We start from the raw sequence: 71,296 nt of genomic DNA, 5'->3' as shown, positions 1-71,296 counted from the left end.
AAGAACAGTTTAATAATTAAAATTAACAGAAACAACAACAGAAATGCAATGGAAAGGAGAACAACGAGAGGCGCAAAGCCCCGGGGCAGGGGGGAAGGGAGGGCAGAGGGGGAACGAACCGCCGAAACCAAGCGCACGCGCCGCAGCCGCGCCGCGCCGCTCCCGAGCTGCAACTGCCCCCCCGCCATATACTGGTCATGGTGTCACGTGGTATGGAATGAACCTGCCGTTGGCCAGGCGGGGTCAGCCGCCCCCGCCATGGCCCCGCCCCTCCCAGACCCCCCGCCACGCGGCAGAGCGCGGGAAGCTGGAAAGGCAGCCGCCCCCCCACAGTGAGGAGAATTAACCCCTTCTCAGCCAAAACCAGCACATGTGGTTTAAGTTCTTCTGGGTTGTTTTGGGGTTTTTTTTAGGTAGAGTTTACATTATTTTTGTACTGTCCCTTTTCTTAGCAAAATGTGTTCCGTTTCAACAAAGCCTACCGACCCCAACCCCGCTTGCTGCTGTCAGGACCCCGCCGGCCATGAGCCAGGCTGTGGCACGAAGCTCCGTGGCCAGAGCCCTGATGGCAATCCCAAGCAGGCAGCCGTGAAGCGACACCAGCGGGGATTTGCTGCAGCGATCCCTCCAGGCGATTGCTTTGCTTTGCCACAGCCCCAGCAGCATCACTGTGTCGGGGGGGCTGTGGAGTTGCTCTGTGCACGACGGAGAGCCCGGCCCAGCTCAGCTGCCAGGCCGTGGACACCCCCAGCCGCTGCTGCTATTGCTGGCCAAAAACCCCTGCCAGGAGTCAAATCCCAGCTAGTGCCCGCTTTTGCCACAAGTACCGCTTCTCACCTGGCTCCGTCCCACTCACAGCAGGGATACAGAGCTGGCTCCAAAGCTGCGCGGCCAGAGCCCTGATGGGAACTGGGCGGGTGGGTGAAGGCTGCTCCAGCCTCCCTGCGCTCGTGGGAAACGTGCCCAAAAGCGTCTGCACAAGAAGCCCATGCCACAGTCCCTCCCGCTGCGGATCACAGCCCTGTGCCTGTCCCCAGGTCCCAGATGCAGGGAAGGAGACGGCTGGGCGTGGGGACATTTGTCACCTGGCTCCGCACACGCGTGACCGCGTTTGTGACCCTACATGCGTGCAGAGCCGTGTCACAAACAGCCCAGGCTGGATAAATACCCCGCGCAACCGCCCCCAGCTCAGTGGCGAGTTTGCCACAGACGCTGGAAGATCAGGACGGTCTTTGACCGCACCGACGTCCCCAAGCCCAGCCATCTCCTTCACTGCAGCCACTTGCGGTGATGGAGCTGAGGTCGCGGCGCCGCAAGATGCCGCAGTCCCCCCCTGCCCAGTGTCCCCCGGTGCCGCCGGAGGAGCAGGCAGGGCCCTCCCGTGCGCCACCCCCGCGCAAAAGAAAGCGTCAGGACCCCAAGGAGGAAGGTGAGCGCAGAGCATCCCCCACCGGGCACCTGCCAGAGGGGATTTTGGCTGGTGCCCAGCTGTACAAGCGGAGGCCCCCGCGTCGTGGCAAGGCACCCCGGCCTCTCCCCCGTCCCGCTCCCGGCACTGCCGCCCCAGCACACCGGCGCGGTGCTGGGGGTGACAGCGCCGCTGTCCTCCGACAGTATGCAGGCTGTGCTGGCGAGCAGACTGTGACCCCGAAGTCGTGGGGCAGCTGTGCCGTCAGAAGGGGCTCTGCGTCCATGAGAACTGCCTGGTGAGTCCCCGGGGCTCAACACCCACCGGTCCACAACACCCCGCCCTCTCCGGCCCCGCGGCACAGGCAGCCCCTGGCACGCGCCCTCTTTTCCCCCCTTGCAGTACCACGCCAGCCAGCTGGGCCAGAAAGGGGCCGATGAAGAGGGCTTCTACGGCTTCCTCTTCCCCGACATCCGGCAGGAGCTGAAGCGGGTGGCACAGAAGGTGAGGCCGGAGGGGACGTGTCCCCACCGTGGCCCCCGTGTCCCGAGCCCGGCGCTGAACCGGCCAGCAACCCCCCAGGCATGCTCTGGCAGCCGGCTGCAAGCAACCGCCCCCAGATCCTCCTTCCCCCAAAAGGGCCCATTTCTGCAGCAACTGGGGATTTGGGGAGGGTAGGGGACGTTATCAGTGGCCCAGTGTCAATGGCCAGGCAGCCCACCGAAACGCGGCGGGGCTGCGCTGGGCGAGGGCGAACAGGGCTCCCCGGGGAGCGCGGCATTGACTGCGCGGCGCTGACGCTGTCCACCTCCATGCCGTCCACAGAGGTGCTGCATCTGCCGGCTGCGGGGTGCCTCGGTCGCCTGTCGGCGCAGGCGCTGCCGCCGAATCTTCCACTTCCCCTGCGGCAGTGAGCGGGGCTGTGTCTCCCAGTTCTTCGGGGAGTTCAAGTGAGTGTGGCCGCCTTGAAGGGCCAGGGCCGGACCCAGGTCAGGGCCTGGGGCAGAGGAGGCCTGTGGCTGAACCGTCACCTCCCTCCCACAGGTCCTTCTGCTGGAAGCACCGGCCGGTGCAGCGGGTGCGGGCGGTGCAGCAGGACGAGACCCCCTGCCTCATCTGCCAGGAGGCGGTGGCGGGGCGGCCCTGCTACGACACCCTGGTCTGTCCTGCCTGTGCCAGCGCCTGGTTCCACCGCCGCTGCATCCAGGTAGGCGACATCGCCCCCGGCCCCTGACGGGATCAGCCCTGTCGTCACCCTGTCGCCCAGCTCCCAGGGGGCGAACGAGACCCGCCCCGGCTCTGACGTTGATGCCCTCTCTGCCCCAGGGCCAGGCGCTGCGCTCTGCCCTGCACCACTTCCGCTGCCCCCTCTGCCAGGACGTGCCGACCTTCCAGGCGGAGATGTTTCGCCTGGGCATCAAAATCCCCGACAGGTCGGTGCCCTCCCCGCTGCCCCCTTCCCCCTCCGTGGTGCTCCGGCCGATCCCCTCCTGCCTCCCTGGGTGCCGGCAGGGTGGCCCCCACGCCCCCCGCGGCTGAGGGCTTCCCGTCTCCCGCAGGGATGCTGCCTGGGAGGAGGAGGACGGGGCCTTCGCGGACCACTACCAGCGGCACAGCTCCTGCGATGCCAGCCAGTGCCTGTGCCCGGCGGGACGGGAGCAGGCGGAGGTGAACGGGTGAGTGCCCGTGTCCCCGGTCCTTGCAGCCCCGGCGAGGAGACGATGCCTTCGTCTCCTCCTCTGGGCAGGTATCCCGGGGGGGTCGGGTCCCTGGGATGGCGAGCTGGGCCTGGCACCAGCTGCGTGCCAGCAGCTCAGCTGCAGCTGCCTGGAGGGGAGCAGGGCCCAACGCTGCGCCCGGGCTGGCAGCCCACAGCTCGGGGGGCCTTTGGTGGCAGTGGGTCCCATTGCTCCCCCAGGCCCTGGAGACTTCTGCTCTGTGGCTCCTGTGCCTCCTGCGGCACCCACCAGCTCTGCTCCGGCATAGGAGAAGACGCCGACTCCTGGGAGTGCGGCGACTGCAGCGGCACGGGCACCGGTGAGGGGGGCGGGGCAGGGTCCCCACGGCCACGTGGCCACCACAGCACCTGGCACCTGGGGCCAGGCGCAGGGCTCTGATGCGGGGAGGGAGCGAGCGTGGCCTGGACTTGTTGTGCTCATCATCTCCCTGCCTGCCCCTTGCAGCGCCTCCCGTTGCACCTGGCCCAGACTCCAGCCCCGCCGGCGCAGGGACCCTCGCACAGCGCCCCGGGTCCTGGCACTTCAGCTGAGGAAGAAGAGGCCAGGATCCTCGCAGGACACCCCGGCACCCAGCTGCCCTCCCAGCCCCTCTCCCAGAAACCTGCAGAGCCTCACTAATAAAAGCTAGAACATCACACGTGGCCTTGTTGATGTGCCGAAATGCTGTGGCGCGAGGGCCTCCGCGGTGGCCCTGACCCTCCCCTTGGCACCGTGGGTGCTGCCAGGTCATTTCCCAAACAGGAGCCGGCACTGGCCGCCCCAGGTGAGATGCTGGTGTCACCCGCTTGGGGACGTGATGTGCGGCACCAGAGCTGAACCCACGGGGGCTGGGGAGGGGGAAGCTCCACGAGAGCTGCTGAGGGGCCAAGGCCTCCCTGCCCAGGGCGGGGAGCAGTGGACCCAGGGTGCGGGGAGGGCAAGGGCGTCCCCGTGGGTCCCTTCTCCCACACCGGGGCTCCAGCAGGGACTTCAGAGACGTCCGGAGGGGTTCGTAGCACAAGCGCTTTGTTTAGGCATCAGAATTCCTGACTCTCCGTTAACGAGCCGAATGACAGGGTGTCGTGGTTTAGCCGGCAGCTCAGCCCCACACAGTCGCTCGCTCCCTCCCCCACCGGTAGATGGGGGAGAGAATCAGAAGGGTAACGCTCGTGGGTTGCGATAAGAACAGTTTAATAATTAAAATTCACAGAAACAACAACAGAAATGCAATGGAAAGGAGAACAACGAGAGGCGCAAAGCCCCGGGGCAGGGGGGAAGGGAGGGCAGAGGGGGAACGAACCGCCGAAACCAAGCGCACGCGCCGCAGCCGCGCCGCGCCGCTCCCGAGCTGCAACTGCCCCCCCGCCATATACTGGTCATGGTGTCACGTGGTATGGAATGAACCTGCCGTTGGCCAGGCGGGGTCAGCCGCCCCCGCCATGGCCCCGCCCCTCCCAGACCCCCCGCCACGCGGCAGAGCGCGGGAAGCTGGAAAGGCAGCCGCCCCCCCACAGTGAGGAGAATTAACCCCTTCTCAGCCAAAACCAGCACATGTGGTTTAAGTTCTTCTGGGTTGTTTTGGGGTTTTTTTTAGGTAGAGTTTACATTATTTTTGTACTGTCCCTTTTCTTAGCAAAATGTGTTCCGTTTCAACAAAGCCTACCGACCCCAACCCCGCTTGCTGCTGTCAGGACCCCGCCGGCCATGAGCCAGGCTGTGGCACGAAGCTCCGTGGCCAGAGCCCTGATGGCAATCCCAAGCAGGCAGCCGTGAAGCGACACCAGCGGGGATTTGCTGCAGCGATCCCTCCAGGCGATTGCTTTGCTTTGCCACAGCCCCAGCAGCATCACTGTGTCGGGGGGGCTGTGGAGTTGCTCTGTGCACGACGGAGAGCCCGGCCCAGCTCAGCTGCCAGGCCGTGGACACCCCCAGCCGCTGCTGCTATTGCTGGCCAAAAACCCCTGCCAGGAGTCAAATCCCAGCTAGTGCCCGCTTTTGCCACAAGTACCGCTTCTCACCTGGCTCCGTCCCACTCACAGCAGGGATACAGAGCTGGCTCCAAAGCTGCGCGGCCAGAGCCCTGATGGGAACCGGGCGGGTGGGTGAAGGCTGCTCCAGCCTCCCTGCGCTCGTGGGAAACGTGCCCAAAAGCGTCTGCACAAGAAGCCCATGCCACAGTCCCTCCCGCTGCGGATCACAGCCCTGTGCCTGTCCCCAGGTCCCAGATGCAGGGAAGGAGACGGCTGGGCGTGGGGACATTTGTCACCTGGCTCCGCACACGCGTGACCGTGTTTGTGACCCTACATGCGTGCAGAGCCGTGTCACAAACAGCCCAGGCTGGATAAATACCCCGCGCAACCGCCCCCAGCTCAGTGGCGAGTTTGCCACAGACGCTGGAAGATCAGGACGGTCTTTGACCGCACTGACGTCCCCAAGCCCAGCCATCTCCTTCACTGCAGCCACTTGCGGTGATGGAGCTGAGGTCGCGGCGCCGCAAGATGCCGCAGTCCCCCCCTGCCCAGTGTCCCCCGGTGCCGCCGGAGGAGCAGGCAGGGCCCTCCCGTGCGCCACCCCCGCGCAAAAGAAAGCGTCAGGACCCCAAGGAGGAAGGTGAGCGCAGAGCATCCCCCACCGGGCACCTGCCAGAGGGGATTTTGGCTGGTGCCCAGCTGTACAAGCGGAGGCCCCCGCGTCGTGGCAAGGCACCCCGGCCTCTCCCCCGTCCCGCTCCCGGCACTGCCGCCCCACCACACCGGCGCGGTGCTGGGGGTGACAGCGCCGCTGTCCTCCGACAGTATGCAGGCTGTGCTGGCGAGCAGACTGTGACCCCGAAGTCGTGGGGCAGCTGTTCCGTCAGAAGGGGCTCTGCGTCCATGAGAACTGCCTGGTGAGTCCCCGGGGCTCAACACCCACCGGTCCACAACACCCCGCCCTCTCCGGCCCCGCGGCACAGGCAGCCCCTGGCACGCGCCCTCTTTTCCCCCCTTGCAGTACCACGCCAGCCAGCTGGGCCAGAAAGGGGCCGATGAAGAGGGCTTCTACGGCTTCCTCTTCCCCGACATCCGGCAGGAGCTGAAGCGGGTGGCACAGAAGGTGAGGCCGGAGGGGACGTGTCCCCACCGTGGTCCCCGTGTCCCGAGCCCGGCGCTGAACAGGCCAGCAACCCCCCAGGCATGCTCTGGCAGCCGGCTGCAAGCAACCGCCCCCAGATCCTCCTTCCCCCAAAAGGGCCCATTTCTGCAGCAACTGGGGATTTGGGGAGGGTAGGGGACGTTATCAGTGGCCCAGTGTCAATGGCCAGGCAGCCCACCGAAACGCGGCGGGGCTGCGCTGGGCGAGGGCGAACAGGGCTCCCCGGGGAGCGCGGCATTGACTGCGCGGCGCTGACGCTGTCCACCTCCATGCCGTCCACAGAGGTGCTGCATCTGCCGGCTGCGGGGTGCCTCGGTCGCCTGTCGGCGCAAGCGCTGCCGCCGAATCTTCCACTTCCCCTGCGGCAGTGAGCGGGGCTGTGTCTCCCAGTTCTTCGGGGAGTTCAAGTGAGTGTGGCTGCCTTGAAGGGCCAGGGCCGGACCCAGGTCAGGGCCTGGGGCAGAGGAGGCCTGTGGCTGAACCGTCACCTCCCTCCCACAGGTCCTTCTGCTGGAAGCACCGGCCGGTGCAGCGGGTGCGGGCGGTGCAGCAGGACGAGACCCCCTGCCTCATCTGCCAGGAGGCGGTGGCGGGGCGGCCCTGCTACGACACCCTGGTCTGTCCTGCCTGTGCCAGCGCCTGGTTCCACCGCCGCTGCATCCAGGTAGGCGACATCGCCCCCGGCCCCTGACGGGATCAGCCCTGTCGTCACCCTGTCGCCCAGCTCCCAGGGGGCGAACGAGACCCGCCCCGGCTCTGACGTTGATGCCCTCTCTGCCCCAGGGCCAGGCGCTGCGCTCTGCCCTGCACCACTTCCGCTGCCCCCTCTGCCAGGACGTGCCGACCTTCCAGGCGGAGATGTTTCGCCTGGGCATCAAAATCCCCGACAGGTCGGTGCCCTCCCCGCTGCCCCCTTCCCCCTCCGTGGTGCTCCGGCCGATCCCCTCCTGCCTCCCTGGGTGCCGGCAGGGTGGCCCCCACGCCCCCCGCGGCTGAGGGCTTCCCGTCTCCCGCAGGGATGCTGCCTGGGAGGAGGAGGACGGGGCCTTCGCGGACCACTACCAGCGGCACAGCTCCTGCGATGCCAGCCAGTGCCTGTGCCCGGCGGGACGGGAGCAGGCGGAGGTGAACGGGTGAGTGCCCGTGTCCCCGGTCCTTGCAGCCCCGGCGAGGAGACGATGCCTTCGTCTCCTCCTCTGGGCAGGTATCCCGGGGGGGTCGGGTCCCTGGGATGGCGAGCTGGGCCTGGCACCAGCTGCGTGCCAGCAGCTCAGCTGCAGCTGCCTGGAGGGGAGCAGGGCCCAACGCTGCGCCCGGGCTGGCAGCCCACAGCTCGGGGGGCCTTTGGTGGCAGTGGGTCCCATTGCTCCCCCAGGCCCTGGAGACTTCTGCTCTGTGGCTCCTGTGCCTCCTGCGGCACCCACCAGCTCTGCTCCGGCATAGGAGAAGACGCCGACTCCTGGGAGTGCGGCGACTGCAGCGGCACGGGCACCGGTGAGGGGGGCGGGGCAGGGTGCCCACGGCCACGTGGCCACCACAGCACCTGGCACCTGGGGCCAGGCGCAGGGCTCTGATGCGGGGAGGGAGCGAGCGTGGCCTGGACTTGTTGTGCTCATCATCTCCCTGCCTGCCCCTTGCAGCGCCTCCCGTTGCACCTGGCCCAGACTCCAGCCCCGCCGGCGCAGGGACCCTCGCACAGCGCCCCGGGTCCTGGCACTTCAGCTGAGGAAGAAGAGGCCAGGATCCTCGCAGGACACCCCGGCACCCAGCTGCCCTCCCAGCCCCTCTCCCAGAAACCTGCAGAGCCTCACTAATAAAAGCTGGAACATCACACGTGGCCTTGTTGATGTGCCGAAATGCTGTGGCGCGAGGGCCTCCGCGGTGGCCCTGACCCTCCCCTTGGCACCGTGGGTGCTGCCAGGTCATTTCCCAAACAGGAGCCGGCACTGGCCGCCCCAGGTGAGATGCTGGTGTCACCCGCTTGGGGACGTGATGTGCGGCACCAGAGCTGAACCCACGGGGGCTGGGGAGGGGGAAGCTCCACGGGAGCTGCTGAGGGGCCAAGGCCTCCCTGCCCAGGGCGGGGAGCAGTGGACCCAGGGTGCGGGGAGGGCAAGGGCGTCCCCGTGGGTCCCTTCTCCCACACCGGGGCTCCAGCAGGGACTTCAGAGACGTCCGGAGGGGTTCGTAGCACAAGCGCTTTGTTTAGGCATCAGAATTCCTGACTCTCCGTTAACGAGCCGAATGACAGGGTGTCGTGGTTTAGCCGGCAGCTCAGCCCCACACAGTCGCTCGCTCCCTCCCCCACCGGTAGATGGGGGAGAGAATCAGAAGGGTAACGCTCGTGGGTTGCGATAAGAACAGTTTAATAATTAAAATTCACAGAAACAACAACAGAAATGCAATGGAAAGGAGAACAACGAGAGGCGCAAAGCCCCGGGGCAGGGGGGAAGGGAGGGCAGAGGGGGAACGAACCGCCGAAACCAAGCGCACGCGCCGCAGCCGCGCCGCGCCGCTCCCGAGCTGCAACTGCCCCCCCGCCATATACTGGTCATGGTGTCACGTGGTATGGAATGAACCTGCCGTTGGCCAGGCGGGGTCAGCCGCCCCCGCCATGGCCCCGCCCCTCCCAGACCCCCCGCCACGCGGCAGAGCGCGGGAAGCTGGAAAGGCAGCCGCCCCCCCACAGTGAGGAGAATTAACCCCTTCTCAGCCAAAACCAGCACATGTGGTTTAAGTTCTTCTGGGTTGTTTTGGGGTTTTTTTTAGGTAGAGTTTACATTATTTTTGTACTGTCCCTTTTCTTAGCAAAATGTGTTCCGTTTCAACAAAGCCTACCGACCCCAACCCCGCTTGCTGCTGTCAGGACCCCGCCGGCCATGAGCCAGGCTGTGGCACGAAGCTCCGTGGCCAGAGCCCTGATGGCAATCCCAAGCAGGCAGCCGTGAAGCGACACCAGCGGGGATTTGCTGCAGCGATCCCTCCAGGCGATTGCTTTGCTTTGCCACAGCCCCAGCAGCATCACTGTGTCGGGGGGGCTGTGGAGTTGCTCTGTGCACGACGGAGAGCCCGGCCCAGCTCAGCTGCCAGGCCGTGGACACCCCCAGCCGCTGCTGCTATTGCTGGCCAAAAACCCCTGCCAGGAGTCAAATCCCAGCTAGTGCCCGCTTTTGCCACAAGTACCGCTTCTCACCTGGCTCCGTCCCACTCACAGCAGGGATACAGAGCTGGCTCCAAAGCTGCGCGGCCAGAGCCCTGATGGGAACCGGGCGGGTGGGTGAAGGCTGCTCCAGCCTCCCTGCGCTCGTGGGAAACGTGCCCAAAAGCGTCTGCACAAGAAGCCCATGCCACAGTCCCTCCCGCTGCAGATCACAGCCCTGTGCCTGTCCCCAGGTCCCAGATGCAGGGAAGGAGACGGCTGGGCGTGGGGACATTTGTCACCTGGCTCCGCACACGCGTGACCGTGTTTGTGACCCTACATGCGTGCAGAGCCGTGTCACAAACAGCCCAGGCTGGATAAATACCCCGCGCAACCGCCCCCAGCTCAGTGGCGAGTTTGCCACAGACGCTGGAAGATCAGGACGGTCTTTGACCGCACCGACGTCCCCAAGCCCAGCCATCTCCTTCACTGCAGCCACTTGCGGTGATGGAGCTGAGGTCGCGGCGCCGCAAGATGCCGCAGTCCCCCCCTGCCCAGTGTCCCCCGGTGCCGCCGGAGGAGCAGGCAGGGCCCTCCCGTGCGCCACCCCCGCGCAAAAGAAAGCGTCAGGACCCCAAGGAGGAAGGTGAGCGCAGAGCATCCCCCACCGGGCACCTGCCAGAGGGGATTTTGGCTGGTGCCCAGCTGTACAAGCGGAGGCCCCCGCGTCGTGGCAAGGCACCCCGGCCTCTCCCCCGTCCCGCTCCCGGCACTGCCGCCCCACCACACCGGCGCGGTGCTGGGGGTGACAGCGCCGCTGTCCTCCGACAGTATGCAGGCTGTGCTGGCGAGCAGACTGTGACCCCGAAGTCGTGGGGCAGCTGTGCCGTCAGAAGGGGCTCTGCGTCCATGAGAACTGCCTGGTGAGTCCCCGGGGCTCAACACCCACCGGTCCACAACACCCCACCCTCTCCGGCCCCGCGGCACAGGCAGCCCCTGGCACGCGCCCTCTTTTCCCCCCTTGCAGTACCACGCCAGCCAGCTGGGCCAGAAAGGGGCCGATGAAGAGGGCTTCTACGGCTTCCTCTTCCCCGACATCCGGCAGGAGCTGAAGCGGGTGGCACAGAAGGTGAGGCCGGAGGGGACGTGTCCCCACCGTGGTCCCCGTGTCCCGAGCCCGGCGCTGAACAGGCCAGCAACCCCCCAGGCATGCTCTGGCAGCCGGCTGCAAGCAACCGCCCCCAGATCCTCCTTCCCCCAAAAGGGCCCATTTCTGCAGCAACTGGGGATTTGGGGAGGGTAGGGGACGTTATCAGTGGCCCAGTGTCAATGGCCAGGCAGCCCACCGAAACGCGGCGGGGCTGCGCTGGGCGAGGGCGAACAGGGCTCCCCGGGGAGCGCGGCATTGACTGCGCGGCGCTGACGCTGTCCACCTCCATGTCATCCACAGAGGTGCTGCATCTGCCGGCTGCGGGGTGCCTCGGTCGCCTGTCGGCGCAAGCGCTGCCGCCGAATCTTCCACTTCCCCTGCGGCAGTGAGCGGGGCTGTGTCTCCCAGTTCTTCGGGGAGTTCAAGTGAGTGTGGCTGCCTTGAAGGGCCAGGGCCGGACCCAGGTCAGGGCCTGGGGCAGAGGAGGCCTGTGGCTGAACCGTCACCTCCCTCCCACAGGTCCTTCTGCTGGAAGCACCGGCCGGTGCAGCGGGTGCGGGCGGTGCAGCAGGACGAGACCCCCTGCCTCATCTGCCAGGAGGCGGTGGCGGGGCGGCCCTGCTACGACACCCTGGTCTGTCCTGCCTGTGCCAGCGCCTGGTTCCACCGCCGCTGCATCCAGGTAGGCGACATCGCCCCCGGCCCCTGACGGGATCAGCCCTGTCGTCACCCTGTCGCCCAGCTCCCAGGGAGCGAACGAGACCCGCCCCGGCTCTGACGTTGATGCCCTCTCTGCCCCAGGGCCAGGCGCTGCGCTCTGCCCTGCACCACTTCCGCTGCCCCCTCTGCCAGGACGTGCCGACCTTCCAGGCGGAGATGTTTCGCCTAGGCATCAAAATCCCCGACAGGTCGGTGCCCTCCCCGCTGCCCCCTTCCCCCTCCGTGGTGCTCCGGCTGATCCCCTCCTGCCTCCCTGGGTGCCGGCAGGGTGGCCCCCACGCCCCCCGCGGCTGAGGGCTTCCCGTCTCCCGCAGGGATGCTGCCTGGGAGGAGGAGGACGGGGCCTTCGCGGACCACTACCAGCGGCACAGCTCCTGCGATGCCAGCCAGTGCCTGTGCCCGGCGGGACGGGAGCAGGCGGAGGTGAACGGGTGAGTGCCCGTGTCCCCGGTCCTTGCAGCCCCGGCGAGGAGACGATGCCTTCGTCTCCTCCTCTGGGCAGGTATCCCGGGGGGGTCGGGTCCCTGGGATGGCGAGCTGGGCCTGGCACCAGCTGCGTGCCAGCAGCTCAGCTGCAGCTGCCTGGAGGGGAGCAGGGCCCAACGCTGCGCCCGGGCTGGCAGCCCACAGCTCGGGGGGCCTTTGGTGGCAGTGGGTCCCATTGCTCCCCCAGGCCCTGGAGACTTCTGCTCTGTGGCTCCTGTGCCTCCTGCGGCACCCACCAGCTCTGCTCCGGCATAGGAGAAGACGCCGACTCCTGGGAGTGCGGCGACTGCAGCGGCACGGGCACCGGTGAGGGGGGCGGGGCAGGGTGCCCACGGCCACGTGGCCACCACAGCACCTGGCACCTGGGGCCAGGCGCAGGGCTCTGATGCGGGGAGGGAGCGAGCGTGGCCTGGACTTGTTGTGCTCATCATCTCCCTGCCTGCCCCTTGCAGCGCCTCCCGTTGCACCTGGCCCAGACTCCAGCCCCGCCGGCGCAGGGACCCTCGCACAGCGCCCCGGGTCCTGGCACTTCAGCTGAGGAAGAAGAGGCCAGGATCCTCGCAGGACACCCCGGCACCCAGCTGCCCTCCCAGCCCCTCTCCCAGAAACCTGCAGAGCCTCACTAATAAAAGCTGGAACATCACACGTGGCCTTGTTGATGTGCCGAAATGCTGTGGCGCGAGGGCCTCCGCGGTGGCCCTGACCCTCCCCTTGGCACCGTGGGTGCTGCCAGGTCATTTCCCAAACAGGAGCCGGCACTGGCCGCCCCAGGTGAGATGCTGGTGTCACCCGCTTGGGGACGTGATGTGCGGCACCAGAGCTGAACCCACGGGGGCTGGGGAGGGGGAAGCTCCACGGGAGCTGCTGAGGGGCCAAGGCCTCCCTGCCCAGGGCGGGGAGCAGTGGACCCAGGGTGCGGGGAGGGCAAGGGCGTCCCCGTGGGTCCCTTCTCCCACACCGGGGCTCCAGCAGGGACTTCAGAGACGTCCGGAGGGGTTCGTAGCACAAGCGCTTTGTTTAGGCATCAGAATTCCTGACTCTCCGTTAACGAGCCGAATGACAGGGTGTCGTGGTTTAGCCGGCAGCTCAGCCCCACACAGTCGCTCGCTCCCTCCCCCACCGGTAGATGGGGGAGAGAATCAGAAGGGTAACGCTCGTGGGTTGCGATAAGAACAGTTTAATAATTAAAATTCACAGAAACAACAACAGAAATGCAATGGAAAGGAGAACAACGAGAGGCGCAAAGCCCCGGGGCAGGGGGGAAGGGAGGGCAGAGGGGGAACGAACCGCCGAAACCAAGCGCACGCGCCGCAGCCGCGCCGCGCCGCTCCCGAGCTGCAACTGCCCCCCCGCCATATACTGGTCATGGTGTCACGTGGTATGGAATGAACCTGCCGTTGGCCAGGCGGGGTCAGCCGCCCCCGCCATGGCCCCGCCCCTCCCAGACCCCCCGCCACGCGGCAGAGCGCGGGAAGCTGGAAAGGCAGCCGCCCCCCCACAGTGAGGAGAATTAACCCCTTCTCAGCCAAAACCAGCACATGTGGTTTAAGTTCTTCTGGGTTGTTTTGGGGTTTTTTTTAGGTAGAGTTTACATTATTTTTGTACTGTCCCTTTTCTTAGCAAAATGTGTTCCGTTTCAACAAAGCCTACCGACCCCAACCCCGCTTGCTGCTGTCAGGACCCCGCCGGCCATGAGCCAGGCTGTGGCACGAAGCTCCGTGGCCAGAGCCCTGATGGCAATCCCAAGCAGGCAGCCGTGAAGCGACACCAGCGGGGATTTGCTGCAGCGATCCCTCCAGGCGATTGCTTTGCTTTGCCACAGCCCCAGCAGCATCACTGTGTCGGGGGGGCTGTGGAGTTGCTCTGTGCACGACGGAGAGCCCGGCCCAGCTCAGCTGCCAGGCCGTGGACACCCCCAGCCGCTGCTGCTATTGCTGGCCAAAAACCCCTGCCAGGAGTCAAATCCCAGCTAGTGCCCGCTTTTGCCACAAGTACCGCTTCTCACCTGGCTCCGTCCCACTCACAGCAGGGATACAGAGCTGGCTCCAAAGCTGCGCGGCCAGAGCCCTGATGGGAACCGGGCGGGTGGGTGAAGGCTGCTCCAGCCTCCCTGCGCTCGTGGGAAACGTGCCCAAAAGCGTCTGCACAAGAAGCCCATGCCACAGTCCCTCCCGCTGCAGATCACAGCCCTGTGCCTGTCCCCAGGTCCCAGATGCAGGGAAGGAGACGGCTGGGCGTGGGGACATTTGTCACCTGGCTCCGCACACGCGTGACCGTGTTTGTGACCCTACATGCGTGCAGAGCCGTGTCACAAACAGCCCAGGCTGGATAAATACCCCGCGCAACCGCCCCCAGCTCAGTGGCGAGTTTGCCACAGACGCTGGAAGATCAGGACGGTCTTTGACCGCACTGACGTCCCCAAGCCCAGCCATCTCCTTCACTGCAGCCACTTGCGGTGATGGAGCTGAGGTCGCGGCGCCGCAAGATGCCGCAGTCCCCCCCTGCCCAGTGTCCCCCGGTGCCGCCGGAGGAGCAGGCAGGGCCCTCCCGTGCGCCACCCCCGCGCAAAAGAAAGCGTCAGGACCCCAAGGAGGAAGGTGAGCGCAGAGCATCCCCCACCGGGCACCTGCCAGAGGGGATTTTGGCTGGTGCCCAGCTGTACAAGCGGAGGCCCCCGCGTCGTGGCAAGGCACCCCGGCCTCTCCCCCGTCCCGCTCCCGGCACTGCCGCCCCACCACACCGGCGCGGTGCTGGGGGTGACAGCGCCGCTGTCCTCCGACAGTATGCAGGCTGTGCTGGCGAGCAGACTGTGACCCCGAAGTCGTGGGGCAGCTGTGCCGTCAGAAGGGGCTCTGCGTCCATGAGAACTGCCTGGTGAGTCCCCGGGGCTCAACACCCACCGGTCCACAACACCCCACCCTCTCCGGCCCCGCGGCACAGGCAGCCCCTGGCACGCGCCCTCTTTTCCCCCCTTGCAGTACCACGCCAGCCAGCTGGGCCAGAAAGGGGCCGATGAAGAGGGCTTCTACGGCTTCCTCTTCCCCGACATCCGGCAGGAGCTGAAGCGGGTGGCACAGAAGGTGAGGCCGGAGGGGACGTGTCCCCACCGTGGTCCCCGTGTCCCGAGCCCGGCGCTGAACAGGCCAGCAACCCCCCAGGCATGCTCTGGCAGCCGGCTGCAAGCAACCGCCCCCAGATCCTCCTTCCCCCAAAAGGGCCCATTTCTGCAGCAACTGGGGATTTGGGGAGGGTAGGGGACGTTATCAGTGGCCCAGTGTCAATGGCCAGGCAGCCCACCGAAACGCGGCGGGGCTGCGCTGGGCGAGGGCGAACAGGGCTCCCCGGGGAGCGCGGCATTGACTGCGCGGCGCTGACGCTGTCCACCTCCATGCCGTCCACAGAGGTGCTGCATCTGCCGGCTGCGGGGTGCCTCGGTCGCCTGTCGGCGCAGGCGCTGCCGCCGAATCTTCCACTTCCCCTGCGGCAGTGAGCGGGGCTGTGTCTCCCAGTTCTTCGGGGAGTTCAAGTGAGTGTGGCTGCCTTGAAGGGCCAGGGCCGGACCCAGGTCAGGGCCTGGGGCAGAGGAGGCCTGTGGCTGAACCGTCACCTCCCTCCCACAGGTCCTTCTGCTGGAAGCACCGGCCGGTGCAGCGGGTGCGGGCGGTGCAGCAGGACGAGACCCCCTGCCTCATCTGCCAGGAGGCGGTGGCGGGGCGGCCCTGCTACGACACCCTGGTCTGTCCTGCCTGTGCCAGCGCCTGGTTCCACCGCCGCTGCATCCAGGTAGGCGACATCGCCCCCGGCCCCTGACGGGATCAGCCCTGTCGTCACCCTGTCGCCCAGCTCCCAGGGGGCGAACGAGACCCGCCCCGGCTCTGACGTTGATGCCCTCTCTGCCCCAGGGCCAGGCGCTGCGCTCTGCCCTGCACCACTTCCGCTGCCCCCTCTGCCAGGACGTGCCGACCTTCCAGGCGGAGATGTTTCGCCTGGGCATCAAAATCCCCGACAGGTCGGTGCCCTCCCCGCTGCCCCCTTCCCCCTCCGTGGTGCTCCGGCCGATCCCCTCCTGCCTCCCTGGGTGCCGGCAGGGTGGCCCCCACGCCCCCCGCGGCTGAGGGCTTCCCGTCTCCCGCAGGGATGCTGCCTGGGAGGAGGAGGACGGGGCCTTCGCGGACCACTACCAGCGGCACAGCTCCTGCGATGCCAGCCAGTGCCTGTGCCCGGCGGGACGGGAGCAGGCGGAGGTGAACGGGTGAGTGCCCGTGTCCCCGGTCCTTGCAGCCCCGGCGAGGAGACGATGCCTTCGTCTCCTCCTCTGGGCAGGTATCCCGGGGGGGTCGGGTCCCTGGGATGGCGAGCTGGGCCTGGCACCAGCTGCGTGCCAGCAGCTCAGCTGCAGCTGCCTGGAGGGGAGCAGGGCCCAACGCTGCGCCCGGGCTGGCAGCCCACAGCTCGGGGGGCCTTTGGTGGCAGTGGGTCCCATTGCTCCCCCAGGCCCTGGAGACTTCTGCTCTGTGGCTCCTGTGCCTCCTGCGGCACCCACCAGCTCTGCTCCGGCATAGGAGAAGACGCCGACTCCTGGGAGTGCGGCGACTGCAGCGGCACGGGCACCGGTGAGGGGGGCGGGGCAGGGTGCCCACGGCCACGTGGCCACCACAGCACCTGGCACCTGGGGCCAGGCGCAGGGCTCTGATGCGGGGAGGGAGCGAGCGTGGCCTGGACTTGTTGTGCTCATCATCTCCCTGCCTGCCCCTTGCAGCGCCTCCCGTTGCACCTGGCCCAGACTCCAGCCCCGCCGGCGCAGGGACCCTCGCACAGCGCCCCGGGTCCTGGCACTTCAGCTGAGGAAGAAGAGGCCAGGATCCTCGCAGGACACCCCGGCACCCAGCTGCCCTCCCAGCCCCTCTCCCAGAAACCTGCAGAGCCTCACTAATAAAAGCTGGAACATCACACGTGGCCTTGTTGATGTGCCGAAATGCTGTGGCGCGAGGGCCTCCGCGGTGGCCCTGACCCTCCCCTTGGCACCGTGGGTGCTGCCAGGTCATTTCCCAAACAGGAGCCGGCACTGGCCGCCCCAGGTGAGATGCTGGTGTCACCCGCTTGGGGACGTGATGTGCGGCACCAGAGCTGAACCCACGGGGGCTGGGGAGGGGGAAGCTCCACGGGAGCTGCTGAGGGGCCAAGGCCTCCCTGCCCAGGGCGGGGAGCAGTGGACCCAGGGTGCGGGGAGGGCAAGGGCGTCCCCGTGGGTCCCTTCTCCCACACCGGGGCTCCAGCAGGGACTTCAGAGACGTCCGGAGGGGTTCGTAGCACAAGCGCTTTGTTTAGGCATCAGAATTCCTGACTCTCCGTTAACGAGCCGAATGACAGGGTGTCGTGGTTTAGCCGGCAGCTCAGCCCCACACAGTCGCTCGCTCCCTCCCCCACCGGTAGATGGGGGAGAGAATCAGAAGGGTAACGCTCGTGGGTTGCGATAAGAACAGTTTAATAATTAAAATTCACAGAAACAACAACAGAAATGCAATGGAAAGGAGAACAACGAGAGGCGCAAAGCCCCGGGGCAGGGGGGAAGGGAGGGCAGAGGGGGAACGAACCGCCGAAACCAAGCGCACGCGCCGCAGCCGCGCCGCGCCGCTCCCGAGCTGCAACTGCCCCCCCGCCATATACTGGTCATGGTGTCACGTGGTATGGAATGAACCTGCCGTTGGCCAGGCGGGGTCAGCCGCCCCCGCCATGGCCCCGCCCCTCCCAGACCCCCCGCCACGCGGCAGAGCGCGGGAAGCTGGAAAGGCAGCCGCCCCCCCACAGTGAGGAGAATTAACCCCTTCTCAGCCAAAACCAGCACATGTGGTTTAAGTTCTTCTGGGTTGTTTTGGGGTTTTTTTTAGGTAGAGTTTACATTATTTTTGTACTGTCCCTTTTCTTAGCAAAATGTGTTCCGTTTCAACAAAGCCTACCGACCCCAACCCCGCTTGCTGCTGTCAGGACCCCGCCGGCCATGAGCCAGGCTGTGGCACGAAGCTCCGTGGCCAGAGCCCTGATGGCAATCCCAAGCAGGCAGCCGTGAAGCGACACCAGCGGGGATTTGCTGCAGCGATCCCTCCAGGCGATTGCTTTGCTTTGCCACAGCCCCAGCAGCATCACTGTGTCGGGGGGGCTGTGGAGTTGCTCTGTGCACGACGGAGAGCCCGGCCCAGCTCAGCTGCCAGGCCGTGGACACCCCCAGCCGCTGCTGCTATTGCTGGCCAAAAACCCCTGCCAGGAGTCAAATCCCAGCTAGTGCCCGCTTTTGCCACAAGTACCGCTTCTCACCTGGCTCCGTCCCACTCACAGCAGGGATACAGAGCTGGCTCCAAAGCTGCGCGGCCAGAGCCCTGATGGGAACCGGGCGGGTGGGTGAAGGCTGCTCCAGCCTCCCTGCGCTCGTGGGAAACGTGCCCAAAAGCGTCTGCACAAGAAGCCCATGCCACAGTCCCTCCCGCTGCAGATCACAGCCCTGTGCCTGTCCCCAGGTCCCAGATGCAGGGAAGGAGACGGCTGGGCGTGGGGACATTTGTCACCTGGCTCCGCACACGCGTGACCGTGTTTGTGACCCTACATGCGTGCAGAGCCGTGTCACAAACAGCCCAGGCTGGATAAATACCCCGCGCAACCGCCCCCAGCTCAGTGGCGAGTTTGCCACAGACGCTGGAAGATCAGGACGGTCTTTGACCGCACTGACGTCCCCAAGCCCAGCCATCTCCTTCACTGCAGCCACTTGCGGTGATGGAGCTGAGGTCGCGGCGCCGCAAGATGCCGCAGTCCCCCCCTGCCCAGTGTCCCCCGGTGCCGCCGGAGGAGCAGGCAGGGCCCTCCCGTGCGCCACCCCCGCGCAAAAGAAAGCGTCAGGACCCCAAGGAGGAAGGTGAGCGCAGAGCATCCCCCACCGGGCACCTGCCAGAGGGGATTTTGGCTGGTGCCCAGCTGTACAAGCGGAGGCCCCCGCGTCGTGGCAAGGCACCCCGGCCTCTCCCCCGTCCCGCTCCCGGCACTGCCGCCCCACCACACCGGCGCGGTGCTGGGGGTGACAGCGCCGCTGTCCTCCGACAGTATGCAGGCTGTGCTGGCGAGCAGACTGTGACCCCGAAGTCGTGGGGCAGCTGTGCTGTCAGAAGGGGCTCTGCGTCCATGAGAACTGCCTGGTGAGTCCCCGGGGCTCAACACCCACCGGTCCACAACACCCCGCCCTCTCCGGCCCCGCGGCACAGGCAGCCCCTGGCACGCGCCCTCTTTTCCCCCCTTGCAGTACCACGCCAGCCAGCTGGGCCAGAAAGGGGCCGATGAAGAGGGCTTCTACGGCTTCCTCTTCCCCGACATCCGGCAGGAGCTGAAGCGGGTGGCACAGAAGGTGAGGCCGGAGGGGACGTGTCCCCACCGTGGTCCCCGTGTCCCGAGCCCGGCGCTGAACAGGCCAGCAACCCCCCAGGCATGCTCTGGCAGCCGGCTGCAAGCAACCGCCCCCAGATCCTCCTTCCCCCAAAAGGGCCCATTTCTGCAGCAACTGGGGATTTGGGGAGGGTAGGGGACGTTATCAGTGGCCCAGTGTCAATGGCCAGGCAGCCCACCGAAACGCGGCGGGGCTGCGCTGGGCGAGGGCGAACAGGGCTCCCCGGGGAGCGCGGCATTGACTGCGCGGCGCTGACGCTGTCCACCTCCATGCCGTCCACAGAGGTGCTGCATCTGCCGGCTGCGGGGTGCCTCGGTCGCCTGTCGGCGCAAGCGCTGCCGCCGAATCTTCCACTTCCCCTGCGGCAGTGAGCGGGGCTGTGTCTCCCAGTTCTTTGGGGAGTTCAAGTGAGTGTGGCTGCCTTGAAGGGCCAGGGCCGGACCCAGGTCAGGGCCTGGGGCAGAGGAGGCCTGTGGCTGAACCGTCACCTCCCTCCCACAGGTCCTTCTGCTGGAAGCACCGGCCGGTGCAGCGGGTGCGGGCGGTGCAGCAGGACGAGACCCCCTGCCTCATCTGCCAGGAGGCGGTGGCGGGGCGGCCCTGCTACGACACCCTGGTCTGTCCTGCCTGTGCCAGCGCCTGGTTCCACCGCCGCTGCATCCAGGTAGGCGACATCGCCCCCGGCCCCTGACGGGATCAGCCCTGTCGTCACCCTGTCGCCCAGCTCCCAGGGAGCGAACGAGACCCGCCCCGGCTCTGACGTCTGGCCCTCTCTGCCCCAGGGCCAGGCGCTGCGCTCTGCCCTGCACCACTTCCGCTGCCCCCTCTGCCAGGACGTGCCGACCTTCCAGGCGGAGATGTTTCGCCTAGGCATCAAAATCCCCGACAGGTCGGTGCCCTCCCCGCTGCCCCCTTCCCCCTCCGTGGTGCTCCGGCTGATCCCCTCCTGCCTCCCTGGGTGCCGGCAGGGTGGCCCCCACGCCCCCCGCGGCTGAGGGCTTCCCGTCTCCCGCAGGGATGCTGCCTGGGAGGAGGAGGACGGGGCCTTCGCGGACCACTACCAGCGGCACAGCTCCTGCGATGCCAGCCAGTGCCTGTGCCCGGCGGGACGGGAGCAGGCGGAGGTGAACGGGTGAGTGCCCGTGTCCCCGGTCCTTGCAGCCCCGGCGAGGAGACGATGCCTTCGTCTCCTCCTCTGGGCAGGTATCCCGGGGGGGTCGGGTCCCTGGGATGGCGAGCTGGGCCTGGCACCAGCTGCGTGCCAGCAGCTCAGCTGCAGCTGCCTGGAGGGGAGCAGGGCCCAACGCTGCGCCCGGGCTGGCAGCCCACAGCTCGGGGGGCCTTTGGTGGCAGTGGGTCCCATTGCTCCCCCAGGCCCTGGAGACTTCTGCTCTGTGGCTCCTGTGCCTCCTGCGGCACCCACCAGCTCTGCTCCGGCATAGGAGAAGACGCCGACTCCTGGGAGTGCGGCGACTGCAGCGGCACGGGCACCGGTGAGGGGGGCGGGGCAGGGTGCCCACGGCCACGTGGCCACCACAGCACCTGGCACCTGGGGCCAGGCGCAGGGCTCTGATGCGGGGAGGGAGCGAGCGTGGCCTGGACTTGTTGTGCTCATCATCTCCCTGCCTGCCCCTTGCAGCGCCTCCCGTTGCACCTGGCCCAGACTCCAGCCCCGCCGGCGCAGGGACCCTCGCACAGCGCCCCGGGTCCTGGCACTTCAGCTGAGGAAGAAGAGGCCAGGATCCTCGCAGGACACCCCGGCACCCAGCTGCCCTCCCAGCCCCTCTCCCAGAAACCTGCAGAGCCTCACTAATAAAAGCTAGAACATCACACGTGGCCTTGTTGATGTGCCGAAATGCTGTGGCGCGAGGGCCTCCGCGGTGGCCCTGACCCTCCCCTTGGCACCGTGGGTGCTGCCAGGTCATTTCCCAAACAGGAGCCGGCACTGGCCGCCCCAGGTGAGATGCTGGTGTCACCCGCTTGGGGACGTGATGTGCGGCACCAGAGCTGAACCCACGGGGGCTGGGGAGGGGGAAGCTCCACGGGAGCTGCTGAGGGGCCAAGGCCTCCCTGCCCAGGGCGGGGAGCAGTGGACCCAGGGTGCGGGGAGGGCAAGGGCGTCCCCGTGGGTCCCTTCTCCCACACCGGGGCTCCAGCAGGGACTTCAGAGACGTCCGGAGGGGTTCGTAGCACAAGCGCTTTGTTTAGGCATCAGAATTCCTGACTCTCCGTTAACGAGCCGAATGACAGGGTGTCGTGGTTTAGCCGGCAGCTCAGCCCCACACAGTCGCTCGCTCCCTCCCCCACCGGTAGATGGGGGAGAGAATCAGAAGGGTAACGCTCGTGGGTTGCGATAAGAACAGTTTAATAATTAAAATTCACAGAAACAACAACAGAAATGCAATGGAAAGGAGAACAACGAGAGGCGCAAAGCCCCGGGGCAGGGGGGAAGGGAGGGCAGAGGGGGAACGAACCGCCGAAACCAAGCGCACGCGCCGCAGCCGCGCCGCGCCGCTCCCGAGCTGCAACTGCCCCCCCGCCATATACTGGTCATGGTGTCACGTGGTATGGAATGAACCTGCCGTTGGCCAGGCGGGGTCAGCCGCCCCCGCCATGGCCCCGCCCCTCCCAGACCCCCCGCCACGCGGCAGAGCGCGGGAAGCTGGAAAGGCAGCCGCCCCCCCACAGTGAGGAGAATTAACCCCTTCTCAGCCAAAACCAGCACATGTGGTTTAAGTTCTTCTGGGTTGTTTTGGGGTTTTTTTTAGGTAGAGTTTACATTATTTTTGTACTGTCCCTTTTCTTAGCAAAATGTGTTCCGTTTCAACAAAGCCTACCGACCCCAACCCCGCTTGCTGCTGTCAGGACCCCGCCGGCCATGAGCCAGGCTGTGGCACGAAGCTCCGTGGCCAGAGCCCTGATGGCAATCCCAAGCAGGCAGCCGTGAAGCGACACCAGCGGGGATTTGCTGCAGCGATCCCTCCAGGCGATTGCTTTGCTTTGCCACAGCCCCAGCAGCATCACTGTGTCGGGGGGGCTGTGGAGTTGCTCTGTGCACGACGGAGAGCCCGGCCCAGCTCAGCTGCCAGGCCGTGGACACCCCCAGCCGCTGCTGCTATTGCTGGCCAAAAACCCCTGCCAGGAGTCAAATCCCAGCTAGTGCCCGCTTTTGCCACAAGTACCGCTTCTCACCTGGCTCCGTCCCACTCACAGCAGGGATACAGAGCTGGCTCCAAAGCTGCGCGGCCAGAGCCCTGATGGGAACCGGGCGGGTGGGTGAAGGCTGCTCCAGCCTCCCTGCGCTCGTGGGAAACGTGCCCAAAAGCGTCTGCACAAGAAGCCCATGCCACAGTCCCTCCCGCTGCAGATCACAGCCCTGTGCCTGTCCCCAGGTCCCAGATGCAGGGAAGGAGACGGCTGGGCGTGGGGACATTTGTCACCTGGCTCCGCACACGCGTGACCGTGTTTGTGACCCTACATGCGTGCAGAGCCGTGTCACAAACAGCCCAGGCTGGATAAATACCCCGCGCAACCGCCCCCAGCTCAGTGGCGAGTTTGCCACAGACGCTGGAAGATCAGGACGGTCTTTGACCGCACTGACGTCCCCAAGCCCAGCCATCTCCTTCACTGCAGCCACTTGCGGTGATGGAGCTGAGGTCGCGGCGCCGCAAGATGCCGCAGTCCCCCCCTGCCCAGTGTCCCCCGGTGCCGCCGGAGGAGCAGGCAGGGCCCTCCCGTGCGCCACCCCCGCGCAAAAGAAAGCGTCAGGACCCCAAGGAGGAAGGTGAGCGCAGAGCATCCCCCACCGGGCACCTGCCAGAGGGGATTTTGGCTGGTGCCCAGCTGTACAAGCGGAGGCCCCCGCGTCGTGGCAAGGCACCCCGGCCTCTCCCCCGTCCCGCTCCCGGCACTGCCGCCCCACCACACCGGCGCGGTGCTGGGGGTGACAGCGCCGCTGTCCTCCGACAGTATGCAGGCTGTGCTGGCGAGCAGACTGTGACCCCGAAGTCGTGGGGCAGCTGTGCCGTCAGAAGGGGCTCTGCGTCCATGAGAACTGCCTGGTGAGTCCCCGGGGCTCAACACCCACCGGTCCACAACACCCCACCCTCTCCGGCCCCGCGGCACAGGCAGCCCCTGGCACGCGCCCTCTTTTCCCCCCTTGCAGTACCACGCCAGCCAGCTGGGCCAGAAAGGGGCCGATGAAGAGGGCTTCTACGGCTTCCTCTTCCCCGACATCCGGCAGGAGCTGAAGCGGGTGGCACAGAAGGTGAGGCCGGAGGGGACGTGTCCCCACCGTGGTCCCCGTGTCCCGAGCCCGGCGCTGAACAGGCCAGCAACCCCCCAGGCATGCTCTGGCAGCCGGCTGCAAGCAACCGCCCCCAGATCCTCCTTCCCCCAAAAGGGCCCATTTCTGCAGCAACTGGGGATTTGGGGAGGGTAGGGGACGTTATCAGTGGCCCAGTGTCAATGGCCAGGCAGCCCACCGAAACGCGGCGGGGCTGCGCTGGGCGAGGGCGAACAGGGCTCCCCGGGGAGCGCGGCATTGACTGCGCGGCGCTGACGCTGTCCACCTCCATGCCGTCCACAGAGGTGCTGCATCTGCCGGCTGCGGGGTGCCTCGGTCGCCTGTCGGCGCAAGCGCTGCCGCCGAATCTTCCACTTCCCCTGCGGCAGTGAGCGGGGCTGTGTCTCCCAGTTCTTCGGGCAGTTCAAGTGAGTGTGGCTGCCTTGAAGGGCCAGGGCCGGACCCAGGTCAGGGCCTGGGGCAGAGGAGGCCTGTGGCTGAACCGTCACCTCCCTCCCACAGGTCCTTCTGCTGGAAGCACCGGCCGGTGCAGCGGGTGCGGGCGGTGCAGCAGGACGAGACCCCCTGCCTCATCTGCCAGGAGGCGGTGGCGGGGCGGCCCTGCTACGACACCCTGGTCTGTCCTGCCTGTGCCAGCGCCTGGTTCCACCGCCGCTGCATCCAGGTAGGCGACATCGCCCCCGGCCCCTGACGGGATCAGCCCTGTCGTCACCCTGTCGCCCAGCTCCCAGGGAGCGAACGAGACCCGCCCCGGCTCTGACGTCTGGCCCTCTCTGCCCCAGGGCCAGGCGCTGCGCTCTGCCCTGCACCACTTCCGCTGCCCCCTCTGCCAGGACGTGCCGACCTTCCAGGCGGAGATGTTTCGCCTAGGCATCAAAATCCCCGACAGGTCGGTGCCCTCCCCGCTGCCCCCTTCCCCCTCCGTGGTGCTCCGGCTGATCCCCTCCTGCCTCCCTGGGTGCCGGCAGGGTGGCCCCCACGCCCCCCGCGGCTGAGGGCTTCCCGTCTCCCGCAGGGATGCTGCCTGGGAGGAGGAGGACGGGGCCTTCGCGGACCACTACCAGCGGCACAGCTCCTGCGATGCCAGCCAGTGCCTGTGCCCGGCGGGACGGGAGCAGGCGGAGGTGAACGGGTGAGTGCCCGTGTCCCCGGTCCTTGCAGCCCCGGCGAGGAGACGATGCCTTCGTCTCCTCCTCTGGGCAGGTATCCCAGGGGGGTCGGGTCCCTGGGATGGCGAGCTGGGCCTGGCACCAGCTGCGTGCCAGCAGCTCAGCTGCAGCTGCCTGGAGGGGAGCAGGGCCCAACGCTGCGCCCGGGCTGGCAGCCCACAGCTCGGGGGGCCTTTGGTGGCAGTGGGTCCCATTGCTCCCCCAGGCCCTGGAGACTTCTGCTCTGTGGCTCCTGTGCCTCCTGCGGCACCCACCAGCTCTGCTCCGGCATAGGAGAAGACGCCGACTCCTGGGAGTGCGGCGACTGCAGCGGCACGGGCACCGGTGAGGGGGGCGGGGCAGGGTGCCCACGGCCACGTGGCCACCACAGCACCTGGCACCTGGGGCCAGGCGCAGGGCTCTGATGCGGGGAGGGAGCGAGCGTGGCCTGGACTTGTTGTGCTCATCATCTCCCTGCCTGCCCCTTGCAGCGCCTCCCGTTGCACCTGGCCCAGACTCCAGCCCCGCCGGCGCAGGGACCCTCGCACAGCGCCCCGGGTCCTGGCACTTCAGCTGAGGAAGAAGAGGCCAGGATCCTCGCAGGACACCCCGGCACCCAGCTGCCCTCCCAGCCCCTCTCCCAGAAACCTGCAGAGCCCCACTAATAAAAGCTAGAACATCACACATGGCCTTGTTGATGTGCCGAAATGCTGTGGCGCGAGGGCCTCCGCGGTGGCCCTGACCCTCCCCTTGGCACCGTGGGTGCTGCCAGGTCATTTCCCAAACAGGAGCCGGCACTGGCCGCCCCAGGTGAGATGCTGGTGTCACCCGCTTGGGGACGTGATGTGCGGCACCAGAGCTGAACCCACGGGGGCTGGGGAGGGGGAAGCTCCACGGGAGCTGCTGAGGGGCCAAGGCCTCCCTGCCCAGGGCGGGGAGCAGTGGACCCAGGGTGCGGGGAGGGCAAGGGCGTCCCCGTGGGTCCCTTCTCCCACACCGGGGCTCCAGCAGGGACTTCAGAGACGTCCGGAGGGGTTCGTAGCACAAGCGCTTTGTTTAGGCATCAGAATTCCTGACTCTCCGTTAACGAGCCGAATGACAGGGTGTCGTGGTTTAGCCGGCAGCTCAGCCCCACACAGTCGCTCGCTCCCTCCCCCACCGGTAGATGGGGGAGAGAATCAGAAGGGTAACGCTCGTGGGTTGCGATAAGAACAGTTTAATAATTAAAATTCACAGAAACAACAACAGAAATGCAATGGAAAGGAGAACAACGAGAGGCGCAAAGCCCCGGGGCAGGGGGGAAGGGAGGGCAGAGGGGGAACGAACCGCCGAAACCAAGCGCACGCGCCGCAGCCGCGCCGCGCCGCTCCCGAGCTGCAACTGCCCCCCCGCCATATACTGGTCATGGTGTCACGTGGTATGGAATGAACCTGCCGTTGGCCAGGCGGGGTCAGCCGCCCCCGCCATGGCCCCGCCCCTCCCAGACCCCCCGCCACGCGGCAGAGCGCGGGAAGCTGGAAAGGCAGCCGCCCCCCCACAGTGAGGAGAATTAACCCCTTCTCAGCCAAAACCAGCACATGTGGTTTAAGTTCTTCTGGGTTGTTTTGGGGTTTTTTTTAGGTAGAGTTTACATTATTTTTGTACTGTCCCTTTTCTTAGCAAAATGTGTTCCGTTTCAACAAAGCCTACCGACCCCAACCCCGCTTGCTGCTGTCAGGACCCCGCCGGCCATGAGCCAGGCTGTGGCACGAAGCTCCGTGGCCAGAGCCCTGATGGCAATCCCAAGCAGGCAGCCGTGAAGCGACACCAGCGGGGATTTGCTGCAGCGATCCCTCCAGGCGATTGCTTTGCTTTGCCACAGCCCCAGCAGCATCACTGTGTCGGGGGGGCTGTGGAGTTGCTCTGTGCACGACGGAGAGCCCGGCCCAGCTCAGCTGCCAGGCCGTGGACACCCCCAGCCGCTGCTGCTATTGCTGGCCAAAAACCCCTGCCAGGAGTCAAATCCCAGCTAGTGCCCGCTTTTGCCACAAGTACCGCTTCTCACCTGGCTCCGTCCCACTCACAGCAGGGATACAGAGCTGGCTCCAAAGCTGCGCGGCCAGAGCCCTGATGGGAACCGGGCGGGTGGGTGAAGGCTGCTCCAGCCTCCCTGCGCTCGTGGGAAACGTGCCCAAAAGCGTCTGCACAAGAAGCCCATGCCACAGTCCCTCCCGCTGCGGATCACAGCCCTGTGCCTGTCCCCAGGTCCCAGATGCAGGGAAGGAGACGGCTGGGCGTGGGGACATTTGTCACCTGGCTCCGCACACGCGTGACCGTGTTTGTGACCCTACATGCGTGCAGAGCCGTGTCACAAACAGCCCAGGCTGGATAAATACCCCGCGCAACCGCCCCCAGCTCAGTGGCGAGTTTGCCACAGACGCTGGAAGATCAGGACGGTCTTTGACCGCACCGACGTCCCCAAGCCCAGCCATCTCCTTCACTGCAGCCACTTGCGGTGATGGAGCTGAGGTCGCGGCGCCGCAAGATGCCGCAGTCCCCCCCTGCCCAGTGTCCCCCGGTGCCGCCGGAGGAGCAGGCAGGGCCCTCCCGTGCGCCACCCCCGCGCAAAAGAAAGCGTCAGGACCCCAAGGAGGAAGGTGAGCGCAGAGCATCCCCCACCGGGCACCTGCCAGAGGGGATTTTGGCTGGTGCCCAGCTGTACAAGCGGAGGCCCCCGCGTCGTGGCAAGGCACCCCGGCCTCTCCCCCGTCCCGCTCCCGGCACTGCCGCCCCACCACACCGGCGCGGTGCTGGGGGTGACAGCGCCGCTGTCCTCCGACAGTATGCAGGCTGTGCTGGCGAGCAGACTGTGACCCCGAAGTCGTGGGGCAGCTGTGCCGTCAGAAGGGGCTCTGCGTCCATGAGAACTGCCTGGTGAGTCCCCGGGGCTCAACACCCACCGGTCCACAACACCCCGCCCTCTCCGGCCCCGCGGCACAGGCAGCCCCTGGCACGCGCCCTCTTTTCCCCCCTTGCAGTACCACGCCAGCCAGCTGGGCCAGAAAGGGGCCGATGAAGAGGGCTTCTACGGCTTCCTCTTCCCCGACATCCGGCAGGAGCTGAAGCGGGTGGCACAGAAGGTGAGGCCGGAGGGGACGTGTCCCCACCGTGGTCCCCGTGTCCCGAGCCCGGCGCTGAACAGGCCAGCAACCCCCCAGGCATGCTCTGGCAGCCGGCTGCAAGCAACCGCCCCCAGATCCTCCTTCCCCCAAAAGGGCCCATTTCTGCAGCAACTGGGGATTTGGGGAGGGTAGGGGACGTTATCAGTGGCCCAGTGTCAATGGCCAGGCAGCCCACCGAAACGCGGCGGGGCTGCGCTGGGCGAGGGCGAACAGGGCTCCCCGGGGAGCGCGGCATTGACTGCGCGGCGCTGACGCTGTCCACCTCCATGCCGTCCACAGAGGTGCTGCATCTGCCGGCTGCGGGGTGCCTCGGTCGCCTGTCGGCGCAGGCGCTGCCGCCGAATCTTCCACTTCCCCTGCGGCAGTGAGCGGGGCTGTGTCTCCCAGTTCTTCGGGGAGTTCAAGTGAGTGTGGCTGCCTTGAAGGGCCAGGGCCGGACCCAGGTCAGGGCCTGGGGCAGAGGAGGCCTGTGGCTGAACCGTCACCTCCCTCCCACAGGTCCTTCTGCTGGAAGCACCGGCCGGTGCAGCGGGTGCGGGCGGTGCAGCAGGACGAGACCCCCTGCCTCATCTGCCAGGAGGCGGTGGCGGGGCGGCCCTGCTACGACACCCTGGTCTGTCCTGCCTGTGCCAGCGCCTGGTTCCACCGCCGCTGCATCCAGGTAGGCGACATCGCCCCCGGCCCCTGACGGGATCAGCCCTGTCGTCACCCTGTCGCCCAGCTCCCAGGGGGCGAACGAGACCCGCCCCGGCTCTGACGTCTGGCCCTCTCTGCCCCAGGGCCAGGCGCTGCGCTCTGCCCTGCACCACTTCCGCTGCCCCCTCTGCCAGGACGTGCCGACCTTCCAGGCGGAGATGTTTCGCCTAGGCATCAAAATCCCCGACAGGTCGGTGCCCTCCCCGCTGCCCCCTTCCCCCTCCGTGGTGCTCCGGCTGATCCCCTCCTGCCTCCCTGGGGGCCGGCAGGGTGGCCCCCACGCCCCCCGCGGCTGAGGGCTTCCCGTCTCCCGCAGGGATGCTGCCTGGGAGGAGGAGGACGGGGCCTTCGCGGACCACTACCAGCGGCACAGCTCCTGCGATGCCAGCCAGTGCCTGTGCCCGGCGGGACGGGAGCAGGCGGAGGTGAACGGGTGAGTGCCCGTGTCCCCGGTCCTTGCAGCCCCGGCGAGGAGACGATGCCTTCGTCTCCTCCTCTGGGCAGGTATCCCGGGGGGGTCGGGTCCCTGGGATGGCGAGCTGGGCCTGGCACCAGCTGCGTGCCAGCAGCTCAGCTGCAGCTGCCTGGAGGGGAGCAGGGCCCAACGCTGCGCCCGGGCTGGCAGCCCACAGCTCGGGGGGCCTTTGGTGGCAGTGGGTCCCATTGCTCCCCCAGGCCCTGGAGACTTCTGCTCTGTGGCTCCTGTGCCTCCTGCGGCACCCACCAGCTCTGCTCCGGCATAGGAGAAGACGCCGACTCCTGGGAGTGCGGCGACTGCAGCGGCACGGGCACCGGTGAGGGGGGCGGGGCAGGGTGCCCACGGCCACGTGGCCACCACAGCACCTGGCACCTGGGGCCAGGCGCAGGGCTCTGATGCGGGGAGGGAGCGAGCGTGGCCTGGACTTGTTGTGCTCATCATCTCCCTGCCTGCCCCTTGCAGCGCCTCCCGTTGCACCTGGCCCAGACTCCAGCCCCGCCGGCGCAGGGACCCTCGCACAGCGCCCCGGGTCCTGGCACTTCAGCTGAGGAAGAAGAGGCCAGGATCCTCGCAGGACACCCCGGCACCCAGCTGCCCTCCCAGCCCCTCTCCCAGAAACCTGCAGAGCCTCACTAATAAAAGCTGGAACATCACACGTGGCCTTGTTGATGTGCCGAAATGCTGTGGCGCGAGGGCCTCCGCGGTGGCCCTGACCCTCCCCTTGGCACCGTGGGTGCTGCCAGGTCATTTCCCAAACAGGAGCCGGCACTGGCCGCCCCAGGTGAGATGCTGGTGTCACCCGCTTGGGGACGTGATGTGCGGCACCAGAGCTGAACCCACGGGGGCTGGGGAGGGGGAAGCTCCACGGGAGCTGCTGAGGGGCCAAGGCCTCCCTGCCCAGGGCGGGGAGCAGTGGACCCAGGGTGCGGGGAGGGCAAGGGCGTCCCCGTGGGTCCCTTCTCCCACACCGGGGCTCCAGCAGGGACTTCAGAGACGTCTGGAGGGGTTCGTAGCACAAGCGCTTTGTTTAGGCATCAGAATTCCTGACTCTCCGTTAACGAGCCGAATGACAGGGTGTCGTGGTTTAGCCGGCAGCTCAGCCCCACACAGTCGCTCGCTCCCTCCCCCACCGGTAGATGGGGGAGAGAATCAGAAGGGTAACGCTCGTGGGTTGCGATAAGAACAGTTTAATAATTAAAATTCACAGAAACAACAACAGAAATGCAATGGAAAGGAGAACAACGAGAGGCGCAAAGCCCCGGGGCAGGGGGGAAGGGAGGGCAGAGGGGGAACGAACCGCCGAAACCAAGCGCACGCGCCGCAGCCGCGCCGCGCCGCTCCCGAGCTGCAACTGCCCCCCCGCCATATACTGGTCATGGTGTCACGTGGTATGGAATGAACCTGCCGTTGGCCAGGCGGGGTCAGCCGCCCCCGCCATGGCCCCGCCCCTCCCAGACCCCCCGCCACGCGGCAGAGCGCGGGAAGCTGGAAAGGCAGCCGCCCCCCCACAGTGAGGAGAATTAACCCCTTCTCAGCCAAAACCAGCACATGTGGTTTAAGTTCTTCTGGGTTGTTTTGGGGTTTTTTTTAGGTAGAGTTTACATTATTTTTGTACTGTCCCTTTTCTTAGCAAAATGTGTTCCGTTTCAACAAAGCCTACCGACCCCAACCCCGCTTGCTGCTGTCAGGACCCCGCCGGCCATGAGCCAGGCTGTGGCACGAAGCTCCGTGGCCAGAGCCCTGATGGCAATCCCAAGCAGGCAGCCGTGAAGCGACACCAGCGGGGATTTGCTGCAGCGATCCCTCCAGGCGATTGCTTTGCTTTGCCACAGCCCCAGCAGCATCACTGTGTCGGGGGGGCTGTGGAGTTGCTCTGTGCACGACGGAGAGCCCGGCCCAGCTCAGCTGCCAGGCCGTGGACACCCCCAGCCGCTGCTGCTATTGCTGGCCAAAAACCCCTGCCAGGAGTCAAATCCCAGCTAGTGCCCGCTTTTGCCACAAGTACCGCTTCTCACCTGGCTCCGTCCCACTCACAGCAGGGATACAGAGCTGGCTCCAAAGCTGCGCGGCCAGAGCCCTGATGGGAACCGGGCGGGTGGGTGAAGGCTGCTCCAGCCTCCCTGCGCTCGTGGGAAACGTGCCCAAAAGCGTCTGCACAAGAAGCCCATGCCACAGTCCCTCCCGCTGCGGATCACAGCCCTGTGCCTGTCCCCAGGTCCCAGATGCAGGGAAGGAGACGGCTGGGCGTGGGGACATTTGTCACCTGGCTCCGCACACGCGTGACCGTGTTTGTGACCCTACATGCGTGCAGAGCCGTGTCACAAACAGCCCAGGCTGGATAAATACCCCGCGCAACCGCCCCCAGCTCAGTGGCGAGTTTGCCACAGACGCTGGAAGATCAGGACGGTCTTTGACCGCACCGACGTCCCCAAGCCCAGCCATCTCCTTCACTGCAGCCACTTGCGGTGATGGAGCTGAGGTCGCGGCGCCGCAAGATGCCGCAGTCCCCCCCTGCCCAGTGTCCCCCGGTGCCGCCGGAGGAGCAGGCAGGGCCCTCCCGTGCGCCATCCCCGCGCAAAAGAAAGCGTCAGGACCCCAAGGAGGAAGGTGAGCGCAGAGCATCCCCCACCGGGCACCTGCCAGAGGGGATTTTGGCTGGTGCCCAGCTGTACAAGCGGAGGCCCCCGCGTCGTGGCAAGGCACCCCGGCCTCTCCCCCGTCCCGCTCCCGGCACTGCCGCCCCACCACACCGGCGCGGTGCTGGGGGTGACAGCGCCGCTGTCCTCCGACAGTATGCAGGCTGTGCTGGCGAGCAGACTGTGACCCCGAAGTCGTGGGGCAGCTGTGCTGTCAGAAGGGGCTCTGCGTCCATGAGAACTGCCTGGTGAGTCCCCAGGGCTCAACACCCACCGGTCCACAACACCCCGCCCTCTCCGGCCCCGCGGCACAGGCAGCCCCTGGCACGCGCCCTCTTTTCCCCCCCTTGCAGTACCACGCCAGCCAGCTGGGCCAGAAAGGGGCCGATGAAGAGGGCTTCTACGGCTTCCTCTTCCCCGACATCCGGCAGGAGCTGAAGCGGGTGGCACAGAAGGTGAGGCCGGAGGGGACGTGTCCCCACCGTGGTCCCCGTGTCCCGAGCCCGGCGCTGAACAGGCCAGCAACCCCCCAGGCATGCTCTGGCAGCCGGCTGCAAGCAACCGCCCCCAGATCCTCCTTCCCCCAAAAGGGCCCATTTCTGCAGCAACTGGGGATTTGGGGAGGGTAGGGGACGTTATCAGTGGCCCAGTGTCAATGGCCAGGCAGCCCACCGAAACGCGGCGGGGCTGCGCTGGGCGAGGGCGAACAGGGCTCCCCGGGGAGCGCGGCATTGACTGCGCGGCGCTGACGCTGTCCACCTCCATGCCGTCCACAGAGGTGCTGCATCTGCCGGCTGCGGGGTGCCTCGGTCGCCTGTCGGCGCAAGCGCTGCCGCCGAATCTTCCACTTCCCCTGCGGCAGTGAGCGGGGCTGCGTCTCCCAGTTCTTCGGGCAGTTCAAGTGAGTGTGGCCGCCTTGAAGGGCCAGGGCCGGACCCAGGTCAGGGCCTGGGGCAGAGGAGGCCTGTGGCTGAACCGTCACCTCCCTCCCACAGGTCCTTCTGCTGGAAGCACCGGCCGGTGCAGCGGGTGCGGGCGGTGCAGCAGGACGAGACCCCCTGCCTCATCTGCCAGGAGGTGGTGGCGGGGCGGCCCTGCTATGACACCCTGGTCTGTCCTGCCTGTGCCAGCGCCTGGTTCCACCGCCGCTGCATCCAGGTAGGCGACATCGCCCCCGGCCCCTGACGGCATTAGCTGACTATGGGGAACTGCATTAAGTCCTGAAGTAACTCTGCAAGCTAATGAAATTCTAACAAAAGGGGTGACAGTCTTTATAAGTGTAGGTGCATACCTTCTAAATTGATCGTATCTGACCAATTCGGACAAACTTTTCTTGCTGAGCTTCCTCTTATTTCTCTGTTGATTTTGGGGACTTGGTAACACATCACTTGTGGACCTTCTATTGAGCATATTCTAAAACAGAAAATTTTTTTTTTTTTTTTTCAAGTGAACCAAAATTATTCATAATCTTTTAATCTGAGTTCACTTAGTGTGATATCATTTAAATTTTCTTTTTTTTTGAATTTTCCTGCAATGTTGAATCTAACTTTATAGCTTCTCAGAGAACAGAAATTGCTTTACTTTCCAACTTGTCATAGTTTATCAATGTCATGTTATATACAATCGCAACAAAGACTGCAGACAAGAATTTATGTACAAAAAAGGTTACGCAGATCTTAGTGAAGAAAAATAAATATTAGGAAAAAAATAGCACCTCGCTAACTTTAGAAGTATTGAACTTCTTTTTAGTTAGTTAAGAATCACCTTAAGAATAAAATTTCATTGTAGATGATGAAGACATCTCATTGTTAGTCAAGGGTAAAAATGTACATATGGAATGAGTAAGTGAAGTTTTTACAGTGATGTCACGGTTCTGGCTGTTAATTTTCTTCACTGTAGCTGTGTTCTGGATTTAGTATGAGAATAATGTTGATAATACACTGATGTTTTATTTGTTCATAAGTAGTGCTTACACTAGTTGAGGACTTTTCCAGCTTCCCATGCTCCGCCAGGTGCACCAGAAGCCAGAAGGGGAGGGGGCACAGGCAAGAGAGCTGATCAAACTTGGCCAAATAGATATACCATACCATATGACATCACACTCAATGTACTAACTCGGGGGAGTTGCCCGGGGGAAGCAGAGATCATGACTTGGGGTTTGGCAGTGTTGGTCAGTGGGTGGTGAGCCGTTGCATCACTTGTTCTTGCCCCGTTGTTTTCCTTTTCATTAGATTATTGTCATTATTACTACTACTACTACGTTATTTTAATTATTAAACTGTTCTTATCTCAACCCACGAGTTTTCTTACTTCTGCTCTTCTGATTCTCTCCCCTGTCCCACTGGGGTGGGGGAAGTGAGTGAGCGGCTGCATGGTGCTTAACTGCTGACTGGGTCTAAACCATGACAGGTGACGAGGCCAAGACCTGTATTTGCAGAGCCTAAATTTCCTATTCCCTTGCCACAGGTAAGCTTATGCAAAGTATGACATGTCGTGCTTCTCCTCACACCTGGTTTAAACAACTGCATGAAGAGTACTGTATTGAAAGGACTGTCAACTTTCATATAGCTGCAAAACAAGTTATATGACAGCTGGTATTTAGCCTAGTGTATGCAATTCAGTGCTCATCAGGATTAGTGTTTTTTAAACCAACAGAACATTCAATCTACTAGTGAAAACAGGAAAGCACATGAGGGATGCAGAAACTTCTGACTTACATTTACCTTGTGTAGATCAGGCATCAGGTCTTGGTATAAAGAGCAGATCAGCATGTCTAGAGTGTGTTGACATTTCTGAGAAAACGTTGGTGTTTCCAAGGTGGCTTTTTCCCCATTTATTACTAAAATATTATGGAAAAGAAGATACGTTACGTAAATGATCTTTGACAACTTCCACTGACCCTTGTTTGCCTCTGTACAAAAATACCTGTTTTCCCTTTAGTAATTTAGAGTTGCCTCCTTTCTGCATGTTTTTTAGTGAATAGTGATCTCTTAAAGCTTAAAAGAGAAAAATTAGTATATAGTAGAATTTTACAAGGCATCCCAATAACTTCCTAACTAATAAAAAAAAAATAAAAGACAAACTGCTAATCAATTTAATTACTAAACCAATTTAGATAAGTTATTAGTCAAGTTCCTGTCAGGTAAGCATCTAACTGTAATCACCACGGCAGGTTCTCAAAGATTTCTTTCTGACTGATTTAGAAGGGCAAGTAAGAGTCAATGAAAACTGGAACTCAACCATTACAGAATTAAAAAGTTCTTAAAGGTGCTGACAGGTACCTATGTGGCATGCATTCAGAGAAGCTTATATTTTCAGGTTTTCAGAGCTGCTAACCTAACATCATCTATTCCTAAATATCAAAGAGGATTATAAATTCTTTCATATCTCCAAGTCCTCTAAGAAAATGCAAAGCTAAATATCTCTGCACATTCTGTAAATGTAAAAGTTAGTTTGTATCTAGTAGCCTGAGAAGCATAATTACATAGAAATTCAGTTTTTTGTTAATCTGACTGGAACTGTTTGATGGAACTGACATCCTACCTACACTACAGATTTTGGGGAAAAAACCAAATCTACACAGAACAGCAGCATACACAAGGAAATGTCTTTATATTTTAAGCATCATGATTTTCAGTTTATTACAGCACTTATTAAAAAAGTGTTTCTAGCAAAAGAAAAACTGACTTACATTTCACTAACACAAAATCCCGGAATTCCTGGTGATTTGTAAACACAGGTGGGGATGGAAGGGGAGGCCCAAAGAGAGGAACACTTTCTTCTGAAAATATTTTCAGCCTATTGAAAGAAAATACCTTTATCTATCTTGAAAGTCACATTCAAAACCCACTGTTTTTATAGACACTGTTCAAAACAGAAGAACTGGAAACTGTTATCTGGGTATGTCTTAGGTAAGAACTACCATGGGTCTAAAAAAAAAAAAACAAAAACAAAAACCCATTCAGTTGGAATTATCCGATAGGGCAAAATTATGCTTCTTCACAGAAACTAACGCTGGGACACTAACAATGGCCACAGAACTTTACAGTTCTACTCACTGAACAACGCTTTAAGTAGCACTAGCAAAATCTAGTCCTTTTCAAAAAGGTGTAAAAGTTATTTGCCCTCAAAATACGTTCTCCTAATGTATTTTCACCTTAACTACGCATCCACCACACACATTTAAATATTTGATCCTTTCTGAATAACAATGGCTTACTACAGCTGAATCTGCATCTTAGGAATACCAAATTCATTTTCACTGAGGAAGAAAGAGTCACAGTGACTTCCATGACAGCTGGACCTGCTGAGTTCTTTTGATCCATAAGGAATCTGGCATAGCAAGAACGTACAGGTACAAAAACTATGCAAACAACATGCTCAGCAAGCTAAGTAATCATTCCTTGGTATTTCAAGTGACAGTTTGCACAATTTTCTTCACTGTAAGATAGCAGTCAGACAAAGATCTTCCAAGTGGCATCTGCAGCTGACACAGGTTGCAGCAAGTTAAGCAGTAAAAATTATAGATTCAACCCATCTCTACTGTTAAACAAACCAGTCAGAATTTGCCTGCTCAGAACACCAGCAGTGATTGGCTAGAATCAAATGGATTCTAATGGATTAATCCAGTCTTTTTATGAAAGCTTAGAAATTGTGCATACAATCTGAAATACAGTATTATATCTGCATGAATATTGATCATTCTAATACTGATTTCACAGATTCGAGACACAATTTCTGAGATGACCTATGTCTATCTTATTCCATCCAGGTATAAAATAATCATTTACCACTACACAGGGTGTGAAATGTTCCTTGGCTAAAGCAGAATGAGTTAAGATGGGGAAAACCACAACAAAACCTACCAAAACAATAGACTTCCTGAGTGACATAAGATATAAAGTCATTCTAAGCAGAAATTCAGTGTCAGACTGATCACAGTGGCATTGCATATGAAACAAGAAACTCTGTCTTGAAAGCCTGGAATACCCCATTTATTTTCACTGAAATTTTGGCCACTTGGAAGACTGCCTTCACAACAAAACAGAAGGAACAAGAGTCCCATGCAGGCCTAAGGTGAAGTGACAGAAATAAATGTAATTAGGCCAAGCTAAAATATTAAAAAATGTATTGTGCCTGTCATATAGCATAAAAATACTGCATGGTATGCACTATGGGAAGATGTGTTAAGACCAGCAGAATGAACCAACTAAGGAATAAGACAGACTGATCTAGTAAAAGCAGTTATTCAGAGTGAGAGAGACAAATTTATCTTACTGCTACTCATTTTCTTCCCAACTAAACAGCAGTGTAAAAAGCATTTACCATGGCTAGCCCATCTACCAAATATTATCTTACAATTAGGAAAACATTCACTTCTTAAAGGCTAATGAGGGATGTACGCCCAGGTTTCTGTCCCAAAGCAAGAAGAAAAGAAGGAAAGTAGTAACTGAGCTTTCACTGCACCTTTGAATTATGAACATGGTTTTTTGCCTCTCACAAACTGGGAATGCTGAAGAGCAGAATCTATGAGGACAATCACTTGAAAAAAAATAATGCAAGAAGGTGCTCACAAAATCTTAGAGCAAAATAAAACAACTCCTTTTTTTGACCACACTACAGACAGTTTCCAAAACAAACCTTAGCTATAAAATAAGGGGGAAGAGCCCCACAGATGCAAACTGAAGTATCATGCTGTTGGGATTCTTCTCTGGAGCTAGATTTAATGGCATGCTGGAGAAACATAGTAATATAGATTCATCTTATTGAGGCAAGATTTAAGTTTCTTAGCTATACTGAAAAAGAAAGTTATTTCTAGTGAAAAATTATTTTGAGATGCTGTGGATATACATGCACCTCAACCACCCAAGTTTGTAGACATTCATCTTCTGCACCTATTTGGCATATACATGCTTTGCTCATCTCATAATCCACATCATGGATGGCGTGAGCCTTCTCCTCCAGCATGCCCCAAAATAAAGACTTCCAAGTGTTAAGGGACTCAAAGAAAAAGGTAAGATAGGAGAAAGCACGCATAATTAGCAGCAAGCTCTCTTGGAGAAATCTCGTTAATATTAATCCATTTTCTTCTTGCCTTCACTTTCCTGTGCATTTGCACTGCAGATGATTTTAAGTTACGTTCATAAATGAGTAGGTGGAATTGCAGTTGCACTAAAAGCACCAAACTCTTACTGCTAATGATCAAGTTTCTGAGCTAGACAAGAAGGCTTAGTAGTCCTCTGTCTTTGAAAAACAAAAATTTCCAGTAACCTATACTGCAGCAAGAACAACAAATTCTTAGATGACCATGAAGATTGCTCAGCCTATTAAGTATAAAACACTTCCTAAGCAAGCCAGAATTTACATATGCTGGAATGGCTGGAACTATGTGATTGGATCTGAGCAGCAGCTTCTGAAACCATGACCGTGGCTGGTATCAGTGGTCTGTATTTTGCATTGAGAGGCTCCAAAAATGCCTTCTATGCTTCTACTATATTTCTTAGCTGTCAAAGTGACATGGGTTAAAAATGCACTAGTGCCAGGTGATCAGTTCCAGGGATATTGCTGGTGTCTTTTACAATCTGCCTGAGTCCTCAGAGTTACGGAATTGTCAAGGAAGGAGGAAGTAAAACTGATCTACCTAAGGACGCTGTATTCCTGGAAGCCATTTCCAAGTTCAGTTTCTTTCTTTCCACTACAAGCTAACTAGTAGTTCATCTCAAAGGAGCAGACCCAATGTTGTCAACCTTCAGCTTCAAATGCAAATATGAGGTAGAATGATTTGCAAACAGTTTAAAATTTTTCTAGATAATAATTAATGTCATGCAGGCTCACATAGCCATTAGAAATCTGCATTCCAAGCCTAAAATGTTGACTTCACCCTTCCACCTTGCAAAGTTTTTAGCTTTGAGCGTTGTAGACACATGCACACACATTTCAGTTTGAGGCATAATTTTAGTTTCATGCCCTGAAATTTCCTTTCAGGTGCTAGATAAACCAAACATTTTGGTTTCCTAATATAAATTCTTTAGCCATGAAAGACTTCAGCATCTGAGCTGGCAGTGATTTCAAACCTAACCAATCCTCTCCTCAGGCACATATCCAAAAAAAAGCACAATTCTCCCATTTCTTTTCAGCCTCATCTAAGTAGTAAATGACTTAGCACACTTTCAGTAGAAGAGGGATCCCTACAGACATTGCTAGTAGTACTTTGTAGGGAGAAATATCAGTGGTAAGTCTATGTCCCATACAGAGAACTGCAGCACACACTGTTAGCTAAAGGCTGGCTCTTTCATTTCTCTTTACTGCTTATTTGGTTCAAGCCTAAGGTGAATTCCTCCCATGGGCTCAGACAATGACACCCCATGGCTACTCTGCTTTTTCAAGCCTAACAGATATCTCTGGCGTCTCACCATTAACCTCAAGACAATAGTTGGGATTAACTATTTGGTTAAAGCCACTTTGTTCATTAAAGCCTAGGCACGAGGCTGCAGAAACGCTTGCTTTTCAGATTCTGGTGAGACTGAACAGACTCTGACTTGGACAGCATATATGACTTCCAACTGTGAGGGTCCCAAGGCTAACTGAAAAACATGAAGAACACATTATTTACCAGCAAAATTCCACGAAGTTTTAAGTATGTGATGTCCAACTTTACAAGTACTCTACTAAGATCCCTAAAAATGAACTGGTTCGCTTCACTACAGCCAAAGGCAGACTTGTAAGGATCTGCAGTCCACGGCTACAACATCACATCTAATTAACTTCCATCATACATGTAGGTCACTATGTCACTGATCTCATCAGGTCAGAACGTTCCAGGCATATCTTCCCTCATTTTGCTACATTTAATCTAAAAAGTGGTTTTGTTTTGCCTCCTTAGCTTATGCCTGTTCCAGGATTTCATTTTTTTCTGATGGCTGTAAACATGCAACTTATTCATAGCCAGTTTACAGCCATGTGAATCCAGGTCCATACTGCTCTTCAACTTCATAAGTTCATTTGGCTTCCTGGCATACAGACAGGTGGACAATACAAAATGTTTTCCTGTTATCTCTAAACCATCAGAAATTCAGTGTGAAACTATTTGTTACAATCAGCACCTACCTGTTACTATCCTTCTGCTTATTATATGTCACTGAGGCAAAAATGTCTGCCATGCAGTTAAGGAAGTTAATCCAGTACTAATGAAGCTCACATGTATTTTAATACACTTTTTCCTGCAGCAGATCACAGATTTAATAAAGGTAAAATATATTAATCAATATAAATGTATAAAATATTCTAGACTATACACATTTTATTGTTTATAAAGGAGGGCCCACACAAAATTTTATTGTGTTTGATCAGCAGTTCTAAAAATTGAGTTAATACCACAAATACAGACTTCCTGCCATTATATGAAGTATAAAACCTGCTATTTAGTTTTGTGTGCGCTTGATAGACTTGTGGTTAAAAATTCTTTCAGTTGATAAAAAAAGTACTGATTCTGAACTTCATGTATACCAAAACTTCCACTGAAGAAAAGATTCCCATGAAATAATTTAGCTACCAGAATGATAAGAAAATAGACAGAAAGATTTAAAGGCCAAGTACACAAAAATTATCATTAGTCTTGATTCATAACTTTGGGCAAATCTGGGCAAAAACAAACAACTAAAATCAGAGAAATCCTTATGGTTGCCTTACAAGATATTTTTACGGAATCAATTAGAGGCTTCTTGCTTTGATAGATTTCCTTAACACCATCTCTAAGTGTTCAAAGCATCAAAGAAAGTGTAAGGCTGAACAACTTCATTGACTGTATGGGTTTGTTCCAGATAGAATAACGAGACCTTTGCCAATAGCTGTCATCAGCACTATTGGAGACTGCACAATAAAAAAAAAAAGACTTATGACAGGATTCAATTATTTCAACATAAGTATCCAGTGCTATTTAAGATGCTTGAAAGTATATTGCCTAGTCTCCAGCTGCTATTCCAAAAGGGGCACAGATCTCCTGTAAGTCCTGAGTCATATCTGTCACACTGGGACAGATATTTGAGATATGTTGGGACATCTGAACTGGTGCTGGATGCCTTTATTTGGGTAACTCAATCCTACCTCACAGAGGACACATGGCAAACCCTTAGAGCAGCTGTCATTGCTGTATGGGACAGCACAGTGGGATATACGTATGCTGATTTTTCCTATTGTAGAAGTAACAAAAGAGAGGTAAGTAAGAAAGTGAGTACAAAGTACTAGTACAGGTTCAATGAGCTTTGAGATTTACTACATCTGTCAGCCCACAGTTTTCTGGCGGACACCTTTATCCCTGGCTACTGTCAACTGAAAACAATCAGGAAGCTGACAGGACTCCATCAGCCAGCTGTGGATTACTTAAAATAACCTAAAGGATAACACGTCCTTACGGATTCAGGGCACATCTGCCCCTCCAACTCATTATGACACCAAGGAGAGTTGAGCCTCAAAATGTTTGTCAAAAATCCAAGAGTGGGGTGTATCAATTAGATCATAACAAGTCCTCCTAACAACAACAGAAGAATTACTCCTTTTTTACTAATGCTCACACTCTGATGAAGAGCTACACTGACCTGGTAAACATTTCTTATTAACAATATTTAGGTTCCTCTGATATCTAAAGATTTATTTTAAAAAAAAAGTGGAATTCTTTTTGTTCTAGTAAATTCTTCCATTTAGAATAAAAGAGGTTAGTATTAAGAGCTGGAATCTGAAAACTAATACCAGCCATGGACGAAACTAACAAGAAAGTTCTAACAACAGTTAGTCAGCCTGAGAACTAGGTTTAGATGTCATAAGCTTTGCAATAATTTTTTTTAAACTCAGCAACAGAGCATGGATAGAAATAAGAGTTTTCTTCTTTCCATCCATTTTTCTTCATTCCATTCCATCTAGCCTAAAAGATGCCAGATTGGGATCTATGGACCACTAGTGTGACCCCATGATAATCCTAAGCAATTGGCAGCTGATTTTTTGAATCATATTGTCTTCACAATATTTTCAACTAAAAGTTTGAAAAACACAGGCTGCCAAAAATCTGGACAATGTGTGGTTTACAGTTTGAAAGATTTGAAAACCACTGATCTAAAATACACAAATACCTAAAATAAACAGCATCTAAACATTCAAAGGCAATATTCAGTAGTTAATGCCAAATTAATTGATACGACTAATAGAAATATTTTAATGAATTTTTATTTTATGAAAAATGTATGAAATCTCATTTGCAAAGTGTTCCAAATACATGCCTTCAGTAAAAACACACTTTAAAAGTCACATTCTTGCTTTTACCTTATCTTCTACATGGTTCAACATAATTGTTTTACAAGGCAGACTTAGAGAGCTTGACTCCTAGTCAAGCATTTCAAGGTAAAGAATGCAAGAATGCTGCTGTCTTTCTAAAATAGTTCTCACTTCCATAAACAGCATGCAGGAAGGACTTAGTGTAGAAGTAAAAGTAATATTTATCTTAAAAAAAAAAACAATAAACAAACCCCAAAAAACCCACACCAAAACCAAACAAAAAAACCCCACAAGAACAAGCAAAAAAAACCACCAAAACCAAAGAAAACCCCCAACCAAACCAAACACAACCAAAAAAAAAAACACCACTAGAAAATGTAAGGAAAAAGATATGTGTAAAATGAGAGCAAATCATGGATGGCTTGAATGCTGTAGAAGACTCTTCGCCTTCCTGAAATACGATAGTGACTATGTCATTTCCAATATGTCGTTTCCTTTCTACCTGGAAAAAAAAAGGGAAATACAGACACAATGACTTAAAAAGACATAAATAAATACATTAACAATTCTGTGAGAGAATGGTAAAACAACATTCCTAAACTGCAAACAGAAAAATTATGGTCAATTTGATATTGGCTTCAATCATATTATCACTTAGCTGTAAGTAAATCTAGCAATTCCATAGTGCACACACAAGGCAACTGCTAAAACAGCAGCTACTACATATTTTTAAGTTAGCAAAGCATTAATTTCCATAATTAATAGTCACAAATTGGGAATGGAACACCTAGCATTCCAAAAAAAAGGCAAATCCACCACTTGGGGTGAAAAAAAAAGAAAAAAAAGGGAAAAAACCCCTGATGCTGAGGTATTCTTTAAAAACAACAAGCGTCCCGATTGGCCTCTGGTTTCTACTGTGATCTTGTCATCAATCCAAGGCAAAGGCATGAGAAAACTGACATGGAAATAAAAAAAGGACAGTATAATTACATAATCTAATTATATTATTATAATAATACATATCATATAATTATTGCGTAAATAAGGAAATGGTAAATCAAGTAATTTGCAAGTAACTTTGGGTAGATATATGTGATGTATAGGTAAATGCATGTAATTATAAAGTATTTTTTTCATCATATAATACAAGGAAAGGTTCAAGCAATGGATGACAGCACAATTGAATAAGTACCCAAGAACCCACCTAGTCATTCTGTGGCAGGACAACAGCAGTGCTTTATAGGAAATGCACAAAGCTTGCCATTAACACGCTCACAAAGAGAATTTCTTTCAAGCTACATGAATTGCTACCTGAGTATGAGTTGTGTGTTACATATGGGAGCGTTCTGACAATTCACACAGAAGTCTAATTTCCAGCCTTCCTAAACTCTTTGAGGTAATGATAATTGCAGCAGTGAAGGTCTACAAGTCATCTGAATAATAGATTTCTCAATCACTTCTCAGTCAATTTTGACATTCACAAGTGTATTTTGTACCTTAATAGAGATTATATGATGCATTATCTTCTAACAAACATAATGAAAATTTCAGCTTTAGGTATAATACTGAGGGAAAAAAAAAAAAAGCAAGTCTAAAGACTTACATTTCTAAAATATTAACAGGCAAGAAATCCCGTATTTTAAAGTGTTGGAGTTAAGGATTTAATACATAAATGGGGGGGGAGAGAGGGGGAGAGAGACATGTACCTGCTGCTTGTTCTTTCTAGAATATGTGAGCATTGTTGAAACATGGAACATAATCTCATGCCCTTGAAAAACCGTATAGATGGAACAGGTTCCTGTTGTATCATCTGCAAGGGAAGACAACATTCTTAACAGGGATTTGTCCTTTAAGTTTTCTAAAGATCAAAAGATATTTCAGATCCTTCTACCAAATCTTCTTTAGTCATCCTTTTTTCTGATCCATTTCAGAAAATATTCACACTGCATGTTTTACATGGGCCAAACCTGAGTTTGCAACGTAATCTGCATATTCACACACTTAAAACCTATGATGTCCTCCACCTAGCCTCCTGAAAACACACACGGTTCTTGAAGCCATGATGCCCTACTATCAGGAAGCAAGTAACATATATTCTTCACCCCATTCCAATATGAAATGAAGCTGTTCACCTTGAAAATACAGTTCATATAAATACTTTTCTTCAACTGCACTCCATACCAGTGATTTAAGCTAACCTGACTTATTCCTGGTGAAGCAGAGCATTTAGCATGCACATGAGGAAGTCTGTTTTGGGTTTGTAATATACCTACAATATATACAACATGCACATGCAATAAGCAAAAACATTTGTATTGCAGCCGCCCCACTTTTTTTGCTTCAGATGAGTTCCTACTTTTAGTGTCCAGTCCTCCTCTGTAGCCTGTCCAGCTTTTCAAAGTAACTGTGTTACCCAAGAGAGACAAAAATCTTTGAAAGCTTTCACTTCCAGTTTCTACATGTGGAAGGGAGAAATATTGCAACAGAAAAGCACGCGTAGTAATAAAACACCTGTAATAAAATAATCAAAATACAGGAACAGGTCCTACTTCCAGGACATGAGCACCAAAGTTTCAGCTGAATTAGTTTCTCCTCATGTCATCCAAGCCTTCTACCTTTACAGAAACAGCATCCCAGCCTTGCAGAATAGGCATCATCATGTGACATTAAACAGTGACTTCTTTTGCTAACTCCAAGACACTCTTCAAGTGCATAGAAGAATGTGATCATGCTGCAAAAGCATAAGAGTGAAAGAACTAGAAACAGCAGTGACTTTTTGCAGGTAACATGAGTCACCTCCTTCAATTGCTTCCCTTTTTTCTAAATCTTATGCTGCATGTTCTATTTCTAGAAAATAAATTTCAATATCTTCCAAGTTGTAAAAGTACGTTCCCTACAGCAACCTTTTGTAGAAACAGAAGATTCTACGCTACAATTTTTCACCCAACACAAACACAAAAACCTAACAAAACTACTGTTCACATAACCATCACCTTCCTTCCAGCTTCCATGTGTAGGCACTATCCTCATTTTTTTATTCGGATAAAAAAACACAATTAACAAAGAGGTGAAAAACCCACCATTGCTGAACATTTCATCATCTGTAAGCTGCCCATCCTTAGCATAAAGGACTCCAAATTTAAAATTCACAGATCCCTGAGAAATAAACCCAAATATTACATGATGAACAGGCAATCAAAACACCTAAAATAACGCTTTCTCTAAAGACTTTTATATATGTACCTTTGTATATATCTTACACATGAACTATACATTTTGCACCACCTCCATTACATGCTCAAGTAGCAGATACCTAGATACCTAATAATTTACCTTTGATCAGATTATGATTTTTATTATATACTAAGTTGGTGATCTATTAACATGACATGTTAAGTTGGTGCTTAAAATTATTTTGATCTCATATGTTGCAAAAAAAAAAAGTATTTCTTTTTACTGCAATAAGCAGTTGTCACAAGCATGTTAGTGCAAATATTTCAAATATGAAGCTGTATTCGTTGACCAGGTCTGTGAGCTGGGAGTGGTAAGTTTATATTTACCTCTTGCTCTTCAAGAACCAATAAATCCTGTAAACAAAACAATATCTTTATCACACTGGTATTAAAGATAAATATACAAGGATGTCACAGTTTTATATGTGTTAAGTTTTGTTTTGTAGTGGGCAGTTCAACTGATTAACACAGCTTACTTTGTAGTATCATGTAACCCTACTCATTATTATCCTGCTGCTGAAAGAAATAAACAAGTAGCATTTACGCTTAATTACTTATTTTCCAGAAAGTAATAAAGAAAAGCAAGTAAACAAAAAAAAGAAGTCACCTCCTACCTTTTGTATCTCAGGATGAAAAATTTCCCTTGGGCTTTTCTCAAATTTGTCAAGATTCATAGCACTGAAATGCAAATTAAATACTGCTTTATGGAAGGGCAAGTATACATTTCAACATTGAACCACTAACCGGTTGCAGTTAGAACTGGTTACAAAAGGAATTGTTCGAAGATACTCTCTTATGTGGAAAATTTTCTTTCCCACAGTATGAACCTTCAAGGCTTCCTAAACTTCTTTTGGATTTTAAATCCAGAAATCAGTAAGACCCTGTATGGAGATCAGGTTTAGATTTTCTGTGTGGTGTTCCATCACCCTTCACTTTAGCTTTATACATAATAATTGTGAGCATTTTAGAAGAACTCAATAACCTATTCTATTTTGTAAGCTTTTCCTCTCTCTCTTCTAAAATAACTCAAAGGAAGTCAAATGAAAAATGAGCAGTTCAGCAGCAAATTGACATGCCAAAAATCCACAAACAGAAAAAAGTAAGTCAGCAGCAAGATCAACTGTCTCAATAAACAGAAATATCTAATTTATAGCATTTTTTCCTAACTCATGTTTCTGCATTTACTATTATTTTTGCCCAGCTTTTTCCCCCAGCGCTAATTTATAGAACTGTGCTGCATGCCACGGAGTGCCAAATGCAGTCTGTCTGGGGCACAGTGAAGCAACAGGGAGGTCAAATCTTATGCACCTTTCCATCATCGCTTATGCTAGATCACAATGCAGACAGGATTTGCTTTTAATCCCTTTCAAAAGGAACTAAATGTTCCAATCAATTTAGAAAAACCAAGTTTGTTAACGTAAGCAAAATTCTTTAAGACAGGCTGTACCTAGACTCACGCTGGCTGTGAACAGGGTGAAATGTCAAAGGAGTATCAATCAGGCTCAAGGAGGGAAGGCTCAAGGACTGTAAAAGCAAAAGAAAAGTCAGGGAAGAGATTTTAGTCCAAGCCCAAGGGAGCAAAAGAAGATGACATCTATCCAGCTGATCACAGGTAACAGATCCTGGGAGAAGTGGGGAACAAGGTCTGAAACAAACCTGCATTTTCCTCTGTAAAATACTGGAGCATCACAGGATGGAACACGATGGTATTTTAGCAAGAGAGTTATGACCCTAGCTAACAGAAGACAAAGTTTCTCCACTCTGGGATGCCTGACCAAAAAGGTAAATGTGGGTAAGAGTGGAAGGAGAGGCTGGGTTAGAAAGGGATCTTAGGACGACGTATTTCAGTGACTGGTAGGCAGGCATGGGGGGAGATAAGGTGCTTATGCAGGTTCAGCATGCAGTACTGACAACTAGGAATTCTGTTCAAGCCAGTGCTTTAGGAGTTAGGAGATGGGACTTAGCCCATCTTGATGAATAAGATGAAAGAGATCTCAAGGGTTTTCAACTTACCATCTTGACATGGCAAACCAGAGCCACAGCCCAGGAAATCAGAATTAAGAAGTGAGGCTCAATGCCTCTCTGAAATTCAGTGGTCTGGGACCTCTGAGAAATCTTGTACAGTTGTAGGAAAATCCAGATCTGGTGGTACTGACTTCCCATCACAACACATGCTCTGTTCCCAGAATTCTCTTCTCACATCGGAACTGGCAGTGTTATCCAGCGGACCAGCTTCAACCAAGCAAGAGACATTCACTCATACTGTATACAGATCAAAGGTTCTGAAGATCTGCAGACTGCCCATTTATCTGGTACACACTACCTCCTCAGTAAATGATGGCACTTCCCGCAGGTTTCTAGAAGAGGAAAAAATCCTTACAGAAGATGCGTTTGAAGACGATGTCAGTGAGGGATGTGAGAAAACACACCACACTATTAGATCGTAAAAACTGCAGATTAAATTTGAATTAACACTTTATAATCAGCTGAAATGTCAGAGCACCTGTTTGCAATGTTGAAAGAAATAGAAATGATGTTGGGCTTGCTCACTTTATATTTTCCCCTGTCACAAAAGAGGCAGGACAGAGTATGAGCAAGCCCATACAGACTCTGGCTGGGAGAAGGAATTTTGTTGGCTTCACTGGCAGTGTGTGTAACACACCCATAGTGAGACTTACATGGAGACAATCAAGTGAATAATTCTTGGTTTCTTCCCTGTTTGCTTTCTCCTGCTAGGACCACGTAATAACCACCCCTCTAGTCAAAATCTGTTGTCCTAAGGGGTGTCTATTGTCTATCTAATAGAAAAAGATATTTATTCTCATCCACTGCAGTTCCACTTAGCACCTGTTTTCCAATTAACTTGAAAATAATCCCTCTGCAGAAGAAAAAGTGCTAAGATTTTTTCTCCATTTTAAGTTGTCACTTTGTCTATTCCAGAACAGGCTTTAAAACCACGTTTTGCTGCCTTCATTGATTAAGATCTGTAGACCTGTTTTATAAATCTATCATGAAAACCATGCAACACAAATTCTGAATTACAGGAAAAGGCATAGAAACAAATATCTTAACTGATAACTTAAAGATATACCTTAATATAGATTTCACTGATAATGTTTTTGTGGGACTATAAGGGAGACATTTTCTGAGTACCCTAAAAAAAAAAAAAGGCTAGGAGATATTACAGGACATACTGACTTTTTCTGTATATTCAAATAGGTATATTAATAAAAACAGTTAAATAAAAAAAACAAAGAACAAAACCACGCTAGTTTTACTTAGCCATATTTAATACTGGTTGGGGGGACGGGGGGGAAGAAGAAAAGCTGAAAAAAAGTAATGGATGGTGCAAAATTATTTTTTTTACTTAAGTTTTGACTACCTTGACAAGTGGTATGAGGGCTGCTGAAACTAGCAGACATTACAAACTATTTCTTTTTACAAAAAAAACCAATAAAACCAAAAACAAACACAAAATAAACAACAACAAAAATCCATGCATCATTACAGGAGAGTTTTAAATCAATTGGGTGGATAAAAGGCTTTTATGGAACATTAAGTGAAAAAAAAATTCATTAAACAATATTAGTGAAACCAGTATCACACCTGCCTATTTTCTTAATGTTGTATAAGAAATCCTAAAAGCAGTATGAAGTCGTTGCCGAAATTCATCGGAGGACATAATCAAGAAAAATGTAGGCAATATTTCTAAAAATAACAGAGTTGCAGGTAAGAACAATTACAAATATCTGCCATCACAGATTTCTGTCAGAAAGTTTAGTATGTTATCTACAAAGCTAGCTTCGTTTTATCTACTATGGTAGAATTATATGTTCTTATTTTATAAAATTAATATATGTATTAAATACTGAAATCCTGAAGAAAGCAAAAAGGTGTATGATAAATATATCCAAAACAAACAAGCAAATGAAAAGAAAGTGTCAGAGAAGCAATTAAGTGTGTGTTTCTTACTGTTTTTCTCCAGAGTATTGAATGGTATTGAGGAACATGCTGATTATTTTGGTCAGACAGTACAACAGACAGAAAGAAAGGGTTCTTCTCTGCATCTGTACCTACATAATTTTGATGAACTGTAAGGGAAAAACAAGAAGCATTATCAACCATAAAGAATGCACATACACGCATTTGCAGGTGGACACACACACAGAGACGTGTATTAATATATAAATATATTTATTCATATGTAAAAATATATACTTATATACATAAACGACTATGTATTTATATACAGATGTTTTAAAAAAAACAAAACCGAAAAACAAACCAACAACCCAAGAGACAGGTACAGCCTTCAAGGCCAAGAAGGGTTTCAAAACATCCCTTTTTGGTAGCAGGGGTTCCACCACTTAGAGGAACAAATCCTCTGTCTTCAGGTTAAAATACATGAAATGAGAACTTGTTTCCCATAAAGGAGAGGAAAAAGGTATTAATACCAAATTAATACCATAGTTTTTCCATATTTAAATAATAGCAATTGAAAGCTACATTGCATTTTCCTTGATCAAAACTTCAATCTATGTGCAAAAAGGTAATTACCTTTCCCTAAAAAATATTTGAAATACCATCTTGTATGATACGCTGGGTTTTCCAAATGCACGTCTGTTCTGTGCCATGTACCCGGAGCGTAGTCTGTATTCTGAAATAGACTTGGGAGGCTGTTAGATCAAATGCCAAGTGAAAGAAAAAAAAAAAAAAAAAAAAAGGGGGAGAACATAATATGGACAAAAGCCAGTCAAGAGTGGCTGATTCACCAGAAGAGTTTTAGCTGTATACTGTTTTTTAAAAAGCAAAGAATGATTCTGAAGTCAGTTGTTGTGCAGCTGAAACTAAAATTTCTCCCTCTCCTCTTCTTTCTTTTCCCCCTCTTTTCTTTCCAAGTAACTACAGTCTTTTCCTATTGTACCACCATTACAGGTAATAGCTTAGCATTCCACTGAAAAGAAAATATTTCAATGTGGAATTTGAAGACCAGTGCTTATAAAACTTAAAAATTAATAAATTAATTAATAAACAGAATTCTGCCTCCAGGTTTCATTTTCTCAGTTCTTCCCAAAATAATCATCAATGACTCCTCACTAGACCACAGCACGCTCTGGAAGTTCTTCAGTGTTGTTTACGGATTGGCCAGTTAAGGTAAATTCCCAAGCATCCCTCAAGTCCTTTTCCACTAAGAACTAACTTATGCAGAGAAAAAGCCACTCTCCATATCCATCCACCATGTGGCAATTCATCACTCAGAGAATCTTTCTGTGATACAAACTAATCAGTTTTTGAACTGCATGAAACTGAACTAAAAAGACTGTGTACAGAACATGACCCCACAGAGAAGCAATGCAGAATAGTTAGATTGCTTTAAACTCTGCACCCAGTGCTGATGTAAATAGACGATCAGTAATAGTTTAATGTTAATATTAGCTCAATACAAGCTTACCAAGACCTTACATATATTTCAAGAATATGAGGTCTTCTGTCCTTCAATACTAAGGTATTTACAGCTGAAAAAGTTTTGCAAAGGAAGATAAAAATTGAAGATAAGTAGAAACCTAAGTGTCACTGCAACTGTTGCAGGAACACAGTGCAGGTTTAACAGCACAGGAATCTGCACGCAATTACGCTCTCAGGCTCCACTTGGCTTCTTTATCTCTTATTTAAAAATAAGCACAGCTGCCAAAAGACAACTAAGGGGGGGAAAAATGAAGCTATAACCTCATCACACCAAAACTTAAAAGCACAAAAGTTAGCTCGAACATAGTGGTATCATCAGGAAACCAATATACAGTAACAAACTAGAGACTGCAAAGTGTTATTCAGAGGATAAGTATTTTTCTTCTAATGTGATACGGTGATAAAAATGTTACCAAAGCTAAACAAAATACCAGCTCTTCCCTTGAAAAATAAAATTGTCAAGATTGCATACTCTTGAAAGAAGAGCTAAGCTAGACTTTGGGGAGAAAAACCCGACCGTCTCCCTCCTCTCAGATTCTTACATTCTCGTATTTTTAGCATTTTTCAAGTCCTCCTTCTTAGTAACTGACTGCAACTACATCTTTCAGTGGTAAGAATAACTGAAGCTGAATTATTTTTCCAGCTTTCTATGAGTATCTTTAGCCACTTACCTCACCAGAGGAGCCGTCTTCCACACGGAACCGTCCAGCTCTTTGAATGGCTCCATCAGCATCACTAGATATAAGCTATAAGAGAGTTTAAGATAGAAGTTCTATTTCTAAAAATAGCCATATGATCAGCAATCAAAGCTTACTACAGTTTCTTCTCCCAGGCATCATATGACTACCCACAGAGAAGGGATCAGCACAGCTATTACTAATTTGACTACAGATTTGGAATGACCCAACTATAACTCTAAGGAGGCATGAATAGGAGAGCAGTTCACCCTTTTGGTAGATCCTAATACTAATCAGAAATTCTCCTGTCTCAGATTTTGGCTGCACCAACACACAGAATGCCTAGAGAGGAACTTGTCCTGTTTCCAGAAATTGACGTTGAAGCTTGCTGCTGTCAAAACAACGGGTTTACAGGCATGATGATTCTTATCTTCTCATCTTTGCTAAACCTAAAACTCTACCTGTTAGCAGTATTACTGGGACTAGCAGTCTTTTACTGCATTTTATTTATTTGTTTCCAGGAGACAGAGAGCAGCAAGAATCTCCAAACATAATACTCAGTGACAATACTGAACAATGTAAGGTAGAGGAGATGTCCTGGTCTGCTTCCAGCATTAACACCAGAAAATGTTGTTTGTTTCCAGTTGAAGACTTCAACAGTTTTGTAAATACTCTGGGAAGACTGCCTGGTCTTTTTATAGGGGAATCCAGGGACTCCCAGAACACTGAAACTATCTTTGTTGTTAAAACAGCTCTTGAGAAGTCAGTAAAACATAGGATAACATGACAATTCTGGTGTGTTCAGCAACACTGCCTACAAGAGAAGAGGAGGAGAATATTGACAATGATATTGCATGTTACTCTTCTCAAAACTGTAAAAAATGAGATTGCGACATATCGTACCAAACTTATGAAATGGGATCTGAACAACAATAATGCAAAGGTATATCATTCCTTGCTTCCCTCTAGCAATCCATGTTATTCCAGGATAATACTTTCTCCATTTACTTGGTGGAAGAGTTATGACAACGTTTTGAAGTTCTCTCTGCTTCTTGCTTTGAAGTGATCTGAGGTCATGTCAGAATAAACTAACATGGCAAAAACTTCAACACATCCTGGTGCCTTATATAAACTGTAACAGAAATTATATGGACAACTGGTCTTATTACACCAGTGGGAAACACATAGGAAAATGTGTTTAGGGCAAAGACAAAGTAATTGTGTTGTAATAAATAAAAGGTGGAAATAATTGAGCAATTGAGATAGAAATTTAGAAGAGTACAAGCACCTTTACATATTTGTACACCAGAAGACAAAAAACCCCACACTTTCATAAATACTAGCAGAATTATAAGAAAAACAATCAAAAGTCAAGACCATTTGTGTAACCTTACTGTAAATTTAAAATCACCAATAAATTTTTCTTTTCCAGCAAAAGAATCTAAGTACTAGTAATGAAAGAGCCCCTTAGCAGAAAGCAGTTCACTTGGGTTTTTGATTAAAACACCTCATCCAATAGGTGGGATGTATGGAAAGGAAAAAAAAACCCAAAACCAACCTGGTGTTCTTGCAATGCAACTTTCAGCAACTAAGCCATCAATTTACACCAATTTTACACACATATTACTAAATATACTATCCAAGAACTTTAAATTATAACTATAGCTAGTTATTAGGGATTTCTTCCCACAGTAAGGTAGTTGGAGTTCAGTTTCTTTACCCCTCCCTACTTCTGTTTTCCTATGGTAAATTTATGTAATTTAATTATGGTCCTGTACACAGAGTGATGTTACTTTAACTGCTGACATGATGTTATTTTCACAGTGGAGAATAAATTTATGTATGAGAAAAAAGAAGCACCAACTTAACCTTTGAATTTGAAGCAAATGCAGAATAACTGAAAGATTTTAGGGAACTGAGGGGGGATTGAAGACTGAGGGGGGATTTAATCAATACCCGTAAATATCTAAATGGTGGGTGTCAGGTCAATGGGACTGGACTCTTTTCAGCGGTGCCCAACGCCAGGCCAAGGGGCCACGGGCACAAGCTGGAACACGGGAAGTTCCCCCTGAACATGAGGACAAACCCCTTCCCTGTGCGGGTGCCAGAGCAGGGGCACAGGCTGCCCAGAGAGGCTGTGGGGTCCCTTCCCTGGAGACATTCACCCCCCGCCTGGACGCGGCCCTGTGCCCCTGCTCTGGGGGTGCCTGCTCAAGCAGGGGGTGGGACGGGGTGAGCTCCAGAGGGCCCTTCCAGCCCCCGCCAGCCTGGGATTCTGTGAACAGTTTTCAATATCCTTATTCTGGCTAGTTCTTTTACTTTTAAAACATCTCCCACTACTCTGAGGCATGTACACACAAAATCACATACACATATATATGTACACACATGAGTACGCACACAGTTTTTAATTCACATAATTGCAAGTACCTCATCAAATACTACCCTAATATTTTGCAGTCTTCAGCTTACAAGAGGGAAGAAGGCTCAATTTCCATCAGGGGATTAAACACAATATTTATATAACACTTCCTGTCCCATTATGATGAAGTATTCATAAATAAGGCAGTAAAAAGATTTCCTAGCACAGGTCTAACATATCTATTCTGAAGCCTCTTTTATTACCCTATAACTTGCAAGTCCATCTTAGAAACCACATTTTCCAAACTAGATCCAATTTTTCACCTGGAAATGAAAATTGTTTGAGCTCTGCATTATAAGCTGCTAAAATTAAAGGACAGGATATGTAAACTTACAAGCTCCACAGATCCATAATGCTTTCTGCTAAACTCTCCACGTCTGCAACCCAGATCTTCAGAGACAGAGCTGGAATAGAAATTCTTCATCAGTGTACACAAGTCAACGAGCCTTAGTTCTCCTGCAACGCTATTCCCTGCCATTATCAAATATCATTCCTGCTAAACAAGGTTTGCAGTGCATAAACTCGTTACTGCAGGGAACAGTCCTTACAATGTGCACAATCTGTAGCAGCCATTGCAGTCTGGCTTTCATATTACCCCCAAAGGAAAAGAAATGTCTGTGTCCTGACTGGAAGCAAAAGCTATGATTAAATTAAATATTTGGTCATGACGTGATCAGAGTTCCAAAGTGGTGGTGGCTTACAACCACATTTTAAATTTGCATTTAATCTAAGGGAAGAAAAGCCTACAGTAAATTTAATGCCTCGAACAGGACGACTGCACTATGCTCATTAAGCTTGTGGTTAGTACCTTGCTACTGTTTTTTTCAGTCTTTTTTTTTACCCTACACACAAAGAGAAACTAAACAATTACTTTAATTCAGAAGTATAAGGAAAGAACAGCATTTCATAGGTTTCCCCCCACCAACCTTAACAAAGATAAAATTGTCAAGCAAGCAAAAGTAATCCTGCAACATGAAGTTCAAACTCTACGTGCATTATCACATATAATCTCATACCATCACAACACATTAAGCACATCACCGTGTGCTTCATAAGGTCAAGACAGATAGCAAACACCTTCTCTACCTATAAACACTAAGCCTCCTGCCTTTGCAATAGGGATATATGTGTTAAAAATACATGCTTAATAAAGATTTAGATGCAAATTTAACATAATCTTTGACTACCCAGTCTGTACCAGGGCTAGCAGCTCAATCCCTCCATCATATTCCAAACTTACAGTTCACCCTTCCGTCAGGAGTAATGAAAATAAAGTAATTTAATTTTATGGAAAACCACCCAACAAAAGAAAACAACAAGAAACCCTCTGTCTGGCAATAACAAATTTTCTGAGAATTATCAGTACTGTAAATTGCAATGTTACATCGATAAACAGGAAATATCTAAATTTTAATGCAACGGCCCTCAGACGCACTTCCTGACTGTAGGAGATACTGCAACACTGGACTCAAACATTTTAATTTTTAGACAGCTCTCTATCTGGATTTGTATTTATAAGTACTTAACATTTATTAAACATGATTCTTATTTCTGAGTTCTGTCCACTTGGATTTTGTGTCATTACCCAAGGAGAAGGAATACAAACAAGAGGTATCTAATAAAAAACTCATCAAAATAATCCTAGTATTCTCTTCCAGTACGTAAATTATGCAGGAAGGATAAGAACATGACAATAACAGTAATTTTAAATGACACAGACGCTGAAGCAGGAACGTTAGCTGCTGCAACAACAAAGCTGTGTTTCCAATTTCATGTGAATAAAACCTCCAGATGACACTACTGCTTCAAGTAACCTATAGCATGTACTTTCTCGGTCAGTTGCCTTTCAGCAAGATCCCTTGTCACACAAACACATCTATACTGCTTCCTAAGCAAAAATGACCATATGCAGGCAGTTTGACCCCTGAAGGAAAGTGAAGCCATAGTCTGCGTTCCAACACCTATGGGGGCACATACATGCCACAGCAGCAGTAATATGAGTGACTTGAGGAAAACTGCCTACAAAAAATGAGGCTAATCCACATTAGATGCAATTTTTACAAGCTCCAAACAATCATTCAGTTGGAAGTGTTCTGTCCTAAACACAAATACAATGACTTAAGCTTTCAGCTTGTGGTTGCTGGCACCACTAACTTATGTTTGACTGGGGACAGTTATTACTCTTAACTTTCCAGAGAATCGGCATGAACTACCTTCCAGGAAAACAGTAAGTTCCCATATCAGGAATCTTCACAGCAGCAATGGAAAAAGTCTGTGATACAAGAGGAAGTTGGGCTTGGGTTCTGATCTAAGAGCTCTTGTCATCAAAGCAGCTACAATTTGATCTTTCTTATGATGTGCTGTTTGTAGACATAAGTATTTCAGGCCTTACCATACTTGGGATGAAAAAAACAAATGTTAAAGCCTGTAGTTCACACAGCTTGTACTCTAATTGAAGTAACAACAGTAACTCCTCCTTTTTCTCCACAGCAAGACAGAAAGCAGTTGGAGGAAAAATGAGAAGAGAAACAGTATTAAAACTTTAGAGACACAAATTAAAAGTGAGCCACAGTAAGAGTCAATTCCAGTGAGTAAGGCTACTTCAGGCTGCTACCTTAGAAAAGCATGCCCGGAAGACGGAATTTTCAAAGTTTGCAGCAGCACATCCCTACCTATCTTTTCACATTTGTGACACCGAGAATTTTCAGAGCCTTATCAACTGGAAAAAGATGAAACAATCTTAATGGAGACTAACAGAAGAAACTGTTCTTAAGTCAGTAAGTCTGAGCATCCAGAAGTAGGTTCAAATCTTAAGCAATCACACACCACAAGGACTTCATGTCCAATACTTTTATACACCTACCACCACGGCTGTTGGACCTTTGAGTGAACCTTGCCATGCAATACGGCCACGTTGTTGCACAGAAGTTGTAGCGCACCACACTTACAGCTGCTCCTTCTGAGGCCGCAACACAGACAAGATGGCCCAGAGTAGTGAAAAGACCGAGTGTACCTGTGACCTGCACATCTCAAAGCATCTTCTGTTACAGTTACCTTATACTTCATGTGGTTCTGTAGCATTGACACACCCACTTGAAGTGTATCTGGACAGCCTCTTCTCATCCTACTCTTACATGCCATTTACAAGAAATCATGCATGTTTTAGATTTTATTGCAAATGCATCATCTTCCATCTTTGCATCATCTGAAGAGAAGTATTAAAAAAAACCCCAAACTTTACTTCAGTATGGTTTGCAGTAAAGAAAAATTTTGAAGCTATTACTTGTGAGTTCTCATCTTTTCTTTCAGAAGGAAACACATAAATCTGGCTAACAAATCTTCTCTGCAGTTACTAAGAGTGAGAAACGTAAAAGTATTTCAAGATTAGCACCTATACAGATGAAAAGAAAGACATCAGATTTTCTTTTCTCTTCCAGCTAGAACAAAGAGTTCCCAAGTTTTGTTTTGTACAGGCTGAAAGTGATCCTTTGCCACTTCACACACCTTGGAAAGAATTTAGGAAGCTCACATAAAACCTAGAAAATAATAATACATCAAATGCAATTTTAAGAGTTCCTGCATTTTGAGATACACATTAAATTTGGCAGATGATTCACAGAACAAATGGAATGCCTCATTTGCAATATATTTTAAGGCATTGTGGGTCTTTTTTTTTTCTTTTTCACTTTTACAGAAAAATCAGGTAATGCTAGCATTTTCTTTGTGTGCTACTTTTGTTCCACAATATTCATTTTTGTGGCTAGTGTGCTAGTTGCCTTAGAAACTACTGTAAAAGCAACTCCGATCAACAAGCACTTGTCACCATCAGTACTGGTGGCAGAATGTTATGGAAACAGCAGTCAAGAGAAATTTTGCTGTTGCTGAGCTCTGAAATTCAGTCTTTGATCAAAAGAAATGTATGTAAGACAACAATTCAATGAGCGGGTTAAAAAAAAATCCAACCACAGTCACTAGTACAATAAATCTTTTCAAGCCTTGGGAAAGCCAGGTAACTGTTTATCTGTCTGACAGCTGGACAACCCCAAACATAAATATAATACAAATTAGAAAGTCACTGCAAAGAACATCTGGCCTACTGTGCTTTGAATGGAACCATCTCTGCCTGGATAATTTTTAGAGACTTTCATCAGTCATGTGATAGCGCCACAAAGCAGAAGAAAAAGCAAGCTGAGGTTTATAAAGCTACTTTTCTGCCTCGTGGCAAAGCTAACCTCAAAATACATGAAACCAGAGGAAAATGCCATCTCCTGAATTACCTGCATAATAAACCCAGGGAGTTATGCGGGCATTTTAGAACTATCTGCATACATACAAACTAAGTCCTATACCTTAATTTGGTGATATTTCAGCTGAGTGAAAGTCAAACTCTATCAGGGAAAGCATGCTGAGATCTGAGCACATTAATGTAGCAGAGATAACAAAATCAGAAGCTAACAAAGAAGCTTTAAAAAAGTAAAATATGAAAAGAGGATTCAAAACCAAACATTCTATAACTAAGAAACGGATATAGGTATACAACTCATTAATGCACTAATGTAACAAAATACGGGTTATCGAGCTAAAGGAGGACACAATGTGAAAGACATTAATTTAGAAAGAAAAAAAGTCAAAGTGTATATTAAGATATATGCCTGGCAGCCCAGGTAAAGAGCCTACAAAGCAGCGTCCAAAACATAGTGGCAAAATTAAGAGCAGACCAAATACACTGCATTGAAGAGGCAGGCTGAGGTACAAGACTAAGATTATTAAGATACATCCCAACAATAACTACTGCAGTAACATTTCCCAACCAGTGTCTCACAACAAAACAAAAGATAAAGTGAGGTGCAGAGTTAAGTTTGGGTTCCACCATAAATTTTTTTTCCCCTCAAGTTGGAAAAGATGATTGTCCTCCACACTCTATCAGGTATACTCAGTATTGCTTCTGGCAAAGTTCTGGAGGCTGATTAGCCCGAAGAAAGGTTCACCATAAAGACTCCCTGATGTCCGTGAGAGAAAGGATACTGAAGGAGACCGTCTGATCCACAAACTTATGGTTTGCCTGCACTTGCAAATACAAAGCTCTTCACAACGGGTGTGAGGTCTACAAAACTATATTTCTAGAACACGCATGTGTCCTCTATTTCAGATTCTCAAAAAAAATTCTTGACCTAAACAATCCCAGTGGGCTTATTAGACTTTTTTTTTTTTGCATTTCCATGACGACAAGCCATAAAATAGCTGCCTTTAGGAGGCACTCCAGCATACTCCAACATTCCACATTTCACCAGCTTTGCTGGCCACAGAATGACAGGGAGGAAGGCTGTTTTAGAGTTCTGCCATTGCATGATAGACACAATGATAAGCATGCGGACAGTAGCCAACAGCAGTATGCATAAAATAAGGAGACAGCACTGTCACATTCTGCAAGGAAAGTGGCAGAGGCTTCACACCACTGTTCATCAGGTCTTGAGAAGAGTTAACGCAATACCACAGCCAGCCTTCAGAGCAATCCCACTGTCACAGACACCTATGGCGACACAGGTGAAAGAGAAAGACGTGATATCCACCCATGCCTTGTAAGGCGAACCCACGGGATTCCATTCCAGCCCAATTACCTAAGATCTATCCCTGCTGAGGGTACAGAGATTCACAGATGCAGTGAGATAGGGTATATCCATCAAATGATGCAGAGAAGAACACCAAGAGCAAGCAAGTCTCATGGGAGAAATAATCTATTTTTGTAGACCATGCGATATAGATGGAAAATGCAGGCAAGATCAGGAAAAGCATAAAGAACAGTTTGTGCACCTGAAATGTTTATGCTCCTATCCTCTGCACAAACTACATTCCAATAATTTCAGGAAATACATCATCTCACCACAAACCACAGCCTTTGGTATCAAAAGCATTCTCTGACACCGCTCTCGCTATTTCAAAAACAGGAGTGTATCTGAGGAAAATGCTGATGAAAACAACAGTGTTTTGATATTAATATTCTTATCCATTTGCATCCCAATTCGAAGTGCCTAAAACTCACCTAACTTCCGAACGCGCTAGCAGTCCTTTTAAAAATCAGAATTATACCCAATAGGTAATCTCTGCTTCTTCTCAACCTAACTACTTCATATCACATTTCTACTTCACATTATACTTGTCATCTGCTTTGTATCAAGCACTTAAAACAGAATCTCACACCGGCATAAATGCTACACAGACATGTGAATGTTAAGCATCTTAGGCCCAATTTATGCATAGGGAAGATTTACATTATCATTCTATTTGCATAAGCACACATATTCCCCTATGAATTCTAGCCTGCATAGCTCTTTGGCTCTCCATTCTTGGTTACTACCAAGACTTGTACAGATCAACTCTCTGACATACCACATTATTAATAAAATATGCTGTGATTAATATTAGCTTTTCTTATTAATTTCCTTTATTGGATTACATCCTTCCTCGGTCCTGACCTGATCTACACCAGAAAAACACTGCTGCTCCAGTTATGCCAGTTTTAAAATAGTTTTCATCGTATTAAGAGGAACTGCCAGCATTGAAATACTTAGGTTAGTTTACCAGTGGCTCAGACCAGTTGGGCTTAATTATTTAAAATTTACTAATATTGCCAAGTGTTTTAATACAGATGAGCCTTCCTTCCCATCCATTAAAAAAAAAAAAAACCAAACAGGTTTTACCCATGTGTAATGCACTTAGACTATACTCTGCCTCCCTCTCCCATTTGTTTGGGAACGCGGGTGCTGTTCTGTAAACGTACAGTAATGAGGAAGAGGAAAGAGGAGCAGCTTCCTCCCATTTCAACAGAAGCTCCTACAAAATTTAACAGTCCTGAAAGTCGAACAACAGAGCAAGTTTAAATATATTTGCTAATCTAAACTCAGGCGTGTATTTTTAGGATCCTAATGTCAAATCACAAGTTTTATGTGTTAGGAGTTTGACACTGGAAAACGTTTTACCTGGGGGGCGGGGGGGGGTAGTGGCAGAAGGGGGTGAGTTTGCAGGTTGCACTTGTGTGATCACAACGACATAGCCTGCATGCCTTCTGGGCTCTCCCTTCTCCTGACCACCTAGAGCTTTACTGGCCACTATCGGCTAAAGTACTTGCATTGAAGAGGCAGGCTGGGGTACAAGCGCACTCTGCAACCAGGCACTCGCAGCTGCCACCCCAGCGGCATCTGCCCGCAGGAGCGTAACGCGGAACAAGCTGCCAAATCGACCCTGAAGGCGCTCGCCTGGCTCCGCCCACGCCACCCGCAGCAACCCGAGGGATGGGGCTGCAGCCCCAGCGCTCCCGCCGCACCTCCGCGCGGGAGCCGCCGGCGCCGCCCGGCCCGGCCCGGCCCGGCTCCGGCGGCCCCTCCAGCCCGCCCCGGCCGGTGGAAGCGCAGCACCGCCCCTCCGCCATCGACAGCGCGAGCCCGCATCGCGCCGCGCCCGAGCTCAGCCCCCGCCTCCAGTACCGCTGAGTGAGGCCGAGGAACCGGGTGGAGGCCGCCTCTGCACTGCTCAGCTCCATGCGGGCGGCCAGCCGGAGGCCTCACCCCTCCAGCGTCGCTCCCGCGGCTCCGTCCCGCGCCGGAGAGGCGACGGGAGCTCCGCGCACACATCCCGCTACCCGGCGCACGGCCGCCGCGCGCCCGCCCCGCCAGCCACTCAGACGCCGCGCCCGCCGCCGCCAGGGCCCGCCGGGAGCTGTAGTCCCGGGTTGCGAGCCAGCGGCCCGTCCTCCGCAGCCAGGAGCTGCGCGCTGCGAAGCGAGCGACGGGGTCTGCGCCCCACGCAGCGAGGGGCTTTATCCGGCACCGCCCTGAGGGGCCGGGCCCGGGGCAGCACCCCCGCGAACGCCGGCTTGGTAAACGCGGGGAGGTGGGGAAGCTGGCTCCCGCGGAGTCGTGATGTCGGAGCTGGTTGCTATTCAACAGGAAGGCGCAAAAACTCTTCGCCAGCTCCCCATCCACCTGTGGTCTCTGATGCATTCCAGGAATCAGGCTTAATGCTACTACCGTTGCCTCAGTAAAGGCACATAAAACGTTTTCTCAACCTGCTCACCTACAGCTCAGAATCTTTACAAGTGCAGTCCTCTCACACACCGACATTCTCTGTCACGTTCAATCGCAACCAGCCAGCCAGCAGGGTGAAACCTTACCAGGCAAGTCGAAAAGTAAGACTGCACGTGGGCAGTCTTTGGCTTGCCAGCCAGCACCAGCCCACTTCGTCGCAATTGAGCCTTAAACCATCTCCACCTGTGTGACTTCAAAAGTCTAACACATAACAAAATAAAAGCGCTGTCCATTGTGTGAGGCTTCTCCCCATTTCCTACTGTTACACAGACATACACTATCGTTCTCTACCTTTTCAGGAAGTAAATATAGCTTGCGCTTGTCATATGACATAAACCTTCGAGGTCTGAACCCCCACGTTGGGTATCAAAGCGTGGCAAGGTGACCAAAAGTAGTGTGACCGTGTAAGAACTTATTTTAAAACATTTCAGTAGGAATTGAAACCAGTATTACCATCAACTATTACAACTAAAGATGAAACAATATTTTGCTAGAGTAACAACTTGTATCATGGGTAATCATAACTTGGATTAATGTATTCTGTTCAGACAGATTTCTTCAGTAATTTCAATCGCTTGTATGTTTTGTAATGAACTGCACTGCATTACTGTGCATTATTAAATACTGCAGCCATCCATGTAGTAACTGTAATGAATTACTCCATTATGTGATTGTGTATATATTCTTATCTTTCTTTACAACAATTATTACAAAATAGCAGCTTCAGGTAATATACTAAAACTCTACTTTGAGGTTTGAATTTAATGAAAAGCTTCCCTAGTGTTGAAAGACAGTTCAATTTCCAGAACTCATGTAATTCTGGGCCTCTCTGCTTATTCTGTCAGCCACTAGAAAATGAAGAGTGATACAAGAGGGCAAAGGTACCCATTATGCAGAAGAAGCCACTAAAGACCAACTTCTAATAAATGCTGATCCGCGCTGGACTCAAGTTGGTGATGTACCACTGAGGAATTCTGTCAAGCATTATCCTTGCTTTAAAAAATTCAGACGATGTAGAATTATTAGAGCTTATTAGAGTTCTAAATTAGAATTATGTAGAGCTTATTAGAGTTAAGACCCATTTGGATCTTCTGTAAGTGAAATTTCCGACATATTGACACCTGGGGGTAGCTTCATAATGGAGCATCTGGCAGCAATTCTGACTGAGTCTGCACCCTCCGCCAGTTCTTACTTCTCCTTCTATGTCACAGCGTCAGCCTTTGCTGTCAATTCTGCCATTGTGTTTCAGGAGTCACACTACCAGCTGCTCAGTAAAATAACTTGGGGTTAAAAAAAAAAAAGTATTTTAAAAATGGTAGGGAGAGACTTTTTGGCTAAGCAGGGACTTAACGCGATACAGCTGGATTGTGAGTTTAATGATAGATTGATTTGAGCAAAGTGCAAGCATGAATAAAGTGATCAAACGCATTTGGAACCCAGCATACTATTATTCAGAACCTCATGTGATCATGTAGGACTACCTACAAGTTACATGTCCCACAGCTGCTCAGTTTGGCAAACGGCGCCTCAGGTCCAAATCAAACAAATTATAGCCATATGCCCAGCCTCTCACCAAAAACCTGCAGTTATTTCTAGAGAAACGTACCTCTGTCCCCAGACAGCTGATGGTTGCATCTAAGTCTGTAACACAACATTCAATAAGCAAAACTTAAATATGCTTTTCCCCCCCCCAAGTTTTTACCCCCAGCGCTAAAATACAGTGAGAACTCCATGCATGGGGCACTCCTGGAGCAACATCTCTTCCTGCTTTCTCCTGCACACTGCCTTTTTCCTCATACAGATAACTGTGGCCTTTCATAGTTCTTCCAGCTAGAAATAATGCCATCAAATTTAAATCAGAAACATTTAAGAATTTTTTTAATAATCTTTGTTCATTAACTACATTATTGTGCTTTTACTCAATGTTAAATGTATGGACATGGGTTAACCCTCTACAGTCTGTCCCCTGACTACACCTTTGTTTTTAAAAATTAAATCTAAAAACCCCTATGTCTACAGGCAAGAAACTCCAAGAAGATAACTGGTTAATTACAGCAAACAGTGCCTTGTACTAGTTAACTGTATCACTAAATATTGTTTGTCATTTTGAAGGGTTATCTCCCATGCATGGAAAAGATCTTCCAGTTTTGGAAATCAATGGAAATAATGGATTTTAGCCCAGTAGAATAACACACTGTAAAGGATATCTTATTTGTTTGTAGACTACCTTTATAGAGCTCATTACATCATAACTTAAATGTCCAAACACAAAAATCTGACCATGTGCCAGTTGAAAGAAAATTTCAGCTAAACTCAAAGCTCAGTGCTTATATACCAAGAAATACCCTAACGAACATAAGTATGCATACCCAGTAAGAGAACTTAAAAGGAACTTCCATACTAAAGAAAAAAAAAAAGTATTTAAAGACATACCAACAATAACCCCTACTCAGTATTTTGCACTCACCACAACTTTCCTTCTCTCTAATATCTGGATTGCTTTACAAGATTGCCAAAAATGAGGCTTAATTTCTCTTGTTCCTTCAGAAGAACCTACTTCTGTGGAAATAATGAAACAGAAAGAACCTTCCACTTAAAGTACTTAATTTCCACTTTAATGCAGTTGTATTTACCCCATTCCTCTTCCCTTCTGTGTGGTAGGTATAAAACAGAGTTAATATGAATACATGCACTCACTTAAACCTAAGTATGCGCTCTGCGGTGCCTCTCCGTCATTCTGAAGAATACCAATTTTTAAAACACAACCACTCTTTCAAACAGCAAAGAAACATACCCTGCTTCTGCACAGATCTTAGCAATTGCAACAACAGCTTTTTCTCCATCAATGTCTGTCTCCTGAAATGGAAAGACTGAAAAAGTTCCAGGCCTGTCTTATGCCATACTGAAGTTTAACAGCACGCTAAAATTCCAGCCAGGGTAGAATGCAAACACAAAAGCCTCTGCATGAAAAAGAGCCACAAAAATTAAAGTTTGCAGTTTGGGGTTTTTTACGCATTTGCAAAACCCAAGCATTTCTGTAGTATGCTGTGATTTCAATGCTGCAATAAATCTTGAACATGACAAAAAAACCACAATATTTTTTACACAAAGGGCTGCCTCCCTTACACCATGCTGTCTCCCTTACACCATGCTGTCAACAATTATTTGGCCATTTTCTCAAAGAACAAGCACACAAAGATGGAAATGAGAAAGGTAGAAGCAAATTAAGAAAACAGTGTCTAAAGAGGTATGCTGCAAATACATTGGCTTGGTGCTGTCTAGCTAAAATTTGGGATTCCTGTTGGCAGCTTTTCGCAATGATAAATGTTTCTAGTATTCTGTTGCAGGGTGCAGCATGTCTCTGCAGTAGGAGGCTGGCAGACACACAAATAGCAGAACTGCCTTAGCTTTATTTGTACCTACTGCTGATTCTGTGTCAAGTTCCATACTTCCCCCAAAAGAAAAGAAAAACAACACAATACATAAAAATTTATTTTATAAGCATATGAACTGAGAAACAGAGAGAGAATATTTAAAGCAAGGGACGGAAAAAAAGCCCACAGCCTACAAACCATAAAGAAGAAAGTGTGAGAAATAGAATTATGGGAATATTAAGGAAAATAAGTTAATCACTGGAAAAGATACAGGATGGTAAAAACCTGAAGGTTCATCAAAATAAACCTTTACTTTCTTTGTTTGATTTCGAGAATTACATCTCCCTTCATCTGCTTCCACCTGTGTAACAGTATGGGTCATTCAAATCCATTTTGTACGGATTATATAAAGACCAATGAAGAGCTCAATTCACCAGACTAGTGGTATCTGTACTGTCAGTGATTTCAAACAGGGCTATTCTCCTCTCAAAACAAAGACTCTTCATCATTACTTTTATTAAGGCATTGTAAAACAAATTTACTTTCTAACAAACTTAAAGACAGATGAGATCCTTAGCACCTTGCTGACAAGGAATATGCTTTGAAAATGATTGCAGACTCTTAGACAGCAATACAGCTGATCTATTTGAGCCTGACAAGTAACACTACGATTAAGATTTCAAAATAACTCTATCAATCCATTTTATCTCCTTGACTTTCCCAAAAGACCACAAACTCACTTTCTGTGACACTTTAAAAGGATGAACTTTCCTTTTATAGCAAAACCATTTCATAACTCTCCACCAGTGATGTATCTCTCATGTTCTTCAGGGGCACACAGTACAAACTACTTACATAAGATACAACGATCCAAAAAGAGAATGTATGTTTGATTTCCTTTTATTAGACAAAATCAAAACCACTCAGCTTTTTCACAACTGGATAGCTACAAAAAAAAAAAAAAAAAGACAAGTCTAGAAGCAAAGTTCTCAAAAGCAGGCTAAGCCACAAAAATCGAAGTTTGAAGTTTGGGGATTTTTAAATGTTTGCAAAAGATGTGATGAGGTCATGAAAACCCTGAGTACATACAGGGCTAGAGTAAGATGGCTTAAGTTCTATTTAAGTCCACATAGCCTGCATTTTCTATCATCTCATTGGTTTTGGTCCTTTGAATATATTTAGCTAGTTAGGGACTTAGGTAGAATTCAGACCACTTGAATCTCAACCAGAAGGTCTGCATGACCGTCCACCCAGACGTCAACATTTCTAGTGCACAGCCAAACTTTACTCACTGTTACTACTTCCCAGCTTTCCCATTCACACTGTGCATTCAATGGGCCTGTGCAGACCTGAAGAGGTATGGGTTGGCCACTACCTGCGCAAGCCTGAGAATCAACATTCAGTGTAGCATACTTGCCATCCCTGAAGGCTTTCGCAAGGCCTAAGTTCAGCCTGCTTGCAAAACAACCACACAGAATGACAGACAAAGTACTTCATATAAGCTCTTAAACTAAATAGATAGATAGATAGATAATTTGCTTGGTGACAAAATGGATGAAGACCTTAAAAATTACAGTGATTGGTGGAGAGGAAGTAGGAAAGTAGTTTAGGCTTAGTGAAACAGATCTTCAGAAAAACCTACAATACTAGCAAGGCAAGGGACCCAGAAGGAGCAGACCCTCAGCTGCTTCTTACTACCCTGCTGTGCACCGATCATTTAATGGATTGTAAAGCACAACATAATTTCAGCCATCTGCAGAGAGTTTTGTGTGGAAAGTTCAGTATGCCTGCAAGCAGCAGAAACTAGTCAGTTCAAAGACAGCCAAGCAGATAGGTCAGATTTGCTGTGGAATGCTGCTCTCAAATCAAGATGCCACACCAGAATGACTTCCATTCACAATATGCAACTAAAATAGTGGGCTCACTTGGTGACTTGCCTGCCAGATGAAAAGCAATGGAATTCAAGACGCATCTAGACAGCATTGTACTGAATACTGAGGAAAAGCCAGTTATCACAATTTGTGCACAGATGAAATACTAAAATAAAAATTTTACTTAGAAGTAAGAAACTAGAAGTGTCACAAATAACATTCTCTGAAGTGTAGTCTGCATCGCACCTGACACCAAGCAGACAGGCAGAATCTCAGTGTGCAGTGGAGAATTTGGTACATGAATGACAGTTTTGCCTTACTAGAAATGAGGGAAGGCTTCTTGCAATGACACAGTTGATGCAAAGAGGGGTGAGAATCTGACTAAAATCCAATAAATACCAAACCAGAATGCTAGCTGTTAGGAAAAAAAACAACAACCAAGGGCAACTCCAACATGGGGACAAAACTTCAGTAAGTATTTTTAAGAAGACTAATGCACTAAATATGTAACTTACAGAGGAAAAAACCATGACCATTATACTGTATTTCTCCTGGGGGTTTGGGGGAGGGGGAAGGTGTATTACATAGCTAAAACCAAATTAATTATCTTCTAAACAGCACCGGAAACTTCACAGGATTGACTGAACTCCAGCTATTTTTGCAGGTAACTGGCTGAGCCAGTCATTTTCATAAAAACAATTATTCTCGGTAATTAAAATGTTTTAAATACCTCAGTAAAGCAGTGGATCAAGAAAAAAATAGATACCAGTTTTTAAGAAAACGATAGAATGCCTTGCTTTTTAAAAAATTATAAATTTCCCAAGTAGAACAATTAATCTGTACAGTTTTCAGTTATTTTTAAGGCAAAGTTAAAGGACAAGAATTTCTTTTCCCACAGGCAAGACTTTCTTAGGTCTCTGAGAATACGTGCGCATGCCTATCTGTACATATATGCAAAAATGTAAGTACAATTGAATATATATAGAACACAGATGTCAACAAAAGAAAATGTAGCCTTATCAAGGGTTGAAGGTTCATCCAGACCTCATCCAGAAGAGTTCTTCAGAGACTTTCTGTTTGTTGGTTTATTTAAGACAAATCTCTGAAGTCGTTTTCTCTCTTTTCTCATGTTTCAGGGTCACCATCAGGTCGGGCAGGCCGCCGCCGAAGGACGAGGAGTGCACCTCGTCTCCCCCTCCCAGGCCGGCGGCTTCGCCACCAGCCGGCCTTGCTGCCCCTCCGGAAGCCCAGCGGAGGGGCCGCCCGGCACCGCCGCGGCCGCGGCCCGCCCGCCGCCCGCGCTCCCGGAGCGGCGGTGGTTCCGAGCGCACCCCGCCGGCCGAGCGCCCGCTTCTCTCGGCGGCTCCCGAGCCAGGTAGTTACCAGAGGACTCTCAGAGGCGCCGGGCACCAGCAGCAGCTGGCGGTGAAGCTGCCCGGCACACCTGAGAAGGGCATCAGGACGCCCTCCCGCCGCGGCGCCCCCACGCTCCCGTCGATTTCGGCGCTCCCCTGCTGACGCGGACCAGGCGAGCGCACGGTGGCCGGGGGTGCGCTGCGACTCTCCCGCCCCCTCGCCCCCTCGCCCCCTGCGCTGCAGCACGGCGCCTCGGCAGCCCGGGGGCCCTCGGCAGCGGACCAGGGCGCAGGCCGCGGTGCCCCGGGCCGCGCCGGTCGCCGGGTCCTAGAGCCCGCGGGTCCGTGGCGCCGGCGGCGGAGAGGGCGCAGCGCTGCCTGTTAGGCAGCTCGAGAGCGGGAGGTGAAGCCATGCCCTGTCACTGTCACTGTCCTGGCCAGGGTCAGTTTCCCGATAGCTCAGTCCCTCCAGTGTATGGACTTTTTAAGAGGCCATGATTTCTATCCTGTCTTGGCTAGACACAGCTTTCTGAGCAGTCAGAAGGTCTGACTGCAAATACCAGGTGCTGTGGCAGTTACGTGCCAGCATTCGCTATGGAGGAAGGGCTAGGGCTCCACGTAGTGCACAACTGTAAGTGGAGTAGGGGTCACAGAGAGCTGGGGAAGTGGCGCTGGGTGGCTGGTCTTCCTAGCTCTCAGATAGATGAGAGGCATGCGTCTGGTGACAGTGTGCTGAATGGGCAGCGCCCGGGCACAGTGGCAGATGGTACCCTGGCTTTCCTTCTCCTGTGGCAAGTGAGAGGGTGGGCAGGTGAGAGATGACTGTTCGTTCCTCCTTTCTGTGTTGGGTGCGTGCATTTCATGCCAAGAGAAACACTTCGAGCATTGTGGTCTCAGTCTGTGCTGCAGTTTCTCCGAGTACCACCATCTACTGAAGGCTGGAGTTAACTGGGTACCTAAGTGAGCCTGACCGTCCTTGGGGGCTATGTGACATCCTGGTAATGAAGTGGAGCTGGAGGAGGTGAAAAAAGCAGTGTAGAGCCAATCTTAATTGTGAGAACAATTACAGGCCTTGGAGTAGGGATTGGTTCTGGGAAGGCTGTGCAATTGCCTGGCTGCTCGGTAACTTCTTGCCTTTTGCAGGTGCTAATGTATAGCCTGGAAGTTGAAGGAGCATCACCATTGGGAGCTCTGTAGAGATCTGTGGCCAGCCACAAAAGACAAGCTCAGAGTTGCACCTTGGCCACAGCTAAGTCCTGCAGCTGTGTTGCACACGAGGGAGGCTGGACGGGTGGAATTTGAAGGGTTTGAGACCAAAGCTGAGTGCAGGTACTGAGCAGGACACATATTTGCCAAGCAGTGGCAATTTGAGTGATGTGCCAAGTGGTTAAGCAGCTTGAACTACAAATGTTCAAAATGTGGGTAACAGGCTTAAAAAAAATACGATTTTACATCATAAGAAGTACTTCCCCAGCTGCAGTGTTTTATCTTTGTTCTGTGAAGCATTTTCTGGCTAGTCTTTAGGGTGGGATTTACTGGCCAGAGGCAGAAGTTTTAGAAGTGCTGTTAATGACTCAAGGAGGAATATTACCAGTTGTCACAACTGCTTCTCTCCTAGCAGGTTCTGCTTTCCTTATGGAAGGGCTGGTTGCTGGTAATAAACGTCACTGTCTCTGGATGTTTGCCTGTGGAGCTGAGAGGACCCCAAAATATTAAGTTAATTGTCCCTAATGCAGATGAATTAGTGCATATGGTGTTGCAGGTGGGTTCAGTGGAAGTACATTCCCATGCGGATCTTGTTCTGCTGTAGATAAACTTTTAAAGCTGTGGGCAAAAATTCCTCAGGTTCTCTTTACTGTTTTCCTGCTCATATGTGCTTTGGTGTTTCTTACTTAAAACTGAGGGTTCAGAGTCTGTCATTTATGGTTTATTTTTTAGAGTTTGTAGCTGAGGGTTGCTTACTTGGGTTGTGGTTTATTTTGTGAGGCTCAGTATTTTTCAGGGTTTATAGTTTACTTGTTTACTTATCATGCATCGGGATTTAAAATCTATCATCATCCATATACTTTAAAACCCCCAAAACCATTTTGGTTCCAAGATTTGAAGTTTATAGCTTAGATTCAGTATTGATGACTTACAAAAATGGAAATGTCTAAATCCTAAGATAATAAACTGTAAGCCCTGAATGCTAAACAGTAGGCTGTGAACCCTTCTGTGAGGTTTGTAATCTTCTCCTGTGCTAACCAGGGTTCAGCTCTGTGCTCTCACGTTGGGTCTGGATTTGATATGGTGCAGTCACCTCACACAAAATCAGACTGCCAAGGTAACGTGAGCAAAGCGCTGTGAAAATTTCTTGTGGGGTTTTATTCTAGATGCAGAGCAGAGTACAGACAGGTGAAATCAGGGCTTTTTCCCTCAAATACCAGAGCTGGATCCTACCCCTGAAGGAAAAAGGGTGTGGGTTTGAAAGCTACTTAAGTTTCTTGCCTCATTGAGGGCAGGAGCAGGAGGCAATCCTTCCCTACTGGACTGATGAACTGTTTGCATCCCAAGGAAGTAGGGGATGTACAAGGCATATGCTTTTTCCTCTGTTTCTTGTAGGTGCTGCATGCAGTCCTGGAGGGGCAGAGCTGCATGCTGATGAACAGTCCTAGGAGGTGAGGATGTTGGCTGGATTGAGGTCAAATTGCAAAGTAGCATGATGTAATTTAGTAATGTTTGTGCCTTTGGTTTTATAAGTGTGGTGGAGCACTGTCCTCAGAAGTGCAGAGAGTATGGGAAGCTGGAAAAGTCCTTGACTAGTATAAGCACTACTCAGCGACACTTAGCAGCTAATTAAGAACAACTAAAACATCAGTGTGCCATCAACACTATTCTCATACCAAATCCAAAACACCCTATACCAGCTACAGTGAAGAAAATTAACTCTATCCCACCAAAACCAGGACAC

General features: G+C 52.1%; 1 protein-coding gene across 1 annotated transcript; it reads right to left on the bottom strand.

The window, feature by feature from the left end:
- Positions 1–34,157: 34,157 nt before the first annotated feature.
- Positions 34,158–68,553, bottom strand: LOC135316132 (GTPase-activating Rap/Ran-GAP domain-like protein 3). Its single transcript, XM_064468191.1, is given in 17 exon segments — positions 34,158–34,172; positions 34,328–34,443; positions 35,296–35,402; positions 39,711–39,754; positions 42,259–42,369; positions 43,574–43,677; positions 44,224–44,322; positions 44,948–45,023; positions 45,428–45,454; positions 45,715–45,778; positions 48,192–48,242; positions 48,244–48,254; positions 49,073–49,191; positions 49,658–49,757; positions 51,238–51,312; positions 54,000–54,069; positions 68,375–68,553. Coding segments are annotated over 17 exon segments (1,263 nt in total). The 5' UTR covers positions 68,449–68,553.
- Between the last annotated feature and the right edge of the window lie 2,743 nt (positions 68,554–71,296).

This window comes from Phalacrocorax carbo, chromosome 17, assembly GCF_963921805.1.
Source record: "Phalacrocorax carbo chromosome 17, bPhaCar2.1, whole genome shotgun sequence".
In the NCBI taxonomy this organism is placed as follows: domain Eukaryota; kingdom Metazoa; phylum Chordata; class Aves; order Suliformes; family Phalacrocoracidae; genus Phalacrocorax; species Phalacrocorax carbo.
The sequence above is the reverse complement of the archived record's forward strand: the minus strand, read 5'-3'. Positions and strand labels throughout refer to the sequence as shown.